The sequence below is a fragment of the Physella acuta genome, unplaced genomic scaffold, assembly GCF_028476545.2.
Source record: "Physella acuta isolate Inbredline_101_S28 unplaced genomic scaffold, ASM2847654v3 ptg000074l, whole genome shotgun sequence".
NCBI lineage: Eukaryota > Metazoa > Mollusca > Gastropoda > Physidae > Physella > Physella acuta.
This window is the reverse complement of record NW_026731594.1, coordinates 697,118-769,206: the sequence shown is the minus strand read 5'-3', so window position 1 is coordinate 769,206 and position 72,089 is coordinate 697,118. Positions and strand designations below refer to the sequence as shown.

Below are 72,089 nucleotides of genomic sequence, written 5' to 3'. Positions count from 1 at the left end.
AACGGAACTAAACCCGTATAAAATTAAAAAAAAAATACATCAATGTTTAGTCGTTTTTGACATAGTATCCTGTATTTAAACTACTCAAGAAAATATTTGTAAAAAAAATACTAGCAGCATTTTTGTGTTTATTTATCAAATGACATTTAATGTGTTTCATTTGTCCCAGTAGGTAGGGCCTATTCTAATTATTATCGTATTTACGAAATAGCAGGTAGTGTTTTCATTTTGTCTGAGTCAGAGTTCAGAGTTCAACGACCACCTGACGTAGTTTATAAGAGTTTGTAACAGAGTTCTTGCTAAAAGAATGTTTAGGCTTAATGTTATCTAATATTGTGCCAAAAGATTGTGTTCGCTCTTTGAAATAAAATTTCTTCTAGTTTAATCTTTGCTCTATTACGTTTTTTTTTAATATTCATAATATTTTTTATTGCTATTTCAACTTTTTTTTCTGTTCTGTAAAACATACAATTTTACATAAGAGCCTATAGTAAAACTGTATTACAATTTTTCCAAGATTAAAAAAAAAGCACTTGGTAGTGTTGACCTGGTGCAAATTTGTGAATTTTTTTTAGCGATTATGATTTCCATAAAATCTGTATTATTTATTAGATAAATAAACCACTTTGTTGGGCACTTAACAATACATAAGCAGACAACACTATGGTAAAAAATTACAGTTTGAAGAAGATGTTTCCTGTCAACATTGACTATTTTACTGAAGTTGACTTTACTATTCCACTGTACTGAAAATATATCAAGATTAATTGTATTAGAATTTTAATTTATCTTATCAATATGTATAGGGACGTATAATATTATATAAAAATATACCAGCCGCCTACAACATTAAACTTAGTCAGTGAAATATAGTCTAGGAAGAAAAAAAAACAGTTCTAAAAATATATGAGACCCAACTTGGGAATACAAATACATGATTGTTTTCTTTAGAATACGTTTAGGTTCGTTCACTTTTCAAGCTATTAAAATATTGTAGGTTAAATTATGTTGATTTACTTTTTGGAAGGCGAATATTTTTGGAATAAGAAGCTTTAATGCATCATAAAACGTTGAGATTTCTGTTTTTGTTTTAAGGAATATAAAGTGTATCGTCTATTCTATTCTATATTGCATGGATAAGCATGCGTATTAATTTGATATAAGGTTGGCATTAATTTTCCTCTAATTTACGAGTCTAGTAATCTAAAACACTCTCCTACAAACTGATAATATATAATTTAGATAAAACACTTAGCATCTTGAGATACTTGCAAGTGCCACTTGGTATTCCCCGCTTGTGAAGAGTAAGTGTTATTTTGTATTCTCAATAAGCAATTAAAATCTATAAATATAATTCCTAGATTTTAAATGTACATACAATCCTGCTTGAAAATTATACGATATGCAATAGAAAGGATAGGGGCAAATATTATATTTCAATATTTCAAACACAATAATATGTATGTATTAAAACTTCTATTTAATTATAATATGTATGCCTATATATATATATATATATATATATATATATATATATATATATATATATATATATATATATATATATATATATATAAATATATAAAGTGTGTGTGTGTAGCATGCGTTGTAAATTGCTCCCTCAAATGTCAACCATTTTTGACACGCGGGTATGGGAAAACTAGAACATCCATTAAACTTCTTCTCCACTTTCTGTAAACTGTGATGGGATCAATTTGGTTCTTTGTGTTGCAATCGGGTGACGTCCAGGTGGTCTAATGTATAGTTTTATGAGAGAAAATTGTCCCCCCTATAATTAGATCATTAAATGCGCAGAAATCAGCAAGGCATTGAAATGTGCTGCTATGAGTCGTGGCGAGACTAGCTCCCATGCAATCAAAGCATTTGTTGCTTCTGGAGACATCATTATGGCTACACCTTGCGTGTGTTCATGATCTTCGTCCTCGTGACCTGAGTAGATGACAGTCTCTCCCGAGACCAACCTAGTTTGGCCACTGCCATTCCATCGTGTCTCACTTAATCGTAGGACTTTTAATTTATACCTCATTTCCTTGGCGACCTGGGCTGATCTGCTGCTTTCACATAGCGTTCTGGTGTTCCAGGTCCCTAATCTGGTTTTAGTCTTGGGCTTTAGGAGATTTATCAGCAAACTAGCTTCCGTTAGGCTTTCACTAGTAGGCATCATGGGCTCTTCTAGAAAGGAACCTCCTCGACCAAGTTGGTGTTAGATTTGTGTTATTGCAGTTTCTGTAGCGGTTTTTTTTACAAGATAAGGTTGCTAGCCTTATGTTTCAACCCCCAACCTGGAGGACCAGGGTGTTAGCTTTGGTCTGATCCCTACCCGCGCATACAATCCTGCTTGAAAATTACACGATGTGCTATAGAAAGGATAGGGGCAAATATTATATTTCAAACACAACAATATGTAAGTATTAAAACTTCTATTTAATTATAATATGTATGCCTATATATATATATATATATATATATATATATATATATATATATATATATATATATATATATATATATATATATGTATATAAAGTGTGTGTGTAGCATGCGTTGTAAACTGCTCCCTCAAATGGCAACCATTTTGGACACGCGGTTATGGGAAAACTAGAATACGAGTAAAACTTGAAGGTCGAACGAAACTGGAAACATTCGAAATAATGTTAGAGAGTTAGCAGTATCAATGTACACGTCCGAAGAACGTGTTTGATATTCAAACGAGATTTAGCCATGAGAAAGCACACTATATTTGCTCACTCCAAAAAGCACTACTCTGTGTGTCACAATGTGTTGGAGAAGAGGAAGTATCGTTAGAAAACGTGCATAGATATAAACAAAAATATTACATAGAAATTGTAATGCGTTTAAAATATATGTTTTATCGTCAGATTTAACTAAAAAATTGAAAGTTTTTTATATATTGTTCTACCCAAACCTTAATAGAACGTGTTTAGATGGAATAATATTCTAAAATAAAGAACTATTTATACACTAAATACAAGGGCACCTGTATTTTATATTATCTAACAAACAATAAACAGTATATCTATACATCTCATACGAGCTTTCCTAATGTTTTTTTAACGTAAAAGTTTCCCTTTTTCAAACATGACGGTCTATGGGGCAAGTGAAATAGAGTTCACTTGTTTCTGTTTTTTGCATATGAAGAGATAGTGTGGTCAGCACTATGTCCAGCCGCCTTTACTTTTCCTAACGAGTGTTAGGTACCCATCAGAGTTGGGTGGACTCAGGGTCGGTCTACTGACTTGAAACCGGATTCGAACTAGAGACTTACGGGGGTTAGAAATCGAGCTCTCTATCGCTAGACCACTCCGTCCCATAATACTGCTTAAGACTTATTGTATTTACTCATTGTACCGTAAAGCATTATTTTAAGTGTTTAAAATGACTTTAATAATGTTATTGCTACTTTGTTTTAATATCTTACAGTTTATATTTTTTTAATAGTAGTGGCCTGCTGAAATAATAAGGACAATGAATGTCAAGTTTTGGACTGGTGTTTTATGTTTAGCACTGCTAAAAAATGCTAAATCGTCATTTAACCCAACAACATTAATTGTTAGCGATGGATCAAGGAATTTCACTATTAATAACTTTACACTGAAAAGGTAACCGTTTTTTTAATATGTATACACAATATCCTTTTTAGATGGCTACACGATTTAAAAACCAAAATGTTATAAAACTTACCACGCCAATTTAAGAGATTTCCGGAAAATGATGCATTTTAAATTACTATTATCTATACGGATGCTTACATTTAATAGCGCTACAACTTTTAAGTTCCTCTGATAAATTTTGTACATACAATACCAACTTGAAAGAAGAATGAAATTGTAGTTTAGCGGCGAGTATTGGTAAGAAGACATATTCAAAATATTTGTATCTTTGTGTATCCATGATAATATAGTCAGAAAACTATATTGTGTAAATAATTATTTAAGGCTTATCTTCTATTGAAATTTTTTTTATTATATTTGCCTTAAATTAAAGGAGAGATTAATTTCACAGTATTTAACCATGCTTTGTTTTTATTTGTTGTTTGTTATTATTTTTTTTTCACAGATTTGTCCAGTGTTTGCTCTGCGACAAATCAAACGCATGCACCGTGGATATCCACCAAACAAGTTCATCAAACAACATGACAGGATTTGTTTTAAAAACGTTTGGTAAACAGTTTGACGCTAAGTATCAAACTTTCAAGACATGCATATTTGAAGAAAACAAACTAGTTTGTCAAACCACGACTCTAGAAACATTAGACTGTGTGAGAAACATCACTGTATTGGATTCGAATTTTCACGATAATTGTACTATTAACATGACACGTGTAAACTTTAAAAACCCTGAAGTAAAGTTTGATCTGAATTCCAAAGATTACATAATCACTCCATGTGAAATGATGAATGTTACAATTCCAACAACTACATCTACAACACCGCGAATAACAACATCAACATTAACCAGCACGGCATCTACTTCGGAAACTACAACAGCTACCACCATCAAATCAGAATCCAACACCATCGGTGTTGCATTTGGTGTCATCCTAGTGTGTATTGCTGTTATCATCTTCATCTTTCTGTGGTGGAGACGAACTCACAAATTAAACCCGTCTTCAAAAAAAGAAACAGAGGAACAACATTATCTTGAAATAGATTTCGAAACAAACACAACAACAAATAAAACCAAAGACCATGCCCAGTCAAATGGGTCATCTAACTGTCTAAACCCTTATGCAAGTGTTTCATGTAATGAATATGCAACATGCAACATAAATGAAAACACATCTGGGCTTCTAGTTAATGATTGCGAAGATTCTGAAGACAATCACACGGCAGTTGCAACGAATGCATCAATTTCTTCTGCGCAAAATGAGCACCAAGTAGATAAAGACGATGCGCGTGGATACGATTACGCAACACCGTTGAAGAAACTAAACAAATCTATCTCTGGTAATGACGTCGCTAATGCGGCTGGAACTGACAAGCAAACGGAACCAGACGAGACAGACACACAGAACGTGTACTCACATCTGGGGCAGACGATCGCTAACTTTAATGACACTTATGACGATATTTCTAGCTTTGAGGCCAGAAGAAAATTAGTTTAACGTCTGCGTACTTATATAGTGGGACGAAGTGGTCTAGCGGTAGAGAGCTGGACTGCTATCCCGTAAGTCAGGTGTTTTATTTCTAAACAGAGACGTAGGCAGGTGGAACCATGGCAGTGCATTTATTGAAAGTGGGATATTTTTTACTCTTGATTTAGTCAAACACACTTTGAAACATGTTCCAACTGCCAAATAAAAAAAAGAAACACAAATAATATTTTAAATAATACGCTTTTTAATGCACTGGAAATACAAAATAAAATAAGAATAAAACAAACTCGCTTTCTTTAATAAAAGCTTTTGCTGCTCATGAGATCTCATTAATACTGTAGGAAATGTCCTATAATTTATACTAAGGAAATGTCCACTTGTCAAAATGTATGGGTCACGGTTTCATTAAAAGTAGTTTAGATATATTTTAGATTAACTACTGTGTAATTTTTGAAAATATTTTTTGCAAAGGATAATGTGTTGGTAATAATAAGGAAAAATATGCTAAAATATTTATCACTTGTATACATTAAAAATATATATTAAATTGTTTTATTTTACAGATATTAAATACAATTGCTTGCTTATTAACTATTATTAATACAATTTTAGCGAACTTATTGTTATAGCAAAATAAAATGTACGTTTTCTTTACTTTCTCGTATATACAAAGTATAAAGAAAGTCTTGTAATCGTCCAAAAAAAAGATCGCGACTTTTGCAAATCTCGACGTTTTACACCCCCCCCCCTGAGTCGGAAAAAGTTTTGCAATCCTGTCCGTATGTCTGTGTGTGTATGTGTGTGTGTGTGTAAACACGATAACCTGAGTACCGTTACAGCTACGTTGGTGAAATTTTATATATAAGTATTGCATCAAAATCGTAGATCCTTATCAACTTTTGAGCGATTTCCGATAACCGGAAGTTGTACTTTTTCTACTTTGAATTTTTCAAAAGCCAATAACTTGAGTAGTACTTCAGATAGATACATTTTAATTTCACATGAAAGTAAAAGATCTAATTATCTACCGTCTGTCAAATTTTGAGTAATTTCCGTTGACCGGAAGTAGTAATTTACGCTATTTCCGATTTCTCAAAAAACTAATGTAAATTTATAAAGTACTAATAATATTGCGCACTATTATGCACATTTTATTTGGCGATTACTTGGTGTGCAATTCTTTTTCCACGAGATTTTGTTCTGTTTTAAAAAGTTTAAATATTCAAAATGGATAAAAAATCATGTCTATATCCCGAGTTCCAATCCCCTGCTGTTTTATAAAAGAATATTCTAGAAAGTTTAAGGGAGATCACTCCCGGATTATTTTTAATATTATTTGAATTTAACAATTAATTATTAAGGATCATATTTTTATAACACACGTTTATTAAAAAAAATAATATTAAAAAGAATTAACAAAGCTAAAAAAGGAAAACTATGTGTACATTGTTCTATCGAAACCTTAGGGCAAAATATTTAACAAAAAAACAAACGAAAACTATGTATACATTGTTATATCCAAACCTTAATTAAAAGTGTCTTAACAGGGAATAATATTTTAACATGGAGAGATATTTACACACTAAATACAAAAGCACAATCATTTTATATTATCTTACAAACAAGAGACAGTGTAGTATACATCTCATGCGAGCTTTCCTAATGTTTATTTTTAAGGTAAACAATATTTGATGCACGGTTCTTACACTAATTTTTTTCACTACATTTCGTATTCAGTATATACTGCTATGTTTGTGTTATATCAATACGTAGATATACTGATTTTTTTTTTACAGCTGTATTCTGACCATATAAACAATCAAGGCAAACTGAAATACGTAATAGACATTTGCAGGAGAATTGTCCATGTACCACATTCTAAAAATAAGTTTCCCCAAAAAAGAGAGTTCCCTTGTTTGTGAGTGACTAATTATACCCACTTACACGTTTTGCTTCCTGTTCTACTTAACTTAAACGAACATCCCTAATGTGTAACGAGTACTATTTTTTTTAGCACGCATATTATAACATTCGAATGTGCAGTCACACAGTTTATTTAAACTAAGTGCGAATGTCTTAACACATCCAATAGAACATTGTATAATTATTTAATTTTTAGTGTATTAACTTTGGTGTTCATTTGTTATTTAATGTATTTATGAATAATGTATGCATGAGACTGAGCGATCCAATAGTATATAGTTTGGTTGCTAACCTGAAGCCGTCACGACATTATCTCGTTTTAAGCGTCTGGCTGTAGGACTGCCGCTGAGTCCACCCAGCTCCGATTGCTACCTGACTGACATATTGCTGACAACATCGTTACTTTGGCTCTACGACTAATTACCGAAAGACACTTGCTCGAATGCGATAAACGCCGAAATGGACAGTTGCCCGAATGCGACAAACTCTCGAATGGACTTTTGCCCGAATGCGACAAATGCCGAATGTACACTTGCCCAAAAGCGACAAATGCCCGAAAGCCACTTGCCCGAAGGCCAGGAGTTCATTTTACACATACTCCGTTTTCCGTAATAAAACAGACACTGTTTTGTATTCTGAATCACCTTGCTAAATGGTATTGTCACAGTGACAATAAGGAGCTGTTGGTAAATTAGTATTGAATCACTTAAGTAGTTCCGATGTAAAACGTATTACCTTATTGTTTAGAGTTTGTTTTGTTTTCGTTAATGAATACTGAATTTTCGAATACATTTTTGTATGCATTATATACTTACTAATCTATATAAGTTATACTTTATCGTACATTTATATGTAGTGTTTTATATTGATATTAATAGTTTTCTGAAACAATGTATTTTTTTTATGTGTGTATTATCGTATCTTTTGGTTTGATGCAGTATCATTTATTTTCTAAATTCAATTCCTTGTAGAGATAGTTGGAAAAAAAATTGTCCCAAAGTTTAATTGCTTGTTGTCACAATCATTTCTTGTTTTATCAACACAAATCATTTTTAAGAAATTAAAATATTGTTTTGTAGTTTAATTTCCTCTTAGTATTGTGTTTAGATCACCACTGTCCATTATTAGCTGATGTAGTTTGTACTTAAGCAAATGTGTAGTGTGAAAGATTAATTTGAGACAATAGCGATACACAATCTGCAACATTTGAATACATTTAAGTATTTTTGAGTAAGTATATTTTCAAATACTATTTTTGATACAACCATGTTCAAAAATTGTACTTTAGTCCTTATGCATTTTATGTTAATAACATAATAAGGATAAGTTAACACGTTTTGGCTATAAACGTATCCGCAAATTTAAAACATAGATACAATGTTTTTAAATATTTTGAAGGAAGTTCATATTTTGTAGCGTTATGTATAAAATTGTGAATGACATTAATTTTTATGAGGAATTATTCATCCTCTTTATGTTTAAACGATAGCAGGCGCTCGGTCTATAGCTATACCATCCAGTGTTTCTTCCAGACTTCTTTTCTCCGGGGAAAGGGGGGGGGGCACTTGAACTTTTCGGGGGGGGGGGCGGTAGACTTTCTTCGGGGGGGGGGCGGACACTGTTAACAGTATATATTTTCTATATAAATTATTTAAATCTCATTTGGTTCGGGGGGGGGGGGGGGCGGTAAAAAAATTTTCGGGGGGCTACACCCCCCCCCCCACCCAAAGAGCTGCCTGGAAGAAACTCTGATACCATCCGTCTGTTTGAGCGTTAAGTCACTTTCATCTCCTTTATTGTTTGTCGTTTTTTTTTCGTGTTTATTCTGGCCTTTCGTTTTCTCTAGACAAGTGTTGTTCACTTTTAGGGTACTTTACGCTAATATTTCTGTTCCATGACCATAACGTCTACATTGAATGTAATAATGGATACAGTGGCGTAGCCAGGATCGTCTCAAGGGGGGGGGGGGGTTCCAATTTTTACCCGGGGACAAACATTCGAACTTTCGATTTGCACCCCTCCCCCTCAAACTTTCGATTTGCACCCCCTCCCCTCGAACTTTCGATTTTGCACCCCCTCATACTTTTTATATATATACCGAGGGGTCTATGGGGGGTTATGACCCCCCCTAACCCCCCCCCCCCCCGCCTACGCCACTGAATGGATAGAGGAGAACAACGATGATTTACGTCAAGTAGAAATACTAATATAATTATTTCTTTAATTTTGGTTTCATTCCAGCCCATGTTTTTATACATTGTATCTGTTCTTTCTATATGGCCATTTCTCTTCTTGAATGTTTGAAACATCATTATTAGCAGATGAGGCTTGTTAGCTGGGGACAGCCACTACTGCCTTGTAGTTTGTTCTTGGTTGGACAAAAAGAAAAGCAGGCTGAAATCGAAGTAAATGGACGCAAAACCAGTAGACACTTATGCTCAACAAGCTGACACGCGAAGTAGCATAGCCGCCATCTAGTTGTTTTATTTTCTGCTTATCAGCAATTCATAATTTGTTAATTCAACACTACCCATAACGCCCTCCCTTCCCCCCACCCCGTCATTCCCCCCTCCCCCATGGTGAAAGCAGGCGTTTACTAAATTATCTGCCTCTTATAGTCGTCACTAACCCGGCTCTACGAATGTAAAAATTCGTCGCGATTCAAAGCTCACCAGATTGGTGGGGGTGGTTGCGATTTGCGTGGAGAACGGGGGAGTAACTAAAACCCTCCTTTCTCCCAACCCCTAACCCCCCTCCCCAACCCCCCCCCCCCTCGTGAAAACAGCCTCCTCTTAGTTACCTAACCTAAGTTTAAAATCGTTTCTAACTAAATTATCTGCCCCTAATAGCCGTCACTAAACCTGGCTCTACGATTGTAAACATTCAGCGTGAACCAAAGCTCACCAGAACATGTAGTGGTGGGGGTGGTAGGGAGCGCGCTTACAGCTTGAAGTTTTCTAGGGTCTCCAAGAAGAGAATCATATATATATATATATATATATATATATATATATATATATATAAGATTGTGTTGGAGGCGTGGTTGAGTCGGCAAAGCTCATGGTTGTTAAATTCGAAAAAGTCTCGATTTCGAACCCTCTGGCAGCTATAGCTGGATCCCTTTTAACACTAGCAATTAACCCATATTATCCCAAGGTCTCAAATTTTTATAATTTTTTGATATGGTTTAGTTTTTGGGCACAGAATGAAGGAATGACTATGGATTTTTTTTTTAAATCAATACTTTTTTAAATATCGATTTTTTAAAAAACGTCCCATAAATGGGACGCTAGCAACGAACGGCCCCATGTACACTTATTGAAAAATAAAATCATTTATCACGAAATATGGCTATTCACGCAAAAATTAAGCTGTATACTGTTTTTGTATTGTTAGACCAATGATTGCATTGTTTAGGACAGCTAAAAATACTGATAATGATCAATTGGGTTTGCCATACCATGGTCTAAAATGCAGAAATTATGTTCAAAAGTCTAGTTTTCTTTCAATCTAGCATCCATCAAAGTGAATAACACTTGGAAATAAGTAAAGCTGTGACTGGAACATCTAATTAGACACACATGATCACAAATATTGTTATTATTCATAGAAACTGTAATATAATTAAATATAAATAATTGATTTTTTCGGGTGCGTACTTGAAATTTGCAAGGGGGGAGGGCCTTAAATTTCAGGGGAAGGGTGGACATTGGTAAAAGTATGTTTTGTATATAAATTCCATTTTGTTCTGAGGGGAGAGCCTCCTCCCCCCCCCCTCCTCCGAAATGATGCCTGAAAGAAGCTCTGCCCTCAGTGAATTTGCAAAAGACGACCCGGTCCAGTCCCAGATGTCATACAGCCAACTTCTCTTTTGTTACCCTCGCTATTTCACCCCCCCCCTCCCCTCACAGGCGTACATTAGGACATCAGACATCTTATTTCTAGGGCACGGATCTGTCTCTGGGGGCTTGTATTGAGTGTTGATGGCTCTCATCCTTGTATGCACCTCACTATACGAACAGCTCCCAATCTAACACCAGGAATCTCCTTAAAAAGTTAACAAAGTAAAACTGGTATGGGGAACCTTTGGAGGGGGATATTATTGGGGCATGACAACTGTACACAGCTAATTCACATTTCTGCTATATGTAGCTTAGGCTCTCTTATATGAAGAGAGTTAACCAACCCCCATGACTGAATCATTTCACCTAAATCGTGGCCATCGTTATTATTCTGGATTGTTATAATTTTAATATCACGCGCTAGTAAATTTACAGCAATACTAAATTAGTTTGTATTCAATGGTATTAAATACTTCAGTAAGTGTAATTCTGAAAACTTAAAAATAAAATGTAAGTTTTTCAATATTTGCAATTTTTTAATACAATAATATATAAGAAAATATAGCTCAAGGTCATAATTAAATATCTATAAATACTACTTAACACCCCAAAGTCAACAGTTAACAAAGTCAACAATTGTTTCACTATAAATAACCATTTATCATAAATATTTGCATCTGTGTTTCTCGCTAGTGTCCAATAAATGTGACGTTTGTGTAACAATCTGCATAAATATAGGTCAAGGTCATAATTAAATATCTATAAATACTACTTAACACCCCAAAGTCAGCAGTTAACAAAGTCAACAATTGTTTCACCATAAATAACCATTTAACATAAACATTTGCATCTGTGTTTCTCGCTAGTGTCCAATAAATGTGACGTTTGTGTAACAATCTACATGGGGCCATTCGTTGCTAGCGTCCCACTTATGGGACGCTTGTTGTACACTTGATATAACGAAGTAGTAAAAAAAAATTGTTATTCTTAAATTTTTATCAGATACAAATATGGTACTGCTACAAGTTTCAAATGTATTTTGCACTTAAAATGTTAATATTTTAGAAGATATGCATTTTCCTGTGCGGATGTTTTCTTTTTTCCGCCATTTTGACAAGTCCTGCAAATCCGGCACTATAACATTTTTCTAAATTATTTTTTTTCACAAAACACACACAAATTCAATAGTCTAGCCATTTTCAAATACAATGAAATATAATTTGTGTTTTAACTAGTTTTTAATGAATTTTAGCAATTTTTTTTACAAGCGTCCCATAAGTGGGACGCTAGCAGAATATGGGTTAAGAACGAAGAAGAAGAAAAAGGAGCAATACAAAAGATCATGTATGTAGTGATACATATAGCATTGGTAAAAAAAAACGCTCCTGTTAGCTACGTGATGTTTTTAAATGGTTGCAATTTGTTTAAACAGCTAACTGATTTTTAATCACAACTTATACATTGTACTAGAAGCAAATTACTGAAATGTCTAATCTTAAGAAGCTAAGATTAGCAGTGCATGTATAAATATTTACTTTGTGTATATAAGAATGTAATAAATGTAGTCATACGAGATCTCATAATCTTTCTTTTTTATCTAGACTGAGATAGTGTTTGGATGTCTAGAACACATACAGATGAAGTGCTTGCCCAAACTTCAGAAGCTAAATGGCACAAAACTATAATTACGGCCTGTAGGTCGTGAATTTCTCGGAAATACCGTCACATCGACAGTACAACGTACACTTTATTTCATGTTTTTTTTAATGAAAGTATTAATTCATTTTTTTTTTAAATATAACAATAGTCAAACATGATAACGTTGATACCAAGTAATTAATGCATTTATCTGAATCAATAACATGAAGAAGAAAATATAATACATAACAACAAAAGATTGAACATTAAGGAAAGCAGTCAAATCTTCCAACCTGTAGTTATTCAGGACAAAATGTTGCCATGACAACCTAACAAAATACAGATAATTACACAATATTCTAATGAAGGCTTGATAGAAGGTTATTGATAGTTTAACACATCAATTAGAATGTTTGAGTCACACAGCACAACAACGTTTCTCTTCGAACAAACACTTTCGTCCAAACATACAACACCTGTCAACAGTACACACAGCACGCAGGGTAAGACTGATAACGATTCACTGACAATCATCGTATCTTCAGTCGTTATCGGTCTTGCTGCGGTCGTTGGCTTTATCATCACATGTGTCTGTGTTTGGAGAAAACGTCGAAATACAATCCGTTCTTCTAGTGGAATTTCCAAGACAGTAGAACTGCACACGTCTCACAATATAGACTGTAGTCAAGACCTAACTAAGACGAAATGTAGTGAAGACATTTCTGAAACAAAACAAAAAGCAAAATCTCAAGTTAGTTTAGAGACCACAGTACCAAATAGAAATGTGGCAACACATAAAATAGAAAGTAAAGATTGTCTTTATTTATGTATGGCAGATATCAATACTACAATAAGTACGACACCGCCCGTACACCAAGGTAATGTATATTCGTTGAATGATAAAGATAAAGAAGATAATAATTATTCAACTAAACGCACATCTCACCACACATCTATACACAGGTATGTAAACATGAGCGATATACAGGTAGGGAAAGAAGTGCAAGATGATGATGTTAAAGCGTTTAGTGGTGCTCAATTACGCACAGACTACTCAGAGATTGATGTTACGGGTAGGATAGCCTCGGATGGGTTCGAACCACTGCTCACTTCAACTGAAGGTTACACAACACTTGGGGAATCGTTAAAAAACTTTCAAAATATTTATAACGAGAGCTCTGTCGTGGATCATAGTGTTAATGCTTCACATATATACGTAAATTACAAGACAGAACAAACGACAGGGCATTATAACAACGTGGATAGCACTAGAAAGATGGACAATCCCACAAGCTACGATACTTTTGATGTCTGTGACAAAACAGAGCACCAAGCCACAGGAAACGATATGGTAGACACAAAGGAGATACCAGAATCACATGATCCAATCTACATTAATGTCACTGACCACAATAACACGTGTAGTAGAGTAAACATTTAGTGCCTGATTCTGAGCTAAGATTAGTTATTTACCAATCTAACATTACGATGGAATATAACTAATGGAGACTACTAACATTTATTTTAAGCAGGAGATACATGATAATATAACTAATATTTATTTGCCTATCATCTCGATATAGTGACAAATTATTCGGACTTAATGTTTGGTGAATATACATATCATTGTTATGAACTAAATATCAATTCGTACCTGTAAAGTAAGAGAGGCTTTTTATATTTCTTACCGCTGTTAGATGAAGTGATTATTTGATTCTGTGTCTTTACTTCTAAAACTCGAATAACATACCAATGAATGGAATTCAACTTCAGATATCTGACTTGCAATCTTTGATTCTACCTTCTCTAACGACATGTAGAGACGCGATTATGTTATAGTCATACTAGATTTTATTTTTTTATAAAAAGACTCAACGTATTATTAGGAGATAATGTCACTTTAACAAGCAAAAAATCTTGAGGATTTGACACCTTGGCCGGTTCACTGTTTGTTTCTTGGACATAGTATCAATGCATGCTATCGACTGATAGAGATACTATAGGCCTACAGAACGCAGCGTATACATTTCACGAGGCATATTAACAAAAACATTGAAGAAAAGCCAGTAGATATACCGTTATCTTCCTTTTTAAATATTACTTACATTTGTTTCTGGTTTACATTGATTTTTTTAATGAGCTATTTTTGCTTTTTATTACTGCTACACCATGAATTAAATTGTACAATGTAACTTTTATATGTAGATGCCAATACTATATTTTACAGTAACACAGTATTTTTTTTTATAAATAAACCTGACTGAAATACAAAATTCAAATATGCAATATCGTGCAGTTTCAAGCACATTGAATAAAATATTATGTTTGATATTTCCGACAGCTCTATTTATTTCCCCGTGCTTATCTCTAGTAACTTTTGCTTAAGGGAATGCCAAAGCAAATAATGTTATCAGTAAAAGTCTCGCACTCAAGAAGGAAATGTTCAGCATTCACTGTGACTTGCTAGAACGGTGCTCAGGATATATTTTCCTCAATGTGTAGTGTATACTGTGAATATATTCAACTGTTTCTAGATATCATGAACTATGTTTAACATTTATCTTACTATGAAGTTAATACAAGTGTTTTGAAAATGTTTCTGATTTATATCACAATATTTATGCTTGTCGCCGGAACATGTTCGACAAATAAACCCGTGCTAACAATAACATTCAGCAATTCTGAGTTTAGCTTCAATGCTGACCACTTATCCACGTAAGTTACACACATACTTGACTGTATAGCATACGACTAAAAATGTCACTAGTAGCATTATCTAGCTTAAATTAATTTAACCTATATTAATTACACTTTATTTCTGTGTTATTTTACAAAGCATATTTGACAGATTTTCACTTGTCCACCTACAGTTGTTGTTGTTCAATTAGTTCTTGATGTATTTAATTCCAGATTTCTTCTCTGCTTGCGTAACCAAACGTTAACATGTTCTGTATACTTCGAAGCGTTGATGTATGGAATGTACAATGTAAAAAGTGTAGCTAAATTTGCTGCCACGATGACAAATAGTAAACCAAAATTGTGTCTGTTCAATCAAATGTCACTCATAAATGATGACGACGATATGTCTGTTATTTGCTTGTTTTCAAATGCCCAGGCTTCAATCTGTTTTTTACAACTTTCCTTCAAATCTGATCAACCTCAAGGAATCACAAGCAAAGAGTCGTTCACGTTATTTTGGAATGTCTTCCAACCAACTTATTTAAAATCGTTTGACAGTGCTCTGTTGAATGTCAGTGTGTGTAACACAGAACAATTTTACACCACTGAGCCCAACCAGGTCATCACGACTTCTCGTAAAACGACAACACACAACACAATAACTCGTACTTCTGTTGGGAGCACAGATACACAAACACCCAACAGTTACTTCACAACAACTATAGGGAACAACACAGCAGTATCACTGGAGCGCAAAGATTCTAATTCAAGCGACACCACCGTATACGTAGTAGTTGGCGTCCTGATCGGCCTCGCTGTCGTATCAAGCATCGTCATCATCTGTTATTTTTTCATCCGGAGACGACAATGTAAACTTAAATTACCTGTCATCTTTAAGAGGAAGTTGCCCATTAAAACATTACCTGATCTGAGAGTAAAATCAGGGTTGAACTCTGGGACACATAACTTGGCTTTCACTGGTGTTGATGATGCTGGTGAAGATGCTGCTGTTGATGTTGATGATGGCTATGAGAAACCTAGGATTTCTTCGATCTTGTCAAATGGGGAATCAAACAAAAAAGACTTAAATAATATTTCTGTAGATACCAATGCAGATTCTTATTTTCTTGAATATCATAGCATCGAAGAGTCAAATCCAACCAATTCCAATATTTCGGAGCACGTTGAAAAGACCAGTGAATACGAAATAAAAGCCAATTTAAATTCAAAATCCGTTGTAGATAAGAATGATAACGCATGCAATGCTATGCTAAATGAAAACAGCGAAGAGTCGATTGATATGAAAACAAACGAAGATAGCCATTATAACAACGTGAAACCAAAAGGCGCGGTTGTATCTGACCGACATCTGAATAAATTGACCAAAACTAGACCCAAACCAAATAAACACACAAGACACATAGACAATTCATCAGACAACATAATCAATCCAGATGTCGTAGACCCACACAACACAGACAACGAACAAAGATACTCCAATGTCTTAGTTGGGATAGCAGATGCCAGGGAGACTCCTGCTGTCGCTAATGATGATGGTGTCATTAGAATTTACCTCGATGAAAGTGCCACACCAGTAGATAAAGAGCCGATTTATTATGAGCTTGAAGAATATTGTTAATATACTATGAATTAGTATGTTTACTTTTTGATAACATAAAATACATATAGGCTATACGTATTTAAATGAGACAGATTAGAACACACTTTGATAAGAAGAAACATCTTTTTAGTTAGCCTGATTTGTGTTTGTACTTATATGTAGTTCCTAATTATTTTCATTGTGAAAACTCAACGAAGTAGTTTATAGGCCTCCATTTTAAGAATAGCAGACATATACAGTAAGTAAGGAGTTGATGTAAATGGTTAAGAACAATTTTATCACTGGAATTTAGCCCACTGAAATACACATATTTACTTATTTCCATGGGTCTAAGACGACTTGAACTTAGAGAACTCTCCAAGGAAAAAAAACCAATTTGAGTTATAAGCAACCAGTTGGATAATAACGTCCCCGACATTTAAATCGCAGTTCCTGATTAAAATATTGTTCCTGATTAAAATAGTGTTCCTGATTAAAATAATGTTCCTGATTTAAATGTTGTTCCTGATTAAAATATTGTTCCTGATTAAATTAGTGTTCCTGATTAAAATATTGTTCCTGATTAAAATGTTGTTCACCTGATTAAAATATTGTTCCTCATTAAAGTATTGTTCTTCATTAAAATATTGATCCTCATTAAAATATTGTTCCTCATTAAAATAGTCTATACTAAGGAGAAAACAGAAGCCTATAAACAATCCATTTATTTATTTTCAATCAGGACTAGGTTATTTAGATTTTCTATCAATACATGCATTTTACTAATTATTTAATGCAATATCTTAATTGTACAAAAATACTAAAGTAGCATCTGGAAAATGCTTATTTGGTATTTTTATTGGAAGCTTCTGTAACATGATCCGTGGACATAATTCACAAATAGAAACTCCCATACTAGAACCTCTTTCTACACATTCTAATAATCCTCATTTAGAAATACCCATCATACTAGAACCTCTTTCTACAAATTGTAATAATCCTGATTTAGTAACTCCAATATCAGAATCTCTTGCTAAACATTATAATCATCATCATTTAGTAACACCCGTACCAGAACCTCTTTCTACACTTGCTAATAATCCGCATTTTGTAACACCCAAACTTGAATCTCTTTCTACACATTCTAATAATCATACCAGAAACTCTTTCTACAAATTCTAATAATCCTCATTTATAAACACCCATCATACTAGAACCTTTTTTTCTACACATTCTATTAATCCTCATTTAGTAACTCCAATACCAGAATCTCTTTCTAAACATTACAATCATCATCATTTAATAACACCCTTACTAGAACTTTTTTCTACACATTCTAATAATCCTCATTTAGTAACACCCAAACTTGAACCTCTTCCTATACACTTTAATTATCCTCATTTAGTAACACCCACACTAGGTCCTCTTTCTACACATTGTAATAATCCTCATTAAGTAACACCCATACTAGAACCTCTTTCTACACATCTCTGTCTTAAGAAAGTGAAATCAAGACAGGGCGAGACAGCGAGACAGAGTGAGACAACAAGACACATTTTCACCGCTATCGATTTATACAGAGGTTGACAACCGCAGCTGTACTAAAACTGTTTGCAGTCCTTCATTTCCCCTCCCCCCGCCTGTTAGTTCACCCCCCCCCCCCCCAAAAAAAAATGCCTTGCATTATTCCCTGACAAATTACCCCATGTCAATCACCCTCCGCCAAGGGGCGGAATTTCAACTTCGACCCCTTGCTTCCATTTGTATTAATAGTTACTCATGTTTCTGGAAAAATCGCCCCCCCCCCCTTTAGATGGAAACGTTTAAGGCGCTTCTTAAAAGTTACAAGATAGGACTAGTTATTTGAATAGATACAAAATGTATTCTAAAGATATGTATCTTTTTAATTAAAATATTGCTGCTATTCTGGTTTAAATTTATATCCCTGAATTTGAAAGGAATTATAATATTTTTTTTTTAAAAAGTGTATGGGTTTATTTTTTAAAAATTCGCCAGTCAGGACGGAGACAGAAGAGTAAATCCCTGAATTGTATAGCTTTTTATTTATTTCTCAACGGGGTTAAAATAGCGAAGGCTTTTAAAATATATATATATCTTTATAAAAGTATATTTTTTGTTTAATTAATTTGTTTATTAAATTATATGTAAACCGTAACCATTTTTAAAATGCACACACTATAAAACGTGTTGCAGTATAAGTGAATATGCAGTGACGAAATATGAGAGTAAAATGAGTTACTTTGAGATAAGGATCCTTGCTGGATTTACTTCCCCTTTCTCTGTTAAGTCCCTTTGCTTAAGTGGGGAGAAGTTTAAAATAGATAAAGGTTTGTTAACTTAGTCGTGGGGATTAAGTGGGTCATTGACATTATGTGCTGTGTGATAGACGTGTGTGTTTGTGTGGTGGGTTAATATGACTGTGTGGATTGTAGTGTAGGGGAGTTATGTGGTTGTGTGTTTCAGTAACGTGTTTGTGTGGGTCGTAGTGTGTTGGATCAATGTGGTTCTGTGATTTGTAGTATGGGTTGGTTTGGTTGTGTGGGCTTTAGTGTTGGGTAAATGTGGTTTGTAGTATGGGATGATGGGGTTGTGTGGGCTTTAGTGTTGGGTAAATGTGGTTTGTAGTATGGGATGGTGTGGTTGTGTGGGCTTTTGTGTTGGGTAAATGTGGTTTGTAGTATGGGATGGTGGGGTTGTGTGGCCTTTAGTGTTGGGTAAATGTGGTTTGTAGTATGGGATGGTGTGGTTGTGTGGGCTTTTGTGTTGGGTAAATGTGGTTTGTAGTATGGGATGGTGGGGTTGTGTGGCCTTTAGTGTTGGGTAAATGTGGTTTGTAGTATGGGATGGTGTGGTTGTGTGGGCTTTAGTGTTGGGTAAATGTGGTTTGTAGTATGGGATGGTGGGGTTGTGTGGGCTTTAGTGTTGGGTAAATGTGGTTTGTAGTATGGGATGGTGTGGTTGTGTGAGCTTTAGTGTTGGGTAAATGTGGTTTGTAGTATGGGATGGTGGGGTTGTGTGGGCTTTAGCATGTTGGGTAAATGTGGTTTGTAGTATGGGATGGTGTGGTTGTGTGGGCTTTTGTGTTGGGTAAATGTGGTTTGTAGTATGGGATGGTGGGGTTGTGTGGGCTTTAGCATGTTGGGTAAATGTGGTTTGTAGTATGGGATGGTTTGGTTGTGTGGGCTTTAGTATGTTAGATAAATGTGGTTTGTAGCATGGCAGAGGCCTAGCGATGGGGGGGGGGGGGCAGGGGGGTACAAATGTTCCCGGGCGCCAACCTTAGGGGGCGCCAAAATGGTTTGTAAAAACAAATTAAAATTTCATTTTAGCTGCATGTTTGCATTATTAATAGTTTGAGGGGGGGGGGGGGGCGGCGCAAATTGAAAGTTTTCGGGGGGGGGGGGGGTGCAAATCGAAACTTTGAGGGGTGAGGGGTGCAAATTCAAAATTTGCTCCGGGGGGGGGGGGGGGTGGACGTCAAATTGAAAGTTTGTCCCCGGGCGCCAGGGTAGGGTCGCTACGCCTCTGTAGCATGGATAGTGTGACTATGTGGGCTTTAATGTGTTGGGTAAATGTGGTTTGTAGCATGGAATAGTTTGGTTGTGTGGGCTTTAGTGTGTTGGGTAAATGTGGTTTGTAGCATGGAATAGTTTGGTTGTGTGGGCTTTAGTGTGTTGGGTAAATGTGGTTTGTAGCATGGAATAGTTTGGCTATGTGGGCTTTAGTGTGTCGGGTAAATGTGGTTTGTAGCATGGATAGTTTGGCTATGTGGGCTTTAGTGTGTTGGGTAAATGTGGTTTGTAGCATGGATAGTTTGGCTATGTGGGCTTTAGTGTGTCGGGTAAATGTGGTTTGTAGCATGGATAGTGTGGCTATGTGGGCTTTAGTGTGTTGGGTAAATGTGGTTTGTAGCATGGATAGTGTGGCTATGTATGCTTATTCCAGAGAATTAGTGATCACCGGGCCCAGTGGTAAACTATCTGTTTTGCGCCCCCCCCCCCCCATACCGTTTATAAATAGTTTTTTTTTTAAGCGGTTGTTTTGGTGTAATAAAATTTTACATATTTTGTTAGCTACCCCTCTGGTGTAGTGTAATGGGTTCATGTAGCTGTGTGGATGTGTGGTTTGTAGTGTAGTGGGGTAATGTTGATGTGCATTCCCGTCGTGTGGTGTTGTGGGCTTTAATCTACTGGGTTATTGTGACTGCGTGGTTTGTAGTGTAATAGGGTTAAGTGGATGTGTGGGCAATAGTGTGGTGGATTAGTGTAGCTATGGGGCTTGTAGTATGATGTATAAATGTGGATGTGTCGATTGCAATGTAGTTGGTTAGTGTGGATGTGTGGCTTGTAGTGTGATGTGCAAATGTGGCTGTGTCGATTGAAATGTAGTTGGTTAGTGTGGATGTGTGGCTTGTAGTGTGATGTGTAAATGTGGCTGTGTCGATTGCAATGTAGTTGGTTAGTGTGGATGTGTGGCTTGTAGTGTGATGTGTAGTGTAAATGTGGCTGTGTCGATTGCAATGTAGTTGATTAGTGTGGATGTGTGGCTTGTAGTGTGATGTGCAGTGTAAATGTGGCTGTGTCGATTGCAATGTAGTTGATTAGTGTGGATGTGTGGCTTGTAGTGTGATGTGCAGTGTAAGTGTGGCTGTGTCGATTGCAATGTAGTTGATTAGTGTGGATGTGTGGCTTGTAGTGTGATGTGTAGTGTAAATGCGGCTGTGTCGATTGCAATGTAGTTGATTAGTGTGGATGTGTGGCTTGTAGTGTGATGTGTAAATGTGGCTGTGGAAGCTTTAGTAAAGTTGTGTTCTGTACCCGGCTTGGTCCATTGTGTTGTACGTTTTTGTAACTGTGCAAGTTGATGGTGTTGTAGACAGCTGTTGTACAGAAATTCGGTAACATAGGTATACTTTTACTTAAAAAACAAGTATCCAGTACGTTTCTAATATTTCAAAAGTACAATTAACTCTCTTTTGGTTAAATAAATTTAACGAAATTCTTTGTATATCTTTTTAAGGTAATTCTAATAACATGCTAAAGTAAGGAGCGTGCCTTAGATATATGTTTGCATTATATTTTCTGTAATAAAAAGAGTTTAGTTAATCTAAGCAGATAGACTACACATACATTGTATGCAAGACAATGTATAGGTATTGTATTTATTAGTTTTATGAAGTACGACTTCGACCTTCCTCATTGTGGTTGATTTGCATGCATTCTTATTCGTATATGTATTACAAGCAAAAGGGTAACAACCACAATATAACGAGTGAAGTACTTTAAAAAAAAACAGTTGCTTTTCCTAATTACACATCGTGAATTTTATAATTACAAGTAACATTTAAAATAAAATAGTATTCATTCTATTTCCACAAAGGAATTTCATTAATTTTCTAATTAATTAAACCAATTTTGTGATTTAAAAAAAAATAAAAAAAGTAAAATGTTTTTAAAATTGTACTTAAAATTGTGTTTACAATTATTATTATTATTATTATTATAATTATTACGAGCCGACCCGCTGCGTATCATACGCCGCTATTTAGTTGTTGTTTTTTTCTACTTTTCAGTAATTTATAATTTGTGAATTCGACAGTACCAATGCTTCCACTGAAAAGATTTGCTTAAAAACACTAAACCCCCTCCCCCCCCCACGTGAAAGCAGCCTCCTCTTAGTTACCTCCTCTAAGTTTAAAATAGTTTCAAACTCAATTATCTGCCCCTAATAGCCGTCACCAAACCCGTCTCTATGATTGTAAAATGTAAACAGAGTGAACACCGCTCACCAGATCATGTGGGGGTGGGGTGGGGGTGGTAGTGATAGTGATAGAGAGGAAGAGAGGGGACTGCAATACGCGCTTGCAGCTTGTTTTCTAACTGATCCCAGAAGAGAATTATATATATAGATTATTATTATTATTATTATTATTATTATTATTATTATTATTATTATTATTATTATTATTATTATTATTATTATTGTTTAGATATGTTCGTGGGGGGAGGCTGGGGGGGGGGGGTGCGGGATTACAAATTAGTCATTAGAATCTTTCAATATTGACTCAGCATTCACGGAACTATATTATCGAACCTAGCCAAGGTAGCCATTATTCTGCTTTTAACATTGTATTTTACGGGCTTTACTGTGTTAAGTTGCAAAATTGTATGAGTAGTGTCAATACATTTATGTTACTATCTTGGTTCTGGTGTGGTGCATCTCTTCAAAGAGTATTGTTGTGTAAGGATTCAGTTGAGAAACTTTCCTCATATAAGTAAAATTGCAAACACAAATGCTGTTAATACATAGTAAGCATTTATTTATATTTATAAAGTTAATAATCTATTGCACGTGTATCATGTATTTTTTTTTCTTTTCCTAAACGTGTACATACGACTCAACAAGGCTAAACTGCTCTATAAAATCTGATTCTCAAGTGAAGAAACTACAGCATATTATAAAAGTTGTCCTAGACAACAGTGCTCTATTGAAACAAACCACTTCTAATTAAATAATTTGCACTAAATAAAATAAATCGACAAATCATGAGTTAATTTATACATATATATATATATATATATATATATATATATATATATATATATATATATATATATATATATATATATATATATATATATATATATATATATAATTCCATATATTGTAAATTTCGGTTTTATTTTAAACTTTAGTATCGAAGATGTGTGTAGTCAGTGTGTATTCTTTAGAAGATTGACGTTTCACTACAACAACATCAGGATGAACAGGGGGAGCTGACTCTAAGTCACTAATAACACTGAAATAAACAAACGTACAATATATTATTTATGATTATAATATATGCATAATAATATGTCAATATAGTTATATATAATATATATATATATATATATATATATATATATATTTATATATATATATATATTTGTGTGTGTGTGTGCGTGTGTGTTTGTGTCATTGTGTGTATGAATATGTGTGATTTCATTAAAAAAAATACATGTACAAATGATCTCAGACAATCTATTAGGAAATCATATTTACACTAAACAAGCAAATGTTTCTAAACACCCATGGAATTTTTCAAAGATCTTCTCAGGATATTTGATGCATTTGGTTAAAGTAATTAGTGTTATATCATAAAATTTCACAAATTAAAAAGTATTTTTAGCAATATTTGAGTCATGAGCAACTAATAAGTTAAGCTTGTATATTTAATCACGAATCAAGATAATCCAGTCGTTAGCAGTAAAATCTTACCTTGTGCAGAAAACGAACACGCACATCCAAATGAATATAACGATGATCACCATGTAGAAGACCAGAATCAGAGGCATCGTATATGTTGCTGTTGTATAGAAAAAAAGTTTATTGCTGCTAATATTCAATATCCGCCACCAACACTAGCACACACATACACACACGCACAAGGAAATTAAATATATATATATATATATATATATATATATATATATATATATATATATATATATATATATATATATATATATATATATATATATAATAGACCCTATATATCACCTCTACTGATAGGTAAGCAAGGTGATTTTAATTCATAAGAATGGTATGTAATTAAGTGTGGGCAGTGTTTCTTCCAGGCATCTCTTACAAAGAATCTAACGCCCCCCTCGCCCCCGGAACGAAATTGAATTTCTATAGAAAATAGACAATTTTAATAGTGTCCGCCCCCAAGAAATGTTATCCCCCCTCCCCCCACCCCCTGGAAATTTCAAGTGCCCCCCCCCCCAACTGAAAAAAAAGTCTGGAAAAAACATTGTGTGCGGGTGTACAGAGTTATGCGTGGGTGTATATATTTATGTGTTGATGCGTGTAGTAATATGTTTGTATACAGTGATATGTGAGTTTAAGTAGCCATTTGTTTATGCATGTCTTTATGAGTGGGTGTTTAAGTGTGGATATATGTTATTGTCTTATCAAGTTTGTACGTCGAAATATGTGTGAGTGTAAGTAGTTATGTGTGTATTTCGTATTATGGGAAAGTGTCTAGATGTGTGTTAATGTATATAGTTATATGTGAGTGTGTATTTCGTATTATGGGAAAGTGTCTAGATGTGAGTTGATGTATATAGTTATGTGTGAGTGTGTATTTCGTATTATGGGCAGTTGTCTAGATGTGTGTTGATGTATATAGTTATGTGTGAGTGTGTATTTCGTATTATGGGAAAGTGTCTAGATGTGTGTTGATGTATATAGTTATGTGTGAGTGTGAAAAGTAAAATGTAAGTGTATTTATGTGTGAGTGTATCTAGTTATGTGTGTTTGTGTAAAATGAAGTGTGTGTGTATGTGTGTCTAATTAAAAGTGGGTGTGTAAAATGAAGTGTGTGTGTGTATTTGTGTGAGTGTGTCTAATTATGAGTTGGTGTGTAAAATGAAGTGTGTGTGTGTTTATGTGTGAGTGTATCTAGTTAATGAGTGGTTGCGGAAAACGTAGTGTGGGTGGTGTGTGTGCGTGTATTTATGTGTGAGTGTGTCTAATTATGAGTAGTTGTGTAAAATGAAGTGTGTATTTATTGTGCGAAAGTGTCTAGTTATCAGTTGGTGTACAAAATGAAGTGTGTGTGTTTATGTGTGAGTGTGTCTATTTATGTGTAAGTGTGTCTTATTATGAGTGGTTGTGTAAAATGAAGTGTGTGTGTGTGTTTATGTGTCAGTGTGTCTATTTATGTGTGAGTGTGTCTATTTATTTGTGAATGTGTCTATTTGTGTGTGAGTGTGTCTATTTATGTGGGAGTGTATCTATTTATATGTGAGTGTGTATATTTATGTGTGAGTGTGTCTATTTATATGTGAGTGTGTCTATTTGTGTGAGTGTGTCTACTTATTTGTGAGTGCGTCTATTTGTGTGAGTGTGTTCATTTATATGTGAGTGTTTCTGTTTATGTGTGAGTGTGAGTGTGTCTCTTTATGTGTGAGTGTGTTCATTTATATGTGAGTGTTTCTATTTATATGTGAGTGTGACTATTTATGTGTGTTTCTGTGTGTATATTTATGTGTGAGTGTGTCTATCTATTTGTGAGCTATATGTACTCACGACCAGGACACATCCCTGTACGTCTTTCAATACAGTCCTGACCTTTGCATTTTTCTGAGCACGACTCTCTACAATCATGACCGTATGTCATACTGGGACATGCTGTTAAAAATACACACACACACATTTACAGATACATAATAATTACAACCTCTCTTTCTTAGTGGTTTAGAGATTTAAATATTATATCCTTGTTTGTATACGCTTACAAACGATTATTTGTATAGGCCAGTTTATGAGTATTAAATTATAAATTGCATATTAATATAGGCTTTCGCGTGTTCTACTAGTGGGACACAATGTAATAATTTCAATGTTTAAGTGAATTTATATATATATATATATATATATATATATATATATATATATATATATATATATATATATATATACAGTTTTTTTTCGGAAGAGAGGGTTGACACCATGAGTTTCCGCACCGAGTGACACCCGACCTCGCGACGCTACTGCCCAGTACGAAGGAGAGGTGTGGTTGCGTCACTACGTTCCACAAGGGGCCGAATGAATGATAATGATGATGACTGTCAATACAATGTGTGTGGGTTTTCCAATAAAGTTATCTATACATGTTTGCCTTAACTTACGTATATAGCATCTGTCCCCTGTCCATCCCGGTCTGCAATTCTCACAGGTACCGTTCAGCCTGTCACAGCCATTGAGACATGTTGGACATCGTTTATCGCATTTTGGTCCGTAGAATGAGCCACTACATTTGACTAAACATATTGGGAGGTAATGGAATATTACACACATGTAAGAGTTATCAGTGTATTTGAAATTTAATATTTTAATGGTAAGATTTTAAAAATTGGTAATTTAATTATTTTTTTTTTTTTTTTTTTTTTTCAAAATGAAGAATAATCTTCGAATTTACTGAAATAAGTTGATTATTCAATGCATAAGTACGATCAAGATAATGAGACTGCATTATTATTAGTGCAAGTTATAAGGTTATAAGTATGTAGGTTGTAGATTTTATCCACTCGTATTCCTTCAAAGTATATAGTGCCTGAGAAGAAGGTTTAGTTGTGGTGTGGTGTGGTGTGGTATGGTGCTGTGTGGTATGATTTAGTATGGTGTTGGAGTTAGACTATTTTAAATATGTTCTAAACGTATGCAGGAAATGATTAATTTCTAAACTTTGATTAGTTTTATGAGTTTAAGGAAGAGGAAACAATAGATTAGTTCAAGAAAACGATGTTTGCAATCCGTGTTTCTTCCGAATGTGATTTAAAAATTGACTAAAACTTTACAATGTTATCCGAGTAAATTTCTATGTTGCACTACACTCTCTCTGTTATTCAATGTGAACTGAAACAAATACAAAAACGAAATGGTACCACGAAAATCTTCCCCAGGGCATGACGTGTTTTTTATTTCCAGTCCGTACCCCTTGCAGTTCATCCCTTCAAACTGTGGAGTCCATCTCTCACACTTTCTCCTGTCGGGAGTCACGTTTATTGGATGTATTCAAATAATAAGCCAAAATTAGAAATTGTGTTTAAAAGTTTAACATTTAAGACAATGTTAATGAAGGGAGTTTTCATGACTCTCGCATTACAGCCGACATCTGGTACTTAAGACTAATATTGTTAGCGACCCAATGCACTTCAGTGTTACAAATAAGTAACACGATATATATATATATATATATATATATATATATATATATATATATATATATATATAAATATATATATATATATAAATATATATATATATATATATATATATATATATAAATATATATATATATATATATATATATATATATATATATATATATATATATATATATATATATATATATATATATATATATATATATATATTTAAATATATATATCTTACATGCGAGTGTAGAATGTTTGCGTAAGAGTGTAATAATACACATTTGTCTAGATGTAGCAATCAGCTAATCTTACTTGCGAGTGTGGAATTTAATTTCACCGTCACAGGTCCATTCATCCCAAAATCCCCAACCGCCGTCAACTGATACATGGAATAAAGTAAAATAAACATTTGATTTGACCCAATTAAAGCTACATCCATCCGCATTAGGTACAATGTTTTACGATTTTTTTTCCGGTTGAGTGGGGGGGGGGGGGTGGCACTTGAAACCCAAATAAGAACAAAACTAATATAAATTAAGATAATTAGTGAATATGTATAACGTACCTCACAAGAGAGCTTGACTACTAATTCGTAAGTCTCGAGTTCGAATCCGGGTTCAAGTCAATAGACAGTCTCTGAGTGTACCCAGCTCTAATGGGTACCTAACTCATGTTATGGAAAGTAAAGGGGGCTGTTCGCAGTGCTGACTGTAATATTTCTTCATATGCCGAGGTCACAGAACAAGAGAACTCCACTTCACTTGCCCCGTAGACCGTTAGGTTGGGTAGGGGGTCTTTACTTTTTGTTCATATTTACCCGTGTTTTTATTTTTAAAAAGTATTGATAATAAATTGTAGCTTTTCACGTGTAATTATATATATATATATATATATATATATATATATATATATATATATATATATATATATATATATATATATATATTTAAAAGCATAATAAACTGAGTGATGTTAAACCTAGGTCTGTGATGTTGAACGCAAGGTCAGAGATGTTGAAACCTAAGTCAGTGATGTTGAAACCTAGGTCAGTAATGTTGATACCTAGGTCAGTGATGTTGATACATAGGTCAGTGATGTTGAAACCTAGGTCACAGATGTTGAAACCTAGGTCAGTGATGTTGATATCTAGGTCAGTGATGTTGCTACCTAGCAGAGTGATGTTTAAACCTAGAATATCTAACTTGAACTTACTTGCTGGGCCTCTCTGCAAATCATCCCCATAGGACAAATCGTTTTCGTTATAAACCCCTAGAAGATATGTACACATTTAAAAGTATGAAGTTTAAATGTATGTTGATCGTTGAAAATGTATATATAAATATGTATATATATATATATATATATATATATATATATATATATATATATATATATATATATATATATATATATATATATATATATACATTATATAAACATCTGACTGTAAAATAACATTATGTTATGCCATACTATAATCATCATTTAACGTTCGTGCCCAAGACACACGGGTCAGATGAAGCATGGTTCATATTTTTTAATTACTTCGGCGTACGATCCTATAGTGTGGTCAGTAATACGCCCAGTCGCTTTTGTTTCACTAATGTAAGTCAGGTACCCAACGGAGCTGAGTGAACTCAGGGACACCCCACACACTGAAGACCGGGATACAAACACAAGACTTTCCGGTAGGCAGTAGTGAGCTCTACCAATCGACCACAACGGTCGGCCATGTAACGTGCTATAGACTAGTAGTGGCCATCGTAGAACCAAATCTTGAATCGGTGCTTACTAAAAAAATTAATTAATAAAAAAATAATTAATGAATCAAAATTTTAACATGTTTGTTCATTTCATTGTCTAGACACTCAGGTGTCGTAAGTTGAATCTTCAAACTGGTCAGGTAATTTGGCTCACCCGGATCATCTTCATCCACCAGACCATCACAGTCATTATCTAGTAGATCCCCAGGCTTAAAGGCAGTACGCTGACAAGACTACAAACAAAAGAAATCTATATATATAATTCTCTTCTGGGAGCCGTTAGAAAACAAGCTGCAAGCGCCTCCTTGCAGTCCCCTCTCTTTCTCTCTATCACTATCACTACCACCCCCCACCCCACCCCCACATTGTCTGTGGTCACGCTAAATGTTTACAAAGCTAAATGTTTACAAAGCTAAATGTTTACAAAGCTAAATGTTTACAAAGCTAAATGTTTACATAATCGTAGAGCCGTAGAGCTGGGTTTCTATTAGGGGCAGATAGTTTAGTTCGATTTTAAACTTACAGGAGGTAACTAAGAAATAACTAAGAGGAGGCTGCATTCACGGGGGGGGGGGGGGGGGATGTAGGGTCGGGATTGGGGGAAGGGGGGGGGTTAGTGTTTTAAAGCAAATATTTTCAGTGGCAGCATTGGTACTGTCGAATTCACAAATTATGAACACTTATTAGAAAACAACTAAATAGCGGCGTATGATACGCTGCGGGTCGGCTCGTTTACTTTATTATGTCTACAGTCTAAAATTTCATTTTTTTTAAATAATTGAATATCATTTTATTAAAGCTAAAAATAATTACAAAATGGCAATTTATTCTGATGATATAAAGAAAATAATGATCTTCATAATTTTGGCATATATAAATCAGTTCAATGTTTATTTAGTAATGCTGATATTACCTGATATTACTTTACTCAATATACACCTACATTTTTACTTTGTGTTTTAACTAGTATAAATAATTATCCATGAAAGTAATTTCGTCTTCTTCTTGGTTCTTATTTTTAGTGTTGGAAACGTTTCCTTCCAATCTAATTAAGTATTGCCTTTTAACTTTCATATGCGGCATATGTCGTTGACTCCGATTTCAGCCTGCTTTTCTTTTTGGTATTGCTTCCATAGCCTTTGTCCAACCATGAACAAACCACAAGGAAGCAATTGTTTGATTTTGGTGTTGCTGTCCTCAGCTAACGAGCCTCATCTGAGCAACGGTTCAAACTCAAGACTTTTCGGTTTAGCAGCTATGAGCTTTACCGACTCGACCCCCAACGGAAGTAATGATACCTTTAAACTAACCAAAATGTTAATCGTCGTATTCACGATGTCTGTTACTAACTTAATCTAGTATCTAATTAACAAAGATCTGCAGATGTACGTACGTCAGAATATTTGAGAGTTGTAGGTTTGTATCCACCATGCTGCAGTAGAGCCCCTCTACCAGAATACGCCAACAGGTAGAGACCGTACTGATAAAATCTACGTGAGTAGGAATAATGCGGCCCAGCTGAGACTCTCAGAGCCAACACCTGATAATCTGTTCCGTTGACATCTGCTATGTCGGCACTAGGATCCGGTTACATAATATTTAAACAGATGGATAACTTACATAATTTTTTGTATAAATAACTTCCAAAACGTTATGACAAATATGTGCACACTATTTACAAAATGTTGGTACACCTAACTTACAAACATATAAAAGATATGTCCACTTTTTTATAATAATGACTGCACATTAATTATTGTTTAACAGCTTAATAAACGTTATCAGAAAAGGGAGAGAGATCGGAATAAACTTAATATCACACAATAATAAAATGTAAATATAACTTTTTCAGTTACCCCCCCCCCCCCCCAGTAATTGATATTGTGAAATCTGGGGGGGGGGGGTGGAGGGTAACACTTAGAATGATATTAGCTCCAATACTTTCCCCACAACACGTATTTCATACTACCGTCTTATGTGTGCGCGTTTGTGACCTATAACGCTCTATTTTAAAAATCATGTCACCTATTGAATTGCATACAATGTTGCTGACCGAATGTTTTGTCTTGAATATAACACATTTAACCGAACATATATTTTGTTTTAGTGAGATTGAACTGACAGTGTGTACGCCGGATGGGCCGTCGTTAAAGGCACCATAACAAACGGTAACAGTATATGATAAATTAGTTAGTCACAAGTCAAACATACCTCATAATAAAAGAAACATATACATAAAACGCGTATTGTTTGAGACAACCATATGGGATAGACGAAAACAAGACATACTCTTTTAAAGCATGTATGTATTTTAATGATTTATACATAGATTTATACAATTATCAAGCGTTAATACTTGTTTCTCACCTAAATAATGTAATATTTTTGTCATCAAGAAATATGTCAGATACTTTATCTTTTTTTGACACTACAATAATGAAAGCGGAGGCCCTAGAGGTCGGGTGGTACGGAAATGGAACGCTGAAATAAATAAAAATGCAATTTTTTTTTTAATAACAACATAAGAAATATAAGTTATTGAAAATAATCGTAAAATAATATCAAAGAATCTTTTTTTTTAAATATAGAGATACATTGGGCATTTGAATTAAAGTTCATGGTTATTGACATCGGTATATGAAGGGAGGTGTGGTTAACACTTTACCCAGCCGCCTTTATTTTTCCTAATATGGGCGTGGTACCCATCAGAGCTGGGTTGACTCAGGGGCGTTATGCTTACTTGGACTAGGATTTAAACCCCAGACTTTGGGGTACACAGCCTAGAGCTCTACCGCTTTGGCCACGCCATCCCATAAGCTAACTATGTTATAGAGAAAACGGAAGTAATAATTAAAAAGACTTGTTTAACTAACCTGATCATGTAGGTGAAGTAGAACATGAATATAGGCATCATGGTACCTACAGACATAGCTGATTGGCAGTCCAGACCCTTAAAGATGTAGAAACACATAAATAACTGATCTGACTTGATATGCAAGGGTTTGTCCTTCTCTAACTTGATCTAAAGTGGAAGAAAGTCAGAATAGGTTTAGGAGTCCAAAACCAAACGAATGTCTTGTAATTGGTCATTTGATGGAAGAATGCTGTTGCAGAAAAAAGACTAGCATGTTGAAATGTAATAATTAATTGTGTTGAAGTAAATGTATTCCTAAATAACAATTATTTTTATTTAGGAACAAAAAAATAAAAAGAGGAAGATGTTTATCGTATATCAATTGATATTTAAATAATTTCGTCATAAATGATGCAGCGCTCGGGTGCGTTAAAAGAAACGCATTTGTTTTTGGTATTTTTTTTGTTGCAATAAAATTATTGAAAACCGAAAGTTAAATAATGTAAAAGAAAAGCAGGATTATATTCGAGTCAAAGGGACGGGCACATGACAGGTTATATTGAATACGAATTAGAAGCCCTTCAAAATAACAATTTGTTACGTAGAAGAAGAAGCCAGTTAAACGACACTGACTTGCGATACATTGTAAACAAGTTAAAGTGTTTGACAAATGAAAAACTGGCAACAAACAAAACGATGGTCACAAGAGTTCAGACGTGTTTTAAGCATCAGGAGAAGCGCGGAATTTAGCAGAGTTTAAACAGGACAGGAGATAATGTTCTAACAAATATTCGAGTCTACCGATCAATAGCTGTAGTTCTATACATAAAGAGATACTTACTGCGCTAGGCGTCATAACCATCTTTATTAATCTTAAACTTGATATTTATTATGTGCATGGGTATCAACCCAAATTCCCCATATTTTAATTAAGTTTTAATCACACCTTTCTTTTCCTATATTGGTATATCGGTCAAGAAATTAGATGTCAAATTCCCCTAATTTTAATCCCACTTTTCATTCCCTATACTGGTATATTGGTCAAGAAAGTAGATGTCAAATTCCTCTAATTTTAATCACTCTTTTCATTCCCTATATTGGTATATCGCTCGAGAAATTAGATTTCGAATTCCCCTAATTTTAATCCCACCTTACTTCCCCTACCTTGGTATATCTGTCAAGAAAGTAGATGTCGAATTTCGCTAATTTTAATCCCACCTTTTTTTGCCCAAGGTTACTCTCAAAGTAGATGTCGAATTTTCCGACTACCGAAACGGTTGTTGTGCCGAATATCGGTATGATACTGACTTCATCCTCCAAGGTAGAAGATGCCGGATACATTCGGCCGAGTATACTAAACACAATGTATTCGTTGCCATCTTTCATCGTAGGATGAACACTCTCTGTAACGGACAAAGTACACAATAACCTCAATTTCAGTTCAGTTTATAAAAAAAAAATTACATAAGATATCGAAAGCTTAAGAAAAACCTCAACACTTGATAAAATGATTCATTCGCATTTAATAGGGTAGGTCTATAGAAGGGTAACCAAAAAAAAATGATAACTAATTTCAGGTTTATTTCAGGTAATTTTATCAGGATCAGGATTGAGCGTGTCTTAAAATTGCCGGGTGTGGAAGGGAGTTAACACTGGTTAAAGTATATATTTCATAATTTCTAAATCTAATGTATGCTGAACGGGACGTGGATACAAGGAGGTGAAATTGCTCAAGGGTGGTTTGAATTCTGCTTCCCCTCCCTACCACCTAGAGAGATTCCTTAAATCAGGGGTCTCCAAACTACGGCCCGCGGGCCGAATGCGGCCCGCGAGGTCCTCTTATCCGGCCCGCGGAGATCTTTTTGTCCACGGAAAAAACGTTTGTTGGTAATGGCTGAGGAACTTTGCCCAGAAAATCAAAGACATGCCTGGAAGAAACTGGCCCCCGAACTGAAAATTGATAGTTAATGCGGCCCTCGGACTGAAAAGTTTGGAGACCCCTGCCTTAAATAAACAACGTTGAATGCCTCACCGCCATCCATTGTTTACTTTATATATATATATATATATATATATATATATATATATATATATATATATATATATATATATATATATATATATATATATATATATATATATATATATATATATATATGAATTTGGGGCTGGGTCTTCTCGCTCGAGCAGTTCTTGCATTCCTGGCGGGCTTATGAGGATAAGACACGAAGAAGAACTGAATGACTTCATTTGATGTCGATTCCACGATTTTGGTAACACTTGTTGAAAGGGGGGCGTTTGAAGGCAATTATTCCTAATAAACTTACAACATGTGATTTGATTTCCGGAGAACTTCTAACTGTATGCCATTTTAATGGATGATGCAATTGATATATCAGACGGATATACGTTTTTAAATTATAATATTAGACTGAAAAATGGATCTCTTGTTTTTCCAGAAAGTTATATTGGGCAAGTGAAGTAGAGTTGTTTCTGTGACCTCGGCATATGAAGAGTTAAGTCGGTTAGCTCTATGCCCAGCCGCCTTTACTTTCGCTAACGTCAGAGTCGGGTGGACTCAGGGACGGTCTACAGACTTTCTACCGCTAGGCCACTTCGTCCCCGTACGCTGTTAGTTTAAAGCAGGGGTCTCCAAACTTTTCAGTCCGAGGGCCGCATTAACTATCCAATTAATTTCAGTTCGGGGGCCAGTTTCTTCAAGGCATGTCTTTGATTTTTCTGGACAAAATTCCTCAGCCATCACCAACAAACTGTTTTTCCGTGGACAAAAAGATCTCCGTGGGCCGGATGAGAGGACCTCGCGGGCTGCATCCGGCCCGCGGGCCGTAGTTTGGAGACCCCTGTTTTAAAGAGTGGGCTTTGGTCGGGAGAGTGACGGGTTACAAAGTCAGTGCATGATTATCCTGCAGCTGTGGTTAGTATTCAGATAACCATCAACCTAACCTTACCTAATAGATGATATTCAATTTCTCTCTCGTTGCATTCGTCTTCAAAAATAATTTCACATGTTGCAAGGATGACACCTATTGCGTAGTAACCATATACGTAGAAAACTGGGGAGAAAAATGGGAAATTATCATGGTGGTTAAACGTTATTCGAAAGATCATTTTCTCAAATTATATAAACATGACATTCGTTATTGTTACTAAATTAAAATATAATTGCATTTATAAATGTCTATTAATAGGAATCAAATATATATCATTCGGATGGTGTGGTTGTCACACTACCCCTACTATACCGAGGTCTTTGATACAGACTAACTCTACTTTATTCGCTCCAAGTGTTTTGGGTACGTACGGGAAATGATGATAATGCATATAGCATTAGAAGCATTACGATTTCAATACTTGGAAAAAACTTAATAATTATTTTAAAATACCTTCAGATTCCAATTTGTCCTTATCTCCACAATAGCTGGTGTCAACGATAAATTCTTCCCTAGAAAATACAACATATTAAAAAAAAATGTTTTTCAAATGTGGTCAGCGTTTTATATGTTGAGTAATTAAATGCAATATAGAGTAATTTAGCGGATATAACGAATAAAATAAGATAATCCAAGAAAGGATAAAAAAACATGTCATTCTGTAAATATTACAACGTCTGCATTATTTTGTTTTTGAAAAATCTTGCATGGAAGACGTAAGGATATGCAGTTCATACAATATCGAGGTGATTTCTGTAAGCGTAAGCCTTATTGTAAAACGTTAAAGGAAACACACATTTTTACCTTGCTAGCCAAAAATAGCTGCTGCCCAAAGGGCTATCCACTGTAATCTTGTTGTAATCTTCCGTGGACATGATAATCAATTGCCGTATGTGTGTGCTAGACACACCAGAGAATGAAGATACGAGACAATAGTTTACATACAATTTAGCCTATAGCAGTGTTACCGGGACTTTTGTTCCGTGTAGCCGGTAATACTACTAAAAGTTCAAAGATAATATCAACTAGTACATGTTGTCAAATTGACATTTGACTTCGTGAACTAGAGGAAAGAATAGTATCTACTTCGACAAATAGAGCGTTCAAAAACCGTGTTAAAAATTTGAATAGATAGGCTATGTAAGGTTATAAAACCTCAAAATATGTCAAACGTTCGTTTTATATTTTAGCACGATTACAATAGATCCAAAAAATACCGTGTACTATAAAGTAGGGGGATGAAAAACTGCAAAAGCTTTCAAAATCTAATTACATTTTGAACACATTTACACTACTTTCTCTATAGGCTACTCCATACGCGTGAAAGTAAAGTAGATTCAAGTAAACATATTCTACCTTAGACCGTGCACATCGTATTCTACTTTTAGCATATCCACCGGCAAGGCCAACATGGAATCGAACCAGTACCCGGTCACTTTGTCCACCAATACCATGGTTACGCTGAACGTCATATGCGTGGGACGACTTGTAAATACAAGGGACGTATACAACTCACCCACACTAGAAAATCGTAATTGATTGTATATATATATATATATATATATATATATATATATATATATATATATATATATATATATATATATATATATATATATATATAAAATATTATATATATTATATATTATATATATATATATATATATATATATATATATATATATATATATATATATATATATATAATTAACGTTTCGGACATAAAATATAATTAGTTGTAATCATATTTTTATCACCTTTAAAATTTAGTATTGATATTTTAATTACTGCAGTTTAATATTTAATGATTAAAATGTTTTAAAACAGAATCGGTGCCTTAACTCACTTGTCCGATTCCAAGTTATCAAGAGAATATAAGCCGAGCTGGAATTTCTTCATTAAAATAGGTGTTATCAAAACACGAAATGGTCTGTCGTAATTCTTTGTTTTTAGCGTCACGTCTACATGGAAAGATTCGTGGGAGAATGTTGCCAGATAAAACTGTTTGACGGACTGGGTGTAGCAAGGCACTCCCAAGATGAAGTAGTTCGATACGGCAGCTGGGAAGTGATGGGACACTTTTTTAAAAATTTAATTTACATAGTTCTCTAGACAATTTCTAAACATGGATTTGTGGTTTTTCTATTAGTAAATAGACGAGACTCTTTAATGGAACATTTTGTTTGATTCAGTTTACATAGTGCTATAGAGAATTTCTAAATATGGATATGTGGTTTTTCTATAAGTGTAATATACGAATAAAGTAATAAATTCACGATATTATTTCACAATGTTTGTTTTATTTCATAAATGTACAGGGTGTAAATATTATGTTTACTAAACTTTGGGTTAAAAATGAAATAAAAATCTGTTGTTTTGTTTTTTGTTTTTTGTTTAGTTTTTTTTGTGAACCATGACGATGCAGGCGGATAACATACACTATACACAAATGTCAATGATACCTTAAAAGTAAAGTTTGAAAAAGCCTCGGATTGTGTATTTGCTTTATGGTTATGTGGTATAATCTCGTACATACAAAGTGCGTCAAAGCAACTGCTATGTGTAACGTAATCACATCAGAAATATAATATGCTTACAAATTATGGATATATTATGATTGATACCATACCTCCCTGTGTATCGAAGACTAGACAGAGTATGGATGCCAAAAATAGACTCTTGTTGAAAGCGCACTGAAACCAGTACATAACAAAATGCGTTTGATTTTTTTTTGGTTTAGAGAACTAACATAAGTTATTATAGTATATAGTGTATGTGTCTGTGTGTATATCCAATTAAAAATGGTCTTTATGTAATATTTTTACACTGATTAGTTTTTAAGACATTATATTAAAACGTAAAATTTTTAAATAACTCTTCGGTTGAGGTCTCTAATAATAAAAGGCTTGAAAAGCTGGTCCTGAATGTTTGATGACAGCAAGCATATTTTTTTCAACCAAAATTGAATACTTTTTGTAATAAGTACAAAATGAATTCCTGTTTTATTAATGCCAGAAATAGTCCAAAAAATTGCTAGTAATATAATAGTAATTTAGCATACACTTTTATTTTTAATTCGGATTAGTAAAGTAAAGTTGTGGTGGTAGGGGGGTGTTATATTCTAGGGCACTATTGTGTATTTTATTATGAAAAATAATTGTTCTGACTTTCAGTGTTTTATTCTGCCACGCTATTTTGGTTGACTTGAAGGATACGGTGATTGTTTTTAAATATTTTAATTGATAGAAAAATTATAAACGGCTATTCAACGGCTTATATTCAATAAAAGATATGTACATTTGTGGAATCGATGGTTCCCAAACAGCTTTAAAAAATGTAGCTCTAATTTTATCGCTTGACATCGCTAATTTTATCGCTCGACATATTTTGTTTTAAAGATTTATTATTAAAATTTAGTATGATTACATAGACTTTTCAAGACTATTGGACTTAAAATGTAACCTAAGTCTTATCCATTGAATTGCAATGAAACATAAATTGTTTCGCTGTACGTACATTCTGCTTTTTACTTAAACTAATTTTTTTATAAACTTTCTGAATTGCATTTTACAATCTTCATGGAATCTAGATGTCGACTAGATCTAATCTATGTTTTATATTTAATTATAATTTACGTTATTTATAGATCTAATTATCTGTTTCGAAAGATAAAAATGCATTCCTATAAAAACTATAGTAATAAAATAAAACCTACCATTTTAAAAACTACAGTCTCACAAAATGAAAACAAAATGTTCACACAATGTTGTTGTTTTTGTGTGCGTTTTATTTGAAAACTAAATGGTGCGCACCATGATCAAACATTATACTGAAATATCTTCGAGATTGCAATAATGAAAAAAAAAATATTCCACATAAAAAAAGTATTTTAACATTAACGTATACGAAGTATAAAGTAAGTATTGTAATTGTGCAAAAAAAAAAGAATAAAAGAATCGAGATTTTTACAAATCTATACGTTTTAAAATCGATACAAAGTGTGCTATCAGGTATTTTATACACAACGACACTTGAAATCGTGAAAATAGAAATATATTCAATAATGTTTAAGGACATAATTTTAGTACATTGTATATTCTAAATAAATCATGTTAGACATTTATAATTAAAAGCTAGATGTGTTTTCTTTCACAGATGTATATTTTCTTTAAAATCAAGTTGTTTCAATTTGCAATTTTGTAATTTATTTTTAAAAGCAAGTTATTTAGATTAGCCACACATAATTTTTATTTAAAAGCCAGTTGGGTTGATCTCGCAGATGTATTTTCTGGAATTGTTACAGAATATGTCGTTCAGGGGGTAGTAGGCACTATTTAGTTGCACACAATCCTCGTCGCCTCCTCTGTCATCTGGTAAACCTATCATGGGAGATAAATCCAGTATTCAATCAACATCATAGTGTTATTGGGTAGTATTGGAAATTAGATATGTATTTTTATCATTATAATGGATGTTATAACTGGTAACATAATAAAGCATTTACATAACTTTTGAATATTCAAAAGTAAATATTTTCCCCAAACTTTTTGAAAAACTGGACAATTTTTATTGCGTACTGTGCTGTCAACAGAAAACCTATCATAGTAAATAAATCCAGTAGTGTTCTTGTGCAGCATTTGAAGTAATATATTTATATCTAAACATAATAATATATGTTTGTAATTGGTAAAATAACGTATTTAATTAACGTTATAATGCAGTTTTAAAAATAAATAAAAAAATTTGAAAATAAAATTTTGGATTGTGTTGTCAACACTCAAAAATATAGAAGAAAAATTATATACCCCTTAAGCATCATAGAGTTCTTGAGTAATTTCCAAAAGAAATTATGTTTCTACAAATATTAATATTGTATTTTATAACGGGTAAAATCTAGTATTTATTATTTTTCATAATGTATTTTAATGTATTTTTAAAATTAAGAAAATTTATAAAATCCCAATAATTTTGAAGTAGATACATTTTAATTTTGGATTATGTAGACAGTTAAATAATATTTCATAGTGTCTTGCAAGACATTTTCGACCTCTGATTTGTATCATTTTTTCTTCATCTTGAACTAACGGACAAGTTTATTTATTTTTAATTAGATGGAAAAGGCTTACAAAAAAAAATTAGTACCTGGCTTAAAAATCACAGTTTTCCAGGAATCGACGAGAGTTGTCCCATCATCCCACATGAGTTCACCTTCCTTGACCATATCATTTAGACCAATCCAAGTGTCAACTTGTGTGTTATTGTAGATGTTTAGAAGTATGTTATACTTCTCCTGTATCTTGAAGGTGTACAGCTGGGCTCCCTTGGCTAATGCAAACCAATGCAACACATGTGGGAAAAAAGATATCATATTTCAAATATATTAAAGACAATATAATAACGATTCATTAAAAAAGATTGTGTAGGTAATCTAATCATTCCAGCAGAGGCGTAACGAGGGTAGAGGGGGGTGGGGGACTGGACATATGTCCCCAGGCGCCGACCTTAAGGGGGCGCCAAAATGGTTTGAAAAACAAATTGAAAGTTTGAGGGGGGTGTGTACATCAAAGTTCGAGGGGAGGGGGTGCAAATAGAAAGTTTGAGGGGGGGGGGGTTCAAATCGAAAGTTTGAGGGGGGGGGGGGGGGGGTGCAAATCGAAAGTGTGAGGGGGTGGTGCAAATCGAAAGTTTATCCCAGGGCTCCGGGAAGGGTCGCTACGCCTCTGCATTCCATCCGCTAAAACAATTAACTAAATACGTCAAATTTGAAAGATTTGTAAGCATTTTTATTCCCCCCCCCCCCCAGTACTGTAACTGAACACATTTATTTCTAATAACACTTAACTTTCTTCTTAGTTTCATTTAATCACCAACTAGGATAGGCGGTATCGATATGCCTTTAAACTATCAAGGAACGTAATCGTATATACAGAACAGAAGAATGTCTAATTCTTACCGGTCGACACCATGCAAATAATGGGGCTAATCATGTGTACTCAGTATGTCAATAAAATATACAAGATCATTTTAAAAAATACCAAAATCATAGCACATTGGTTGAGAACTCGACTGATATACTGAATGTTCCATGTTTGAGTACCTGATTCTCGTTAGTTGGGAGGAGGAAGGGGTGTAGATATCCATTAAGGTTTAAAAACTCAAAAAAAAAACCAGTCTACAAAACCACTTCCGAAATAAAAATCAGTTTGAAGTCTACTAGCTAAACGGCGCCTAATATGATGACCTATTCGATGAGCGATTTGTGCGTACACACAGTAAAACACATGTGCATACATGCAAACTAACAACATAAACCTTTGCAATTATCATCGGCTGATATATAGTTGGCCCTTGTTGTCGGGTAGTACAGACACACACTGATGCATCCGTTGGTGTAGTTGGTAAAGTTGGCTTTTGTGTTATTTTGGCGTGCACACACATAAACACACTTACATACACACAAACACACAACACAAACCTCTACAATTTTCTTGAGCTGAAGTATAGTTGGCCCTGGTTGTCGAGTACCACAAACACACACTGATGCCTCCGTTGGTGTAGATGGTAAAGTTGACTGTTTTGTTATTTTGGCGTACACACAGAGAAACACACATACACACACACACACACAAACACACAAACACACAACACAAACCTCTACAATTTTCTTGAGCTGATGTGTAGTTGGCCCTGGTTGTCGAGTACCACAAACACACACTGATGCCTCCGTTGGTGTAGATGGTAAAGTTGGCTGTTGTGTTATTTTGGCGTACACACAGAGAAACACACATACATACACACAAGCACAAACCTCTACAATTTTCTTGAGCTGAAGTATAGTTGGCCCTGGTTGTCGAGTACCACAAACACACACTGATGCCTCCGTTGGTGTAGATGGTAAAGTTGGCTGTTGTGTTACATAGCGAACCGGAAGGGTATTGATATGATTGGTTGGTGGTTACGGTGCTGGCGTCAGGGACTAACCATGACCCTGTACGTTAAATGAAGGAACCAATTGCGTTATTTTAGAAAGTTTGAACCTTGTTTTGTTTTTTAAACAATTTATAAGTTCATGTTTTTAACCAACCTTTTATCTATTTAATACAAAAATATATTCGTTTTTGAAACAGCAGGATGGATAGGCTACATGTTAACAACAATTTAAATCATCAATTAATTTTGATTAGAAACTTATGTTAAAGATTATAATGCTTGAAATTTTTTAAATAATTCAACAACAAACCTTAACATTAGTAAAGGTATCCAATAGATACTAAAGTGACCCACGCTTTTCTTTATAGTTATTTAAATAGTAGTCTATAATTTATTATATACTTTTTAGTGCATTATTACATAAAAGCTTGTTATTAAAACGTTTTTTATGAATTTTTTTTCAGTACTTTACATGTTTTATTTACAATAGAGTTAGTTACATGACTGAAAACCATTGCGCGCCTACTGAAAGTGATGGCGCGCCTACTGAAGGTGATGGCGCAGCTACGTGATGACGCGTGTGATGTGGTTGGATAGACATGCCTATTGATTCGGTCCAAATTTTAATTAATTCATAAAAAATTATTAGGCATCCAATTAAGTCAAATTTAATTTCAGATTGCATTGTCTTCATGTCTTGACCCACGTGCCAAATATGAATCGTATTGGTCAAGTAGAGGTGTCCGAATTTTCACTCCAGCGTTTCGATCTAGACAGACAGACTGACGACAGATGAAGCGAGTTAAATAAAACCTTGTAAAAAGTGTATTCTATGGTAAATGCATATCTGTTGAATGGCTTACCCAGTCGACAAGATTGATTCTGCTTGCTATAGCTGTAGCTAAAGCACGTGTCAGATCTATGGCTGCAGTCAGCAGCACAAGCTAGCGATGAGGAGCGGTAGAGCAGTTGGTCAGCTGTGTACAACATTCTCACGTTGGTCCGGCGGTCTAGCGAAAACAGGCTGCTCTTTGTTGTCATGGTAACAGCCAAACAACCTGTTTGTAGAGGTTGTAGAAGTTTTTAAAAAAATGCAATATGTTTTGTTAGATCGTTTTAATTACATGCTGCCGCGACTTATACATATTGTCTGTGATGAGATATGACTCAATAGGTTTTCCCGGTGTGTTTTTTTTTGTTATTTTTTTTATAACTTTTTCGTATACAAAGTATAGAGGAAGTATTGTAATCATAAAAACAAATTAAGGTTTTGAAATTCTGTACGAATTCTGTGTGTATCTAGTGTGTGCATGTGTGTGTGTGTGTGTGTGTGTTTGTGTGTGTAATTATCTGTGTCTGTAAACGCGATAACTTGAGTACCGTTACAGCTAGATTTTATGACATTTCATATATCAGTATTATATCAAATTTGTAGTTCTATTTAAACTTATAGGCCATTTCCGGTAAACGGAAGTTGAACTTATTCTCCTTTCAATTTTTCAAAAGCTTATAACTTCAGTACTGTTTCAGATAAATAAAATCAAATTTCACATATAAGTATACGATCTAATTCTCTGCCTTCCGTCAAATGTTGAGTAATTTCCGTTGACCGGAATAGTAATGTACTCTATTTCCGATTTCTCAAAAAATGCATGGAAATTTATATAGTACTAATAATATTCCGCACTATTTTACACTTATTGTTTGCCATTCACTTGGTGCGCAATTATTTTTTCTACGAGATTCTATTTTTTAATTAAGTAATTTAAAAATGGATTTAAAATTATGTCTATATCCCGAGTTGTCATCCCCCGTTGTGTTATATAAGAATATTCGAGAAAGTTTAGGGGAGACCACTCCCGGTTTATTACTATTCTTATACAGCAAATAAAGGAGGTATTAAAATCGTTCACAAAAATTACATTAATTTTGACAATATCCAACGTTTTACACCTAAGTACTTCATCAAATACGGGTTATAGATGGCTTATTTTAATCAGACAGAATTTCAAAATCCAGTTTTATCAAAATCTCCGTATTGTTCGCGTCATCAAGTCGGAAAACCTTAATTTTGCAATCTTGTCTGTATGCTTGCGTGCGTGCGTGTGTGTGTGTGTGTGTATGTGTGTGTGTGCGTGCGTGCGTGCGTGCGTGTGTGTGTGTGAACACAATAACTTGAGTACCGTTACAGCTAGGTTGCTGAAATGTCATGTATAAGTATTACATCCTTTGTGTGTCTGTAATAACTTTTGGCGAATTTCGGTAACCGGAAGTGAAGCTTAATTCCACTTTCGGTTTTTTCAAATGCCTGTAACTTGAATACTGTTTCTGATAGATAGACAATTTCAAACGTAATCACAAGATCAAATTCTCTGTTCTAAGTCAACGTCTTGATAAGTTCAACCTTCTTAACGACTACTTAATAACCTTTGTGATTGGATTATTTAATTTGATTTGAAAGTTACTGTGTCCATTAACATTAAGGGATCCAAAATTTGATAAAGATTTCATTTATTGTTGTACTTCAAGCAAATGGAAAATGTTCTAATGTTTTTGAAAATGCTGTTGTAAAACGTTAGAGCATATCTGAAATAAAAATGATTATTTCATTAAAAATTTCTAAAATGCATACTCAAAATCAAAATTAAATAAAAATAACATAATTTAACACTTTAGGTTTTAGCGTAAAACTTAAAATACAACTGTTTTTTTCTATTTTGATTTTCTCTTTTTCCTTTTTTAAGTGTTTTTACGTAAAGTTGCTTCCCCTGGAAAACAGAAGTCTTTTTTTTTTTTCAAAAGGGAGGCGATGAGTTTATATTTCGATTTTTACTTTCTCGTAAATAGGCCTACGTAGCATAGAGAAAGTCTTGTAATCGTGCAAAAGAAAAAAAATCGAGATGTTTGTAAATCTCGACGTTTTACAGCTCCCTGAGTCGGAAAAACATAGTTTTGCAATCTTGTCCGTATGTCTGTGTGTGTGGATGTGTGTGTGGGTGTGTCTGTGTGTCTGTGTCTGTAAACGCGATAACTTGAGTACCGTTACAGCTAGGTTGATGAAATTGCATATATAAGTATTATATCAAATTTGTAGTACTGTGTCGAATTTTCAGCCATTTCCGGTAACCGGGAATGTAAAGTATTGTACTTTAGTTTTTTTAAAAGCCTAAAACTTGAGTATTGTTTCAGATAGATAAATCAAATTTCACATGTAAGTAAAATATCTAATTATCTGTCTTATGTCAACATTGAGTAATTTGTTTTGACCGGACGTAGTAATGTACGCTATTTCCGGTTTCTAAAAAAACGCATGTGAATTTACAAAACATTAATAGTATTTTGTACTATTATACCCATATTGACTGCCATTCGCGTGGTGCGCAATTTTTTCATTTCTACGAGATTCTATTCTATTTTTTAAAAAAATCAAGTAATTAAAAATGCATTTAAAATCATGTCTATATCCCGAGTTGCCATCCCCCGTTGTTTATTTCATATTTTTGACATAGAAGTAAGAGCATTAAAATTTGGTAAAAAAATCTTTGTGAAATTACTTTTTTGAAATAAAACTGGAATAACAACATGACATATCAATCTTTATAGTTAACTACAAAAAATCATTAAAATAACGTAGTGAAGCTTAATATTTATTACATTCTTACTTCATATTCTCCTATATATCAATAAGAAATACAAACTAACATTTTTTTAAATTCATTTAATTTATGATCAGCAACTCTTGATTAACAAAATCTAAACAACAACTGTCTTCGTATTTTTTCTGGGTGCCTACTTTTTGTTTAAGCATATTTTCTGTGTGCTCAAATTTCTGTTAGTGTATTTTTCTGTTGCGCATATTTAGTACGTTTTTTTTCTTTGCGCATTTTCCCGTTACGCATTTTTCTTCTACCCTAATATTACAGTAACTTTTGTGTACACATATAAAATTTATTACAATCTATATAATTTTTTTTTAAATTTTACTTTTACAGTCAGAACATTGCATTACTATGCAAGAATTTACATAATTTAAAATTAAACACAGTGAAACTACCCTGAACGTCTATCGGGCAGATGAAGTATATTTCACCTGTTTTTGAGACATCCGCATAAACAGGAAACTTTAGTCAGTTCTATATCCAGACTCTTTATTTTCCATAATTTAATGTAGTCACGTAGAAGATGTATCATGACGCAGTGCTTTAGTCCTAAAACCGAACTCAATCTACGGGTTGAGCAGGTATTAGCTTTACCATCTGACAACACCGTCCCATGAAACGTATACCAATCGATAACATATAAACAATTTTAAAACGAATATGAAAAGTAAAATGTATAAACGATTTTAATCTTACCAGCGAAACAAACGACGAACACACACCTCCAAAGCCGACACATTTCCTTTCCAAACCAGAACGCCATTTCGATCCCTACGAATGTTTTATACCTTTAATTTACAAAATCAGAATCATATTAGGATATATAAAACAGTTGATGTGTTTCTGTGTATTACATTTACATAAACTATCAATTTTTTCTATTTAAATACGGAAATTCTTGGAATAAAATGCAGGTGTATAACACACCAGGTATACGGCTGATCTAATCAGTAAATGAACGTCAAATGTTCCTTAACATTAGCTGCTATTGCTCAAGCATGCGGAAGGTTTCAGTGATTGGATGCCAATACCTGTCGATACAAGTACCCTCTAGTTCTCAGTCTGATGCGTTCAGCTTTTGTGTCGTATAGCTTTTCTAAACCTACAAGTTTTCGTTGGGTTAGCTTAATTGTGGATCTAATGAATGAAATCAATTGATTATATAAAGAAATTGGACAGTTGCCATAAACACAAATATGTTTGTTTGAATTGTGCAGCATATTAAGATATTTTCTTTGATGTATAATCTCTGAATTTGCAAAAAATTTTTTACATTATATTGTTTGTACGACTTTTATTTTTATTACATTTCCACCCGCCTACCCCTTCCACACTAAAACAAACCGGGAGTGATCTCCCCTAAACTTGCTCGAATATTCTTATATAACACTTCGTGGTTGTCTACTTGGAATATAGACATGATTTTTGATCCATTTTTAATAACTTAAACTTTTTAAAATAGAATAAAATCCTGTAGAAGAAAACGAATCATGTGTATAATAGCACGGAATATTAGTACTTTATAAATTCCTTTGCGATTTTTTGAGAAATCGGAAATAACGTAGGGCCTACATTACTATTTTCGGTCATTAACTAAAAATTTGATAGATGGCTGATAATTAGATCTTTAACTTACATGTGGAATTTCATTTATCTATCTGAAACAGTACTCAAGTATATGATTTTGAAAAAAAAGTAGAATAAATTCCACTTCCGGTTACCGGAAATCGCTGAAAAGTTGATACAGAGCTACAAATTTGATTCAATACTTCAATATGAAATTTCATCAACCTAGCTTTACGGTACTCAAGTCAGTGTGTTCACAGACATAGGCCTTTACACTTACACATACATACACGCATACACAGACTTACGGACAAAATTGCAAAACTAAATTTCTCCGACTCAGGTATTAAACGTCTTTACAAGGTATACGAGAAACTAAAATAGGGAAAGTGTATGTAAAGTAATATCAATTTATTGAGCCAAAATTAAAAAAAAACAAGAAATATAAATATGACCTTTTTATTATAGGTTCGCTTAAATTGTGCACTTGTTATTACAATTCAGATACGTTTGGCGATTACTAGATGCGCAGGAACATTGGAGATACCGATACTGTTCTTACCACACCTCAAATATTATAACACTTGGACAAAGTGCGATTCTGCTTATTAGATTTTATTGTATACTTGTGTGTTGTGAGAATATTAAAGTAGATGTGTCACAGCAATATATATAAATTGTAATGAATTATAAAACATGATTACGGTGATAATAACGTTAGACATGTGTGAAAAAATAAAAACATTCAGTTCTAAAATATGAGGTGGTGTTGCATAATGAATTAAAAATGTATTGATGTAAGATAAGGCGTGGCCTAGCGGTAGAGAGCTAGACTGCTAACCCGAAAGTCTCGAGTGCGAATCCGGTTTAAATCAGCACATAGTCCATGGATCTACCTAGCTCTAATGGGTACCTAACACACGTTAGTGAAAGTAAAACGTGGCTGAGCATAGTGATGATCACATTTTCCTTTCATATGCCGAGATCTCTGGGATTGATGAACTCTACTTTCTCTGCCCCAAGTGACTTGGGCGCGAACGGGTAAAAGTTGATGATTGTTATGAGTGATTGAATCTGGCTGTGTTGACCCCCCCCCCTTTATTTTACCAATTTCCTGGTGTATGACGTCACCTATTGACTTCCCAACATATCAATAGCAAATGAATTCATAACATCTATTTTTCCGCGATTGAGAGATAAGCGACTGAAAAGAAGAAACAATACTAGCACAATCCACACACATTAATAATTAACTCATCGAATATAAAGAACAGCGTATCGAAGATCTACACATACAGTCGGCAGCAGAGTTGTGCATTGTAAAGGTCACGGTGGCCAGGTCAAATAACCTGAGGTAACCAAAAAGCTATTGTAAGCTGCTCAGAGAGTATAAGCTAGTACAACTGATTTCAATTCATGCAATGCAATTTGTTATATTTGACTGGTCTTTTGGTAAAGTAATGATTATATATTTAACGCATACAACTTATAACGTTCACTTACTCTTTCAAGGACTCTTAATGACTAGAATACGAACCAGTGATTAGCATAAGGAATTAGTAATGAATATAAGTAACAGTAACTCATAAAAGGATTATAAACTCATATAAGAACAATAATTCACTTAAAGACAAGTAACTCACGCAGTATCATTTGATTTATTTCAATTGTTCATGACTTACAATAGCCAAACTCTAACACACATCTTTTCTAACCAATTCAAATCATATTTCGTATAATGACTACACTATTTACCGAAAGGTTAGTGTAATATTGCTGTAATTGTTTTTTTAAATTAAATGTCAAAAATTGTTATATAGATTGAGACAGTATGGTTTTTCAAACATTTTTGACAATGTTGTCCAACTGATATACTCAACTCTGCAGATACTTTATAATTTAAAAATAAATTTTAGAAAACTCCAATGTGCAAAATTTTAGGAAAATCCTATGTATAATAGCGTGGAGATTAAAACCAAAACAAGAAGAAAAAAAGACCAACATAGTGTAAGGGAGATTTTATTGTAGTAGAAAACGAGGAACGAAGACACGACTTATCTTGAAATTACGATGATGTAGGACCATTGAGTTTAAAAAGTGCGATGTTTAATTTTTAGTGGCAATAACACCAAATAAATCATATAAAAAAGAGCTGTCCTTACTTAACGTGTTAACCTAAAACATAATTATATTTATTAGAAGTTGGACATTTTACATTCTTATTCTAAAATGACTGTTAACTAGGATCGTTTCAAATCGCCTATAGGCCTACTATTGCTCTGATATTAAGTCATATTTTGTATAAGTTTATACAAACCTACGATTTAAATCGTCGGGCCATTTACAACTGCAAAGCTTCCAGAACATGAGCTATTGAAACCAAAATCTACGTGAATAATTAATACATTGTTAATCTACGATTAAAATCTCGAATCAATATTGTTGCCATTGTCAACTTTCATACAAAGAACAATCAAAATACCTAGACCCGTTTTGATTAAAGTTTCCTTTTGAAGTTATAAGAGTATTCAAAGGGCAGGTCATTTGTTTGTTGACATAAAAGTATAAATGTATGTCTTTATAAATAGACATGAGTATAATGCCTCACTAATTTACCGTGTGTCCTTTATCAATAGCCACAATCCACATACTGTCTATCATTGTATTAGTTCTTATACCAAGCATATGAAGATTTGAATGATTTTAAATTTAAGTTTTCTTAAAAGTTTATATAGTTTGTAACATTAAGTATTATACGTTTAAAATGACTATTATATATACTTGTTACGTATAAGTTACATGATATTGTAGCCTATCTAAAACTAACAATTGCTTACAAAAGAATGTATAAAGAATGTGACTCACTTGTACGCATTTCATACAGTTTAACTATTTTATGTGACCCATGTTTACGCATTTTAACTGGCAAACATCTCCCACGTTTACGCATAGTATACAGTTAAACTATTATTTTTACCATATTTTCCAGGCACATGACACTACATGTGCTTACCTGCAGCAACAGTAAAGCATGTTCCAGGTATTTACATATGTGCGCGTGTGATATAGCTTGCTTATAATCCGACAAAAAGCTACAAATTAATTTTTTTCATAAAACATCTGGATGTACCGTACCCTTCTTATATTATGGTTTGGTGCGCTGACCAAATCTTATTGTGAATTATGTAAGTCGGGCGTATATCTTGACCTCAACCGAACCCCTAAGACTGACTCTCCGAGCCCCTGGGGGTTTGATTGAACCCAGGTTAGAAACCATTTTTTTTCACTTTTATTTCCGTTATCTAGTGATGACTAGATGAAGTTTAAAGAAAGCTTGAATATTACAAGCCACTCGGCATATAAATCAAGGTACTTTATGCAGTCATCACAATAAGTTTGAGAACAGGCACATCAATGTTTTTTTTTATTTCTCAAGTTAGTTTTGGGCACTAAACTGGTCATGTTAAAGATATGTTTACTGCTTTCTTAAAAATGTGATTTTTTTAATGAAAAAAATCAAACTCAAATATTACTTTTATTTTTAAAAGCTACTTTCTAAAGTAAAAAAGTAATTAATCTTTTTTTTTTTATCTTTGACATTTTATTTTCATTACCTCTTGTGGAAAGTTAAAGCCTGAAAAAAATGTCAATAAAAATGAACGTTACGTATGTGATTATTACATTAACAACGAAAATAAAAGAAACAATAAAAATAGTTTTCCCTTTCTTATCTAGCGGTTACAAAGTATCGCAACAAAAACTCCCGAGCTTAGTATTGATTAAACTTTGTGTAGCAATGCTATACGATTCCCTCGTAAATATTTATTGAAAATTTTGAAAAGAAAAAAAAAGATGAGTCATATTTATAAAACTCTGTAAAAGTTTACAAACATTTAACAGCCTAAACGTAAGTGTGTTCTTTTATTAAATTCGCAAAGTACATTAGCTTAATTTTATTTTGTTTCGCAGGCCGTCATTTGAACTATTTTAGGCTCTATAATACCAATAACTTCATAAAACAACGAGCATATTAAAAAAAAACTTCAACAAAAAACAAACTCATAACTAAATGTAAAAGTATCGTCCAATCAGAAATAGTAATGTATATTTTACAATCGTATTTTATGGTCAACATGAAAATAAAATAATACAAACACTTTTATTTTCAGAATCAAATCGGCTTCGCGATTACAAATTGTCAACAACCCACATAAAAAGAAACGACGTACACATTTATAACTATTATCTTAGGCTATCTACATCACCCTTTTGATGTAAAATTAAATCACATACTTATGTCTCTCTTTGTCTTTCTTACCGCAGCAGGCGACGAATTTTTATTTTATTAGTGTAGAAATATAAATTATTATTGATATCTTACGGCTGGTACAAAAGATGTATGCTTGTGTTTACTTGGTTTTGACGAATATATGCAAGACCATACAAGAACACGAAGGAACACAGTGTTTATATAGAACGAAAATACACATTTTATAATAAGAATAAGAACACATTTCTAGATATTTTTTTAAAAACTTTAACACAACTTTTAGCATAAATAAATAAGAGGAAATAAAACATTTTTTTTGTTGTGAACAACGCATGTTTGTTTTTATATTTTGTTTAGAATGATCTGCAAGATTTAACCGTTAACCATGGATGTCGATTTTGATTTCAATCTTCGCAATAGGACTTTGAAAACGTTTTTCGAAGATCTTATCGATGCATTCACTGACAACTTCCTCTCTAGAGACTTCCTTCATGACTATATGTTGGATCTGGATTTCTTCATCAACGTCATCTTCATCCAGATCATCTGCGTGCTAGGTGTTACCGGGAACATCTTCAACATCATCGTCTTGACCAAACACGGTTTCCACGACACCACCAACATCATTCTGACGTCACTGTCCTTCTCGGACTTACTCTTCTCTATCACAACATCCATGTCGTGTGTCCACAATGCTATTAAAATCTACGACCCTTACCTGGCTATGAAGGTGTACGTCTTCTACGCTAAACATCTAGCGTTTGCTAACACCATCTCTAACGTGTCCGGTCTAGTCCACGTCGCTGTGATTGCTGTGGAAAGAGTTTTCGCCGTCTGGTCACCGTTTTACGTGTCCAGATTCATCACCCCGTCGAGAATGAAATTAATCGTCCTCGCTGTTTACATCTACCTTTCAGTATTATCTATCCCTGAATTCGCTTTAAACTATCTTCAATACGACAGCACTCTAAACACATCTATAACAGACCAACATATTTTCTATACGAGTAAATTATTCAACGATCTATATCTTTTCGTAACGATATATTTAACAAACTTCATCGCAGGTTTTCCTTTAGCAATTGTTCTTATCTGCAGTTTGTTGATTGTCTTGAAACTTTGGATAACATCGAAAACAATGCACCAAAACACTAGCAGACTTGTATCAAGACAGGTCAGGGATTTGAAGGCAGTCAAGATGTTGCTGATCGTCTGCGTGACCTACGTTACGCTGCTGGGTCCGCCGATGTGTATGGACCTGTACATGCAGACGGCAGAGATTGACCTCTCCACCGAGACCGCCATGTTGATTGTTGAGCGGTTCCTCTACCAGATCAACGCTTCCATCAACTTCATCATCTATGTCACGGCAAGCTCTAAATTTGCGAAAACGTACAAGGGAATTTTTTCTTGTAAACGAAAAATGAAAGCGTTTCAACGTTTAAAAGCGGTTGAAAATCATTAGCATAACAAAAGAGGACCGGTTACTACGGGTGGTACCATGATTTAAGGTTCTCAGTATTCATATATTTGTATGCATGAACGGCAGGTCCCTAAACAAAATTTGTAACTTGCACATTATTGTTTAAGATTAATAAAATCAAATATTCAAAGCATTGTAAACAAATTGCAAATATGTTGTTTTTTTAGTTTATTTTATGCAGATATTTTTACAGACATTATTTATTTTTCTCTGGAATAGCACATTATCACAAGTTTACGTTTTCCATAGCGTAGTTTCTTCATGTTTGCCGCTTTTATGTAAAAATGAAATTAATAAACTGTGATAATATTTATTTAAAATGCAAACTAGTTTAAAAATGAAGCCTCATAAAGATACTAATTTTGTAATAAATACTACTTTAGAAGTTTGTTCATAGAAACTTTACGTAATCAGTGTAAAACACAACAACAATGTAGCATTATACAAAACAATGAAAAAAAAATTGATGAATAATAAAAGATGAAATGAGAAAATAATCGATTTATATACACTGGGTTTTGTAGTGTTTTTTCTTTCTATTTCTAGCTTCCTTCAGATGTTGATTTTATTCAATTGAATATATTTTTGAATGCTAGCCATACGTTACATCAGTGTTGCTGCCGCTTGTTTCCCACGTTGTGTCCCCTTTTTTACTTTATTATTTCTCGTTGTTTTATTTTTGTTTTATTTTTATTGTTTCCTTTTGGTTAATTGTATTGTTTCCTTTTCTTTTTACTTTGTGTTACCTTTCTTCTTGAAGTTATTCTAATGAATTCAATTACTCGAAAAGGTTTTAGTGCAAGAATCCAGTCTGACATTGTGTTTCTTATATGTATATATATATATATATATATATATATATATATATATATATATATATATATATATATATATATATATATATATATATATATATGTGACCTTCCCCGAGTCTATCCTGCCCGACAACGCCAATTGTAACGAGTTGAACCACTCATGCTACACAACATCGACTACAGTAGAAAGACTCGAAGATGCAGGTTCGCTATTGATCCTTTTATTACATGAATCAAGAAATGCTTCAATATAACACAATGAATCAACAGGAATGTTTCACAATAATAGTCTGAATCAACTGACCCCTAACAGTCCTCACTAGGCTTCATATAACTGAATCCACATGTCTATTGTCCTTCTTAACACAATATAACCAACTTGATATGTCACACAGACTGACTGATCTAAAGCGAGCGATGAAGAGGGAAGAGAACGAGTTCAGCCGTCCCCTCCTATTTATCCCTTGTATCCGTACTCGTCTTTGTACTTGTATTCCTCCGTAATCGATACTTGTACTCGATGTCTCCGACCACTAGTTGCGCAGTTCTAACGTACAGTCCGTGAAATAACATCTGCATCCTATCAATCAAAGTTGACAGGCTGTCTGAATCCCCTCGTACCGTTTCCCAAAATAGCACGCGTTGGCTTTGAGATTGTTATCAGTCCGATCCAATAAGCCACCTGCTATGTTGCATCAGACTGTAATACTGCGTCTCGGCTTATCGTTCGTTATCAGATTTGTAACTAGTGGCTAGGCCTACCCTAGTCACATCCACCCCTGCCTTTTTTTGTGTGTTTTCAACCACAAACAACGCCTGGCAGGTGCACTCCTCCAAAGTCAATCGCACAATCGTAAAAAAATTTTATTATTCCACTCACTGTCCACGACGTCCCATTCGTATACGATTGACAGTTATACCTATTTCACATATCAACTGTGTCTACATCATCTTCCTGAGACACAAAACAGTTCTAGAATTCACATCCACCCTTTTCGTTTGGTGCCTTCACCAGTTCACTTTTATAGCTTTTTGAACCGTCTGTTCTCATACCAGCGCGACCATGAAAGACTTGATGGTTGCTGACAAAAAATTTCGTCTTCCTTCTGTTCCTCAAACTTCTCCGCGGACCACTTATCTGATGGTCTACTGTCTCTCTGCTTCTGGAAGGAACGGGATCCTCTTTGTTGCCGTTATCCTCCACTTGTGTATCGCGGTTGTTCTGTTGATGGTGATATGGTTCCGGGATGGGTATGTGAATTTCCGTTATAGTTTCCGGTTCCCTAATTGTCTTGGATTTCCTTGTGTGTAACTGCTCTTCTTGCCTATTCCAATATTTCTTTAATTGAGCAATATTCGCCCACCGATCCGGTTTGGCGTGATCGATGGGTCTTATCTTAAAGGGGCCACCTGCTCCTTTAGGCATCTCCACGACTTGCCATATCTCCTGTCCCCAGTGATCGTGGATTTTGTTTCTGCCTAACGGGTGGCTACGCAGTAATACCCTGTCATTCAGTTTGAGTGGCGGGTCCTTTGTCTGTACCGGCGGTTCCCTTCGCCGTGCTTCATGTTCTAGTCTTTCCTGTACTACCCTGTACATTTCTCTAATTCTTCTCATGTGTTCATTCACATATTCCAGTGCGGTGTATGAGCCAGTCATACTCTCCCTTTTTCCTAGGAACGAATCAAGAGGGAGTCGACCCTCCCGTCCGAACAGCAACATGTATGGCGCAAAGCTGGTTGTGGCATGGGGTGTGCAGTTGTATAGATATACCAACTCTGGTAGAAAATCAGGCCAACGTTTTTTCTGTTCAGGTTCTAGCGTACGCAGCAAATCATGCATGCTGCGGTTGAACCGTTCACACTGTCCGTTTCCTTTCGGATTAAATGTGGTTGTTCTAGATTTGTTGATCCCGTAGTGGCTGCACAGTTGGTTAATTACTTCTGACTCGAAAGCCCTTCCTTGGTCAGAGTGTAATTGTCTTGGTATGCCATATTTGATGAACCAATGTTCTATTAAGACCTTTGCCACTGTTTTGGCAGTCTGATCTCGCGTGGGCACCGCCACCGTCCATTTGGTGAATACATCAGTCATTACCAACACATGTTCCGTCCCATCCGATGATTGCTCCAACGACGTAAAGTCCATAGCCACAATCTCTAGTGGTTTTGTCGCTAGTAGGTGTCCTGATGGCTGTCTCAATTTGACAACTGGCATTTTCGCATGCTGACACCTCACACAAGCCTCACAATGGCGTTTGACCTCCATTTCCATATTGGGCCAGTAACACCTCCGTCGTAATATCTTGTGCGTCCTGTCCTGACCCTGGTGTCCTGCCCTGTCATGTGCCAACCTTAGCACTTCTTCTCGTAACTGTCCAGGCACCACCACCTGGTGTATTGTCCCATCAATTTGGTCATGAATTCTCCGCATGAGAACACCATCCTCTATACTGAGACGGTCCCACTGACTCAGTATTTTCTTTGTTTCTCGACCAAATTGTTCTCTTTCCCTTCTTCCTGGGAATTTTTGTTCCTGGACGTGTTTCAACAGCGGCTGTAAGCCACTATCCGTTCTCTGGGCATCTCTTATCTTTTTGTGATTAAGGCAATTAAAATCACTACTGTCCATATGTTCGGGCTCTGTGGATATGTGCTCCACCCCGGTCTGCCCGTTTTGCATCACTTGTACCCCATGAGGGATATCTGTTGACGCTCTGACCTCACATATTCCTGTCAGTGTTTCTTCCTCATCACCCGGTCTCTCGTAAGGATTCCTTGATAAGGCGTCCGCATTGCCATTGGACCGCCCCGGGCGATACTTTATCTCTAGATCAAAGAGTGCCAATTCTGCTGCCCATCGCTGTTCGATGGATCCCAACTTTGCTGTCTTTAGGTGACTCAAGGGGTTATTGTCAGTGTATACCACACATTTAGCACCTAATAGATAGTCCCTGAATTTCTCAGTCACAGCCCATTTTAATGTCAAAAGTTCTAGTTTCATGGCGCTGTAATTTGTCATGTTCCTCTCTGATCCCTTCAGAGCTCGACTGGCATACGCAATAACCCTGAAACCTTGCTTTTGTTGTTGTGATAGCACAGCTCCCAGACCTTTAGAGCTGGCGTCAATTTCTAGCCGAAATGGTTTGTCAAAGTCCGCGTATCCCAATATCGGCGCCTCTGTCAAAGCCTTTTTCAATAGCTTAAACGAGTTCAGGCATTCATCAGTCCATAATTCACCTATCAGTTGTGTTTTACCTTTCTTTTTCTCCTTACTGTGTTTCTTTGTCATTTTGTTTACCAAGTCATGCAATGGTGCGGCAATTTTTGCAAAACCAGGCACAAATTTTCTATAATAGGAGGCAAAGCCCAAGAATGACCTGACCTCTACCGTAGTTGTTGGTTGTTTCCATTCTTTAACAGCTGCAATTTTATCTGGGTCAGTGGCGATGCCATCCGACGAAATCACGTAACCCAAAAAATGTACCGATTTCAAACCAAAGCAGCATTTGTCTGGGTTCAGCTTTACTCCTATCTCCCTAAGACGGAGAAACACTTGTTCTAATCTTTCTAGATGGTCCTCCCAAGTTTTTGAATAAACTAGTATATCATCCAAGTACACCAACATTATTTGAAATAGAAAGTCACTCATAGCACTCTGCATTACTCGCTGGAATGTAGCAGGTGCATTAGTCAAACCAAACGGCATACGGGTCCACTCGTACAGTCCCAGTGGAGAAATAAATGCAGTTTTATGTTGATCGTTGGGGTGCATGGCCACTTGGTGGTAGCCACTAGCCAAATCCAAGGTAGAAAAAAATCTTGCTCCCCCCAACGCATCAAGACATTCATCAATACGAGGCAAGGGGAATGCATCCCTTCTTGTGATATTGTTCAATTTCCGGTAATCACAGCACAGTCTTATCTCCCCTGACTTCTTTTTTACCACTACTATCGGTGCCGCATACGGGCTCGTGCTGGTTGTAATAATTCCCTTTTTTAGTAGATCGTTCAGGTGTGCTTTCACCTCCGAGTAGTGACTCGGTGGTAATCTTCGATAAGGTTGCGCCACCGGCTTGTCTTGTAGTAAGGGTATCTGGTGTTTGATTACTTCCGTGTAACCCAAATCACCCTCGTACGAGGCAAATATATCCCTGTACTTATTCAACAATTCATTTAGTTTTGGGTCCTCAGTTTCCGGGAATGTATATGATCGGCCATCCTCTTTCTTCACCTCGGCCGTCACATTGACCGACCTAATTGTTACTTCATTACTGCTGGTATTGCTCAGTTCGATGCACTGTGCCGACCTTAGTACCTCGACGTTCTGTGGTACTCCTACCAGAGTATTAGGCGGTATAAAAATTTCCTCATCCAAAACATTTGCCACTAATCCTTGAACTAGTCCATTTTCCGCTGATGTGTATGTCCGCAGTAACACGACGCCTGCCCTCAGTGCGGCGCCACATGGTTCTATCATCACATCACCATTCACGCTTCTATCACCAATTTGTAATTTGATTGCCTTGACCGTGTTTGCCGGGACTGCTGTCCTTCCTCTGGTCTTGGCAAACCTGGCCAACTTGGATCCCCGACCTGGTGTGGTCGATCCGACAATATTTGGAAGAAATTCTGGCAACTGGCCAAGAATATTCATGCCCAACAGGCAAGGTATATTTGACACATTTGTCTCTAGGTTGTGTTTCGTAACGAACACCCCAACCTGCTTCAACCTATGTCCTGCCACCACGACATCCGCCAGAAAATAACCACAGTATGGAATGGTTAGTCCATTAGCTGCCGTCAGGCGCATGCATGTGTCAGACCTCAACCTATGGTCTTTTCCTTTCATCCATTTGGTGTAAAAATTTTCCGTGATTGTCGTCACCTGGGAGCCTGTATCCACAATTGCCTTCACCGCGATGTCCCCAATCGTAATCACCATTTCTGGACAGACTCCCATCATTTTGCTTCTTGGGCCATACCCTCGCCCCTCTGTAGCCTGGCCCTGCCTTACAGAGGTCGACCGTTTCCCTGGCAGTACCGTGCCATATGTCCGGGTTGTGAACAAGACAGACAAATTGGTCGACCGTCGGCCGTCCATTGGAGTGATGGCTTGGCAGGACGCGGCCGTCCAACCCGTCCCTATTTTGTCCCGTTCTTTTCCTGATTCTCAGCTGTTGACCTGCTTTCTAACCTCTCCAAACGTTGGTCAACCTTATCTAGGTGGGCCAACAGTTGAGCCATCATGGTCTCCATCGTGTCGGCCCCTGTGGGTGGGGATTGTCTCTGTTCAGGCACCGAGACTTTGTCCACCGAACAGTTCGATTGGTCCTCATCCTCGGACCTGCGGATCGCTGAGTTCCTGACCTGAAGGAAGGTCAACTGCGGGTCTTTGTGGACCTCCTCTTTCAACTCTCTTCTTAGGATCGGGGTTGCCAGCCCCTCAATGAAATGGTCCCTCAGTAGGCGCACATCAATGTCAGGTGTTTTGACCTTTACCGAATCAAAGGCCCTGTTCATCCGGTGTGAGTACTCCATCACACTCTCCGCCATTCTCTGCCTTAAGCCTACGAACCCTGCCAGCAGTTGCGATCCCGACCGTCTCTCCCCAAAGGTCTCCATAATCAGATCCAGCACCTTATCCGGATCTGATTGGATGGTTTTATCGTGGCATTTGACCTCTGCCCTGACCGTCTCTCCTATACTGCCCATCAGCAGTCTTAATCTTTCCTCTGGTGACATGCCTCTCGAGGCCCAGGCCGCTTTGACCTCTTCACTGAACCTGTTGGTTAAAGTTGGATCCCCGTCCCCGTAAAATTTGTTAATGTGGGACTCTCTGGGTAGGACCACTATATGGGTCTGCTTCTCGTCCAGAGTAGACATTTTATCCCGTAAGTAAAACAAAAGAGTTCTTTCTTACCGTGTGTGTATGAAAAAATTTTCCTCAATTTTCACAGTTCCTGAATGTCCGAATTCACATACACACAAAACACAGTTATGCACAAGGTTGACTATGGGTGCCTCAACCGGCAAGTCTAGTTGAATTCATCCTGATCGCAGCGCCAAATGTGACCTTCCCCGAGTCTATCCTGCCCGACAACGCCAATTGTAACGAGTTGAACCACTCATGCTACACAACATCGACTACAGTAGAAAGACTCGAAGATGCAGGTTCGCTATTGATCCTTTTATTACATGAATCAAGAAATGCTTCAATATAACACAATGAATCAACAGGAATGTTTCACAATAATAGTCTGAATCAACTGACCCCTAACAGTCCTCACTAGGCTTCATATAACTGAATCCACATGTCTATTGTCCTTCTTAACACAATATAACCAACTTGATATGTCACACAGACTGACTGATCTAAAGCGAGCGATGAAGAGGGAAGAGAACGAGTTCAGCCGTCCCCTCCTATTTATCCCTTGTATCCGTACTCGTCTTTGTACTTGTATTCCTCCGTAATCGATACTTGTACTCGATGTCTCCGACCACTAGTTGCGCAGTTCTAACGTACAGTCCGTGAAATAACATCTGCATCCTATCAATCAAAGTTGACAGGCTGTCTGAATCCCCTCGTACCGTTTCCCAAAATAGCACGCGTTGGCTTTGAGATTGTTATCAGTCCGATCCAATAAGCCACCTGCTATGTTGCATCAGACTGTAATACTGCGTCTCGGCTTATCGTTCGTTATCAGATTTGTAACTAGTGGCTAGGCCTACCCTAGTCACATATATATATATATATATATATATATAGTATCGATTTATATAACAGAGGAATGCCTATTACGATCCTTACTTTCCGAAAGAAACGGAGTTTATATAAAAAAGTATACTTTTACTACAGAAAACAAAGTCAGGAAGAAACACTTCTAGTAACTCTATTTCACCAACATAACAACATATTGCTGTTTAGTGTAGCTATGAGGGGGGGGGTAGAACAGTTGATTATTTTAATAGCAAATAAACATTTGCACTGAAGTAAGTCTTTTTTTTTCCTTTAACTGTGACTGGTTTAGATATTATAAAATCAATTAGACGACGGTCGATTTAGCTAGCGCTAATTAGCGTTAGCTATATACTCAGTCTGCGCCCTAACATAGTAGAAGTCCTGTAAGTATAACTTGAAAGGGCAATGCAAAATATTGGCACCTAGCACGCAGGTATCAGCTTTTAGCATTCAGGCCAGAAACACTATCACTCTTTCTCTTTTAGTATTTCCTCTTAAATCAAAGAAATATTTATAGTGCTTCTATTACTTACTTTGCTACGCATGGCATGGCAAAAAAGTGGAATTAATTAACGTCTGAAATCATGATCATGTTGTGGATCTTCACTGACGTTCTTTGAACATTATAAAATTTCTGCACAGAAATGAAGTTGCAACAGTAAAAATAATTTAAAATGCTAACTTGAAGCGAAAACTTGCGTATAAGGCTTATGGAGCATGAGATAATTTACAACTATATAAATATTTTTTTTTTAAACGTAAGTACTTAACCTTCTGATATTTGCAGTCCACATAGCGTGTATAAACTTGTTTTTCATTCTCCCAGGTAAGAAATATCCCTTAAATCGTACTTGTCGCGACAAGCTACAGCAATTTTATTGCGGATCAACACATTGAAACGTGATAAGGGATTAAAGACATTTCTTATACCTTACATTAGTCTTATGTGCGCGTGATTAGCTATACAAACACATCGTTACATTTACACGTATAATATTTCCGATTTTTTAATACATCGTAATGGTAAATTTGTTTAAGAAATATATTGCGAATTGAAGAAGCTTGGGAATTAGTTTTACCGATTATTTAAGAAGCTTTAATAAAATAGAATTTTTAATGCCAAATATTTGTAACTGTAGAGTGGTTGTACGATAGTTTGATAGGTGGTTCGGTAGTTTTGTGGGATGTTTGGTAGTTTGATGGGTTGTTTGGTAGTTTTGTGGGATGTTTGGTAGTTTGTTGGGCTGTACGGTAGTTTTTTGGGCTGTTTGGTAGTTTGATGGGTTGTTTGGTAGTTTTGTGGGATGTTTGGTAGTTTGTGGGATGTAAGGTAGCTATTGGGATGTAAGATAGTTCTGCGGATGTATGGTAGCTGTTTGGATGTACGTTAGTTGTTGGGCTGTAAAGTGGAGGAGGATGTGAAAAATTACTATTGTAAAATCTTATATAACTCATTTTGTTTGAATGAATGAGTTATGCTACTTTAGATGTGCGGAACAATCAGCTATCTAGATTTTTAGCGCAATTTCCATTCTGGAGAATTGCGTTTATTAACTCGTCTTTTCTGGGAATGGATGGATGGATGTGTGTTCGCAGCTTTAAGTCGTATCTCCTCCTCAACGAAGCAATATCGAGGACTAGTTAAAAAAGCAAATATGTTAAGCAAGTTCCGAGAATGATAGTTGGCCAAAAAAATTCCGGGTTTCTTTCATGGATTTCCCGGAAAAGCCAAAAAACCTCGAAAAAATGCAGTTTTTGGCCCATATCTCTGCATGTAGACCACTTAGCGACTTGAAACATTTACCAATCGATTTCTGCCATAATTTCGAACAATATTGCCAAAGAAAGTTTTCAAAAACATCCTTTCGTTCGGTCACAAATTTTAAAATTACATAAACACCTACAAACCGATCGTTCTCCTAGCTTGAACGCAACCCAGCATTATACGTCAGAGCTATTTTTAGATAACATAAGGAAATTGCGCTAAAATTGTCACTAGACATTTTAATTAACTTGTTTTCAATTGGGCTCTTCCATGTAAATGTGGGTACACTTATATAGACCATGCTAAGACGCACTAGAGTATACTGCCAAATAACTGTAAAGATAAAAATCCCCTCTCCAAATCTGAAGGCCTATGGGGAAATTGATTTAGAGTTCACTTGTTTATCTGACTTCAGAATATGAAACGATAGTGTGGTTAGCACTATGCCCAGCCGCCTTTACTTTTCCCTAACGTAAGTTGGGTGCTCTTCAGAGTTGGACGACCTCAGGGACGGTCTAATGGCTTGAACCCGTATTCAAACTGGAGACTTTCGCGCTAGCAGTCTAGCTAGGCCACTTCGTCCCATTAACATATCCTAGCATACGTCTAATGATCACCTCCACCTTTACTCTCAGCATTCCTTAACATAACACTCAACATCAAATGTTACAACTATGTACAAATAAAGAGAACCAATCGTTCTATAACATAACACAAAACACACACACACACACACAAGTATGTGACTCAGCTATACATTTTTACTTTCTCGTATATATGAAGTATAGAGAAAGTCTTGTAATCGTGCAAAAAAAAAAAAATCGAGATTTTTGCAAATCTCGACGTTTTACATCTCACTGATACGGAAAAACATAATTTTGCAATCTTGTCCGTATGTCTGTGTGTCTGTGTGTGTGTGTGTGTGTGTGTGTGTGTGTGTGTGTCCGTGTGTAAACACGATAACTTGAGTACCGTTACAGCTAGGTTGATGAAATTTCATATATAAGTATTTTATCAAAATCGTAGATCCGTATCAACTTTTGAGCGATTTCCGATAACCGGAAGTGGTACTATTTCTACTTTGAATTTTTCAAAAGCCTATAACTTGAGTACTATTTCAGGTAGATAAATGAAATTTCACCTGTAAGTAAAAGATCTAATTGTCTACCTTCTGTTAAATTTTGAGTAATTTCCGTTGACGGGAAGTACTAATTTACGCTATTTCCGATTTCTCAAAAACGCATCTAAATTTATAAAGTACTTATAATATTGCGCACCATTATGAACATCTTTATTCGGCGTTCGCTTGGTGCGCAATACTTTTTTCTATGAGATTATATTCTATTTTTAAAAATTTGAGTATTTAAAATGGATTAAAAATCATGTCTAGAAGTCTATATCCCGAGTTGCCATCCCCCGTAGTGTTATATTAGAATATTCGAGAAAGTTTAGGGGAGATCACTCCCGGTTTATTTCTACTTAAGTATTATATTTATTTGTTTAGTATCAAACATTAATATCTTCCTAAGTTGCCGAGATATACATGTTGCTAAAATATTATAACATTTCGATAGTTATGGTTATAAAGAATCTTTCTTGGCACATGTCAGAAGGATGAGAGGTAAACAAAAAACGACATTATATGAAGGGCATCAGTAAATGTACTGGGCATTCTGTTGCAGAACAGAAGCCCGAGAATGATAGCAAACATTGTAAACTAGGACAGGTATTGTGCCCAAATAAATTCCCACTCCATTCTGGATAATTAATGAATTAATTTAAAGTTATAGTCTATTTAATGTTTAAGCGCTCCAAAATTTTCAAGAAACAAGCGTCTTAAAATAAAAGGCAGTGAATCAGTTTAAAATGGCTGAAAAAGAAATATGTTGTAAATACCACTCGTCAGATTTAAGCGTATCTCAAAACTCAATAGTTTATGTTAAAAATCGAAGGCTCTTACGCCTTACTGCATCGCCTCTACACACAACCCTGTCATAAAATATTATCTAATGGTGTTTCGTCAAGCGATATAACTAATCTATATTAAAAAACAAACTATAAGACAGATGTTGCACACTATAATATCTTGTTCACTTGGACTGATAAAATGTTAAAATTGATTTACCATAAAATAAAAAAAATCCCATTACAAATAGAATCGTTCGCACAAATATAGAAAAAATAAAAACCATATTAATATATGTTAAAACATAATGTTTATAAATATAATATTTTTCATAAGAATATATTAAATACTTTCCTTAATGGAAATATTTTTATTGTAAGAAAATCCGATTTTCTTGTAATTTTTTATGATGTTTAGATAATACACTTCTTGAAAATATTTTTTTTTTTAAATTCGGAATTTGTGTAAAATCTTCTTTAAATAAAATAAATAGCGGATGCTGTAATTACATTAATTAAACCAATTTAAAGATATCAAAAATTTACTTAATTTATGTGTGAACTTCTATGCATACTCCACAATTTAGGACGGGAAGACTAAAATAAAACCTATAAGAAAAGGTTGTATACGTTTACACATTAGATATACTAAGCTAAATTTAGAACTTTAGAGACATTTTATAGATACATTAGATAAATTTTAAAAAAAAATAATGTAAGTTAGGCCTACATGACGCAAGTAAAGTAAAAACAGACTCAAGAAAATATTAGAAATGCATTCATTATTTTAACGCATCACCAATCAACCAGCTTAAGGCAAGATCAGCTTAAAACAATCTTTAGAACACGGACCCGTATGCTCAGAACATTTTTGTCGAATTATCAATGGATGGGCGTTTTTTATTTACTTGATAAGCTAGGGTAGCAGTACATTGGATGTAATTTATTTTAATCTTATTTTTACAGTGCTTATTCGTAATAGCATTTTAATCGGATTTGCGCGCAAGTTTAGAACATATAAATACCAAACAAGCGTGAGACTGATCCAGATTCATCCGACATTTGGCTTGGATCTGGTTTCATATTCACGGGTGACTATTTTTATTTATTTCTAAGGCTGTTCTGTTTCTCAATTGCTGACTGTAGCATAAAAAATTAAGTTGCCCCCTGTTTCATTAACGGTATTTATGCTTAAAAGTCGCTTCTTAAATTTTACAACAAACTAAAACAATGTATTGCGTTATTATCTATCAAACCTAATTATAAAGCCTGTTTATTCCACTAGGAGAAAAAAAAGATTAAAACAGTGACTGTAGTCATGAGTTACACTTTGCTGATTGTCGTTCTTGCCATCACGGCATTTGCGCACAGTGCAGGTTTGTTTTTCCAATTAAAAAAAAAAATAGCTTATGTTGTTAGTATAAAAATGTAAAGACTACATCTATATACAGCTGTAACAGTTGATGGTTTATTAACGTTTTATTTGACTATTTTTCTTACTTGATTTTTCAAAGTTTAAAATAAAACGTTATGTTATTATTATTTAAGTTACAAATCAAATCTATATTCAGTTTAAATAGTTTATAGTTAATTTGCATTTCCTTTTATTATTGCTGGAATTTTTTTTTCAAGATGCGGATAGATGTAAATGGGATAATTCTGAAATTTATAATCAGAAATGCTATACAGCCACGGACACACTTGTTTGGAGCGATAATTTGGGATATTGTGAGACCTATGGTTATCCACCAATCAGCATCCGAAATAAGGAAGATCTGGTCTATTTTAAGAATAAAGTTTTACCCACGGAGTCGGCCAGCGTCTGGGTTGGTGCCACAGATATCCTGAAGGAAGGTATCTTTATCTGGGAGGACACCAAGCAACCGGTATCTGCTGACTTTGAGCAACTCTTCGACAGATCCACAAACACCGCAGATAAGGATTGCTTGTTAGCTACGGCTGAGTTTGACAAGATTATTGCTGTGGAGTGTGATGAAACTTATGCGGTGGGGTATTGCGTGGGGCACCTGATTCATGAATGTAAGTAGAGAAATGTTTAGTGTAATCATAAAACAAACTCAATAGAATTAATGCCTACAATAATTATAAAACAGATTCACTATGATCAAAGCAAATGAAATATCCTTAAAGATGAGGTAGTAAAATGTATGCAGGGCAGACGCGTAGCGACCCTTCCCGGCGCACTGGGACAAACTTTCAATAAGCCCTCCCCTCCCCGGGAACAAACTTACAATTTGCCCCCCCCCCCCCTCCATATATTTTTATCATTTATAATGCAAAACTGCAGCTAAAATGATATTTTAATGTTTTTTTCCAACTCATTTTGGCCACCCTAGGGTCAGCGCCCGGGGACATATGTACCTCCCCCCGTCCCCGTCCGCTCCTCGCTACGCCTCTGATGAGAGTCGGAGTGGTCGGGCGGGTAAGCACAAGGTTGTTAACCCGAAAGTCCCGAGATCGAAACCTCGGGCAGATGATGCTCGTCAGCTTGGAACAGCAACCAATCTACGAGAGTAAACGCTGAAATAGAACAGGAGAGATGAAAGGATTACCAACTCTGGCATACGCTGCTATTTAGTTGTTTTATTTTCTACTTTTCTGTAATTCATAATTTATGAATTTTACACTACCAATGCGGCGACTGAAAATATTTGCATTAAAACACTCGTGAAGGACGAGTATCGTCACACTTTCCCCCACTCCCCGGAAAGAAGCCTCCTCTTAGTTATCTCCCCTTAGTTTCAAATCGTTTAAAAACTAAATTATCCATGACCTTCAAAAATTCGACCCGGCTCTATATTTGTAATATTCAACGTGAACCACAGTTCACCTCACTGAAGAGCCAGGGGGTGGGTGGGGATGCATGTGTATGTGGTGTTCCACATGGTTCCCCACGTAAATAATTATATATATATATATATATATATATATATATATATATATATATATATATATATATATATATATAAGAAACGGTACTTAAGCTTCCCTGTTCACAGACAGGTTGAAAATAAAATAAAGCGAAATGTATTTGTTTTTTTTAAATGTGTTTCGTCGTCAAGATGTATCCAAATCTTGATTTCGCTTTTTTTCCACGCTTATAATACATCCTCTATACTCCGTATAAGTAAAAGTGAATGATTTGTCGATACCAATACATAAACAAAAGTAAACACGTAGCTATGTATTTGATCAAGAAAGAGCATATTAATAACAAAAATAACTACCTATCTGCATATGGAGGGGGAGTTACACACCACAGTACGAGGCCACTTACAACGGTGTTGCTGAATGTATACTTTTGGTGTACAGCAGCAGAGGCGTAGCGACCCTTCCTGGCGCACGGGGAAAAACTTTCAATTTGGCGCCCCCCCCCCCCCTCGAGAAGGAACAAACCTTCAATTTTCAATTTGCACCCCCTCAAACTTTCCATTTGCACCCCCCCCCCTATATATTTTTATATGTATAACTGCAACTAAAATAAGAGTTTAATTTGTTTTTCCAACCCATTTTGGCGCCCCCTAAGGTCGGCGCCCGGGGACATATTTACCACCCTGCCCCCCCCCCCCCCTTCGTTACGCCTATGTACAGCAGAACAAAATAAACAACTCATTTTAAATTTACAGATAAAGGTTTCTTTTTAATACACGAGCAAGCCCCGATATTGCTTCACACGTTTATTACATTTCGGATGTTTGATCATAATCTGTTTCTTTATTAAAACTAATTATCGATATTGATTTTGTTTCCATTAATTACAGTATCTGTGATACATTATTCTATTTAAGATATTTCAATACATTTTAACTTCCAATAATGTTATGACAATAACAATTTAGACACACTGTAACGATTGTTTTTTTTTAATTTTATCTCTTTTACCAGACACGACACAATCTACTACACAAGATACTTCAATGTGTCCAAGTAGGGAATACTCAATCTACAACGAGAAATGCTTCATTATCGGTGTAAACAATGGCTCATGGGTACAAACGAAACAAGCGTGTGCGAACTATCGCCTCCCGACAATGGGTAGACCCTTTGAGGAGTTCATGACCCTCGTTGCCACAATTAAAAATATTGATGGCAAAGATTTTTGGGTTGGAGCGAACGACTCAGCGAGCGAAGGGAAATTCATCATGGAGGACACGCTGGAGCCGCTTCCCAGGCGCTACGAGAGTAATTTTCTGAGAAACACAAACACCGATGCTAAGGACTGTTTACTGTTTAATTATACACTGCAAGCCATCGTTGCCGCGAACTGTGAAACGGCTAAAGCTAGTGGGTATTGCCATGGAGACGTTATTCCTGCCGGTAAGTTTATAGTGATGTTGAATGGGTGGAGGGTTAGCAAACAGGGATATACAAGTTGGAAGAAAAAACAACATGAAAGTAGAAAGATGAAAGGTAAGCTCACAGGTATGTTAAAAAGTGGAAGGTGACTCTACAGGCATGTAGAAAGGTGGGATGTGATAACACATGTAGGTAGAAAGGTAGGATGTGATCTCACATGTATGTAGAAAGGTGGGATGTGTTACCACATGTATGTATAAAGGTGGGATGTGATACCACATGTATGCAGAAAGGTGGGATGTGATAACACAGGTATGTATAAAGGTGGGATGTGATAACACATGTATGTAGAAAGGTGGGATGTGATACCACATGTATGTAGAAAGGTGGAAGTTAAGCCCACAGGGATGGTGAAGGGTAGAAGGTTAGATTACAGGTTAAGGAACGTTAACCCATAGGTATATGAAATTTCAAAGGTAAATTCAAAGGCTTGTTTAAGTGTTGAAGGTTATCCGATAGATATGTAAATATTGGCATGAAAACAAGTGAGATGGTAAGACCAGGGTTATGTAGAAAATGTGGAAGTTGAACAAACAGATAAATAGACACGTTGGAAGACCACAGTACGCACCGAGGTTAGATGGTAAGACATCAGGTATGTAGAAAATATGGAAGGTAAGACATCATATATGTAGACAATTTCGAGGGTAAGGCCACACGCACGTAGACGTGTTGAAAGTTAACAGCACACATTTATTAGACACTGATTCTTTATCACAAATGAAATGTTGTTTTTAATTTACGTTATTTAATTATAAAATGATTTGAACGAATTCATTATTTATGAGCCGTTGTCGCAGTTAGTTGTGAAGCCAACAGTACTCATCTTAAAATAGCTTTCATAGCCAGAAATATAACTATTAATGCGATGCAGTCTCTTCTAATGGCAAACATTGTAAATTATTATTTTTTGGCAAGGCAATATTTGCAGTTTAATAAACAAAAATAAATTAAAATTCAATTAACATAAGAAACTTTTGTGAAAGAAAGGAGTCTATTGGAGGAGCACAAAATGTCGGTAAGTTTATATTGTATTTTGATAAAGCTAGTACTAGGATAAAAATATAAAATCATAACCCTAAAGATTCCATAAAGTAGGGTAGATATATTAGTGTACAAATGTTTATTTTAGTTGTTATCTTACTTAATATATAATTTCAGTTCTCTTCCCTCTCTCTCTCTCTCTCTCTCTCTCTATATATATATATATATATATATATATATATATATCTATATATATACATATATATATATATACATATATATATATATATATATATATATATATATATATATATATATATATATATATATATATATATATATATATATATGCATACCCGCAGACTATATCGAAATTACGATCTACTTTGTTTAAAAGAGTGAGTTTCTTGCAGCCCCTACACAACCAACCACCCCAGCACCGGCATGGAACTGGAACTATCAAATACAGATGGCAGCCAACATCACCAGTTACTTCGCCGTAGGTGCTGATGAAGTCAGGTTCGCTGCGATGATCTTTAACAGTGTGCCAACCAAAGTGTTTGACCTGAAGGATCACTTGGACCATGATTCTTTGGCAAAGGTTTGATCCGTTATATAACTAACGAGCCGACCCGTTTAATTGTTTTATTTTCTACTTTTCAGTAATTCATAATTTGTGAATTCGCCACTACCAATGCTGCCACTGAAAATATTTGCTTTAAAACACTATCGATAGTTCGTTAAGTTCGATACCCCCCCCTCCTTTCCCCCAACCCAAAACCCTACCCCGCCCACCCCCCACCTCCGTGAAAGCAGCCTCCTCTAAGTTACCTGCCCTAAGTTTAAAATCGTTTCAAACTAAATTATTTGCAATAATAGCCGTCACTACGATTGTAAACATTTGGAGTAAACCACAGCCCGCCAGAGAGGGGGGGAGCGATACGCCTAGAGAGGAAGAGGAGGCTGCTAGGCGTTTACGTCTTGGTGGTGGTGTCCAGTAAGGTCCCCATGAAGTGAAGTATATGTATTGATATGTAATGTTTTGTAAGAATCTATACAATTGTTTTGTTTTTATATATATTTTTTTTGCGATGTATGAGTTCATTTCGGTGAAACATTGAAAGATATGTTAGTTTTATACTTTGTATATGATATATCGTTAAAAAAATTAGCTGATGTCAAATTAGCAATATCAGAAAAATATTGCTAAAATCAGCTAAGCGTATACATGATTCATTCTAAATCGGCACTTTCACCCCAGGCTTTACTAGCATTACCACACCCGACTGGATACGGCAGTAAGACCTACATAGCCCTGCAGGACATAACCAAGAAAAACATGTTTGGTGCTGAGGCTGGTGGTAGAGACGACGCCCCGAATAATGTAATCGTCGTGACCGATGGCGGCTCTGACAACAGAGAGAAAAGTGTGTGTTTTTTTGTATATTTTAGTAGACCATTTACAGATTTTGAAAATAAAATCTTGGGTTAGGAGCATCCTGTTGCGTGGTCAAACGGAAGAGCGTTTGACTGCTATTTCAAAGGTTTCGAGTTCGGTCCTTTTTTATGACGTGTAACTTTAGAACGTCCCGGAGTCCACCCAGCCCTGATGAGAACCTGTCTTACAATGGAAAGATTAAAGTCAGTTGGGCATAGTACGAATAATCTATCCCCTTATATTCCGATGTAAAGAAACATTTGAACTGTACTTCTTAAGCGCAATGAGTCTGGAGCGAATTCTTTTTTTTTACCAAAAGTATAGAACAAAACATTTTGAACATTCTGGAACTTAAGGGAAAAGTTTCAAGTTCAAACCCCCAGGGAGATGAGCTGGGGACATTAACCCATCTAGGAGTGACAACTCCAGAATTAAACAACTGTTGTCAGGTAGTTTGTTCTTGATTGGACAAAGGTTATGGAAGCAAAGCTAAAAAGAAAAGCAGGCTGAAATTTAAGTCAAACGCCTATTTGGCGCATAATATTTGACATGTAATGCTTAATTGTATTTGGAAGAATCTCTTCTAATACGAAAATTAAGCACAAATAAGAGGACATACAATTATATTAAGATTTATGAAATTAAAAATATTTTTAAAAATTTAAATGTGTTTAGCTTTAGGTGAGGCGGTCAAGCTGAAACAGGCGAACACGACCATCATAGCTGTGGGGGTAGGGCCTAAACCATCACAAGAGTGATCGTAGAGACGCTGGTCCCTCAGACTTGTGACAGTAAGTTCACAATTAACTTACTAAATATTAATTTTAGCATAAGTCATTATACAATAAAACTAACCTGACTAACAGTAGATACATTTTTTTTTATTCACATTTAACTTACTAAATATTCTTTTTAAGCATAATTCATTATACAATAAAACTAACCTGACTAACAGTAGATACTTTTTTTATTCACATTTAACTTACTAAATATTCTTTTTAAGCATAATTCATTATACAATAAAACTAACCGATTTAGCAC

At 35.2% G+C, this 72,089-nt stretch overlaps 4 protein-coding genes across 4 annotated transcripts in view; 2 read left to right on the top strand and 2 right to left on the bottom strand.

The window, feature by feature from the left end:
- Nucleotides 1–23,524: 23,524 nt before the first annotated feature.
- On the bottom strand, nt 23,525–38,870 carry LOC131952968 (uncharacterized). Its single transcript, XM_059315930.1, has 19 exons — nt 38,830–38,870; nt 37,744–37,807; nt 36,961–37,174; nt 36,471–36,635; nt 35,919–36,014; nt 35,568–35,626; nt 35,133–35,237; nt 33,382–33,566; nt 32,183–32,331; nt 31,677–31,790; nt 30,703–30,886; nt 29,464–29,542; nt 28,759–28,815; nt 27,859–27,925; nt 27,274–27,374; nt 26,518–26,649; nt 25,916–26,017; nt 24,101–24,188; nt 23,525–23,639 (listed from the first exon to the last, which is right to left on the bottom strand). Exons 1-19 carry the CDS (start codon nt 38,830–38,832, stop codon nt 23,525–23,527), a joined length of 2,079 nt encoding a protein of 692 aa, XP_059171913.1. The 5' UTR covers nt 38,833–38,870.
- Nucleotides 38,871–39,365: 495 nt separating this feature from the next.
- Nucleotides 39,366–43,085, bottom strand: LOC131952963 (CD209 antigen-like protein E). The gene is made up of 3 exons (XM_059315915.1): nt 42,908–43,085; nt 40,257–40,439; nt 39,366–39,493 (listed from the first exon to the last, which is right to left on the bottom strand). The coding sequence occupies exons 1-3, from the start codon at nt 43,083–43,085 to the stop codon at nt 39,366–39,368; spliced, it is 489 nt and encodes a 162-aa protein (XP_059171898.1).
- Nucleotides 43,086–51,924: 8,839 nt separating this feature from the next.
- On the top strand, nt 51,925–53,004 carry LOC131952956 (uncharacterized). The gene is made up of 2 exons (XM_059315901.1): nt 51,925–52,376; nt 52,638–53,004. The coding sequence occupies exons 1-2, from the start codon at nt 51,925–51,927 to the stop codon at nt 53,002–53,004; spliced, it is 819 nt and encodes a 272-aa protein (XP_059171884.1).
- Nucleotides 53,005–65,301: 12,297 nt separating this feature from the next.
- LOC131952884 (uncharacterized) overlaps nt 65,302–72,089 on the top strand; it is a 7,002-nt gene continuing 214 nt past the window's right edge. Inside the window, exons 1-7 of the mRNA XM_059315810.1 lie at nt 65,302–65,340; nt 65,535–65,625; nt 65,882–66,289; nt 68,156–68,587; nt 70,024–70,211; nt 70,872–71,037; nt 71,724–71,839. Coding sequence (XP_059171793.1) covers nt 65,568–65,625; nt 65,882–66,289; nt 68,156–68,587; nt 70,024–70,211; nt 70,872–71,037; nt 71,724–71,806 — 1,335 coding nt within the window. The 5' untranslated portion in view covers nt 65,302–65,340; nt 65,535–65,567 and the 3' untranslated portion in view covers nt 71,807–71,839. The remainder of the gene's footprint in view (nt 65,341–65,534; nt 65,626–65,881; nt 66,290–68,155; nt 68,588–70,023; nt 70,212–70,871; nt 71,038–71,723; nt 71,840–72,089) is intronic.

Excerpts from the sequence above, each read along its gene's own strand:
- LOC131952963 (XM_059315915.1), bottom strand. The coding sequence starts at position 43,085 with ATGACAACAAAGAGCAGCCTGTTTTCGCTAGACCGCCGGACCAACGTG. Across the intron at positions 40,440-42,907 it reads GAATCAATCTTGTCGACTGG|CCAAGGGAGCCCAGCTGTAC; the intron begins GTAAGCCATTCA and ends GGTTTGCATTAG. Across the intron at positions 39,494-40,256 it reads AACTGTGATTTTTAAGCCAG|GTTTACCAGATGACAGAGGA; the intron begins GTACTAATTTTT and ends CTCCCATGATAG.
- LOC131952968 (XM_059315930.1), bottom strand. Across the intron at positions 35,238-35,567 it reads GGACAAATTGGAATCTGAAG|TTTTCTACGTATATGGTTAC; the intron begins GTATTTTAAAAT and ends TTTTCTCCCCAG. Across the intron at positions 32,332-33,381 it reads GTAACCTTGGGCAAAAAAAG|ATCAAGTTAGAGAAGGACAA; the intron begins GTGGGATTAAAA and ends CTTCCACTTTAG.
- LOC131952956 (XM_059315901.1), top strand. The coding sequence starts at position 51,925 with ATGGATGTCGATTTTGATTTCAATCTTCGCAATAGGACTTTGAAAACG. Across the intron at positions 52,377-52,637 it reads GAAAGAGTTTTCGCCGTCTG|TTTGTTGATTGTCTTGAAAC; the intron begins GTCACCGTTTTA and ends TCTTATCTGCAG.